General features: G+C 44.5%; 1 protein-coding gene across 1 annotated transcript; it reads left to right on the forward strand.

Annotated features, from left to right (window-relative positions):
- The first annotated feature begins 8,853 nt into the window (after positions 1 to 8,853).
- On the forward strand, positions 8,854 to 53,132 carry BPIFB2 (BPI fold containing family B member 2). The gene is made up of 14 exons (XM_030213471.1): positions 8,854 to 9,015; positions 15,674 to 15,821; positions 18,289 to 18,393; positions 20,523 to 20,672; positions 24,491 to 24,551; positions 27,152 to 27,212; positions 27,979 to 28,070; positions 30,165 to 30,350; positions 33,176 to 33,223; positions 34,287 to 34,457; positions 40,065 to 40,132; positions 42,281 to 42,332; positions 48,587 to 48,650; positions 53,026 to 53,132. The coding sequence occupies exons 1-14, from the start codon at positions 8,901 to 8,903 to the stop codon at positions 53,130 to 53,132; spliced, it is 1,428 nt and encodes a 475-aa protein (XP_030069331.1). The 5' UTR covers positions 8,854 to 8,900.
- The last annotated feature ends 7,816 nt before the right edge of the window (positions 53,133 to 60,948 follow it).

Raw genomic sequence — 60,948 nt, forward strand, 5'->3', positions numbered from 1 at the left:
ATGAAAATAAATTAAATGATCCCAGGTTCCAATCTAATTCATGTTTAATGTGCAATAAAATGCCGTAAATAAATATAAACTTTTAATGTTGAGCACATGATTCTCAAAGTGAACATATTCCAAACACTATAATGAAAATAAAATGTTTTTTTTTCTACCATTGTTGTCTGGTGACTGTTTTTCTGATCATGCTGGCCCAGTATCCGATTCTGCTGCTATCTGTCCTCTTAACTCCGTTTCCAGGGCTTCCTTTCCATTTTTTTCTTTCATTTCCTCCTTTCTTCTTCATTTCTGGTCCTCAGCTTCTGCCTATTTTCTTCATCCATGTGCAGTTTTTCTCCTCTCTTCCTTTTACCTCATCTCATCTCCTTCTTCTCTCCCCTCCATCCATGTCCAGCATTTCTTCTCTCTCCCCTCCTCTCCCCTGCATGCACCCATGTCCAGCAGTGACCCTCCTTTCCCCTGCCCTGCATGCACCCATGTCCAGCAGTGACCCTCCTCTCCCCTACCCTGCTTGATGCACCCATGTCCAGCATTGACCCTCCTTTCCCCTGTCCTCCATCCACCCATGTCCAGCAGTGACCCTCCTCTCCCCTGCCCTGCATGCACCCATGTCCAGCAGTGACCCTCCTTTCCCCTGTTCTCCATCCACCCATGTCCAGCAGTGACCCTCCTCTCCCCTGCCCTGCATGCACCCATTTCCAGCGCAACCCTTAGTTCTCTCCCCTCCATCCACCCATGCCCTTCTCTCCCCTGCCACCCCTCCCGAAATTTTCACCGGCGACTTCTCCCTCCCTCCCTCCGGATCCGTCCCGTCCCTCGCCGACCTGACTCTTCTAATTCTTCGGCGGGGCAGGCAGTCTTGCCTGCCCGCTACCAGTGCTGACTCTCCCCTGCCGGTTCGCGTTTCAAAATGGCCACCGAGACTTCAGTAGAAGTCTCGCGAGGCCGCCTCTGGAAGTCTCGGCGGCCATTTTTAAAGCGCAAACAGGCAGGGGAGAGTCAGCGCTGGTAGCGGGCAGGCAAGAGTGCCTGCCCCGCCGAAGAATTAGAAGAGTCAGGTGACGGTCGGTTACAGTGAGGGTCCGGATCGGGCGGGCGATTGATTGATCGGGCGGGCGGGAGGAGAGCCGGCTCGCAGTAGGAAACAACCGGCTCGCAAGTCGGTACAAAATGTAACAACCGGCTCTTGCGAGCTGGTGCGAGCCGATTCCAGCACATCACTGGTGGTTTCCCTTTCCGCGGGTGGGTCGGCAGGGGGAGGGTAGGGAAACATGCGCCGCGTGTTTCCCTACTTCTCCTCCCCCTGTGTGGGTGCGATCCGTTTGTTTAGTAAAAATTTTTTTCCGCCCTCGACGTCATGACGTTTGACGCAAGGGCGAGGCACGTGTCTGTGGGGTGGCTTCACCACCATGAATCCACGAACCCTTCAAGGAGTGATTGAGTGACTTCAGAACGTTGTCTTCAGAACGTTGAGGGTGAGTTTTATTATAGTAGATTACACTCTCTGCTTACTTTAAAAAAAATTGAACTCACTTTAGTTATGAGAATAGGGCTTTGCATGTGTGACCCACAAGGTGGGTAAGACACCCCCAGGGAAAGGGAGAAGAGAAATCAACTCCTTTATGTCTCTGAGTGATCAGCCTTCAGTTCAGTCCCCTCCCTCTCCAGGCCTCAGCACTCCCCTGCAGCCCACAGCCACAGCCGCCACACACAGGTACAGGAGCCAACACACTGAGCACAGTCTGCCACCAGTGTACAACTCATTTGGGAAACTCAAGCCCAGCTGCTCAGGTAACACAAATGTTTTTTTTTTTTAATAGTTACAGTGTAATGCTGGTGGGCTTCTGGGTGGGGGGAGAGATTTGGAAGGTCAGGGGAGATGCCAGACTATGGGGAGACTGGAAGGGGGAATAGGACAGTGCTGACGCCAGGCTACTACTACTGCTACTACAAATCATTTCTATAGCGCTACCAGTCAGGGTAGGGTAGATGCCTAGCTATGGGATGGATGATGGGGAAAGGTAGGGAAGGGCTGATGCCAGGCTACTTCTACTACTACTACAAATCATTTCTATAGTGCTACCAGTCGTACGCAGCGCTTCACAATTGAGCATGAAGAAAAGACAGTCCCTGCTCAAAAGAGCTTACAATCTATATCAGGACAGACAGACAGGACCAATAAGGATAAGGTTAGAAGGACACATAGGAATGATTCTAAATGGAATGTTGCTACTATTGGAGATTCTGTTGCTACTATTTGAGATTCTACATGGAATGTTAATGTTGCTATTCCGCTAGCAGCATTCCATGTAGAAGCCTGCCCTTGCAGATCAGCAACGCGGCCGCGCAGGCTTCTGTTTCTGTGAGTCTGACGTCCTGCACGTACGTGCAGGATGTCAGACTCACAGAAACAGAAGCCTGCACGGCCGTGTTGCTGATCTGCAAGGGCAGGCTTCTACTACTACTATAAATAATTTCTATAGCACTACCAGTCGTACACAGCACTTCACAATTGAGCATGAAGAAAAGACAGTCCCTGCTCAAAAGAGCTTACAATCTATATCAGGACAGACAGACAGGACCAATAAGGATAAGGTTAGAAGGACACATAGGAATGATTCTAAATGGAATGTTGCTACTATTGGAGATTCTGTTGCTACTATTTGAGATTCTACATGGAATGTTAATGTTGCTATTCTGCTAGCAGCATTCCATGTAGAAGCCTGCCCTTGCAGATCAGCAACGCGGCCGCGCAGGCTTCTGTTTCTGTGAGTCTGACGTCCTGCACGTACGTGCAGGACGTCAGACTCACAGAAACAGAAGCCTGCGCGGCCGTGTTGCTGATCTGCAAGGGCAGGCTTCTACTACTACTATAAATAATTTCTATAGCACTACCAGTCGTACACAGCGCTTCACAATTGAACATGAAGAAAAGACAGTCCATGCTCAAAAGAGCTTACAATCTAAATCAGGACAGACAGACAGGACCAATAAGGACGTCAGACTCACAGAAACAGAAGCCTGCGCGGCTGCGTTGCTGATCTGCAAGGGCAGGCTTCTACTACTACTACAAATCATTTCTATATCGCTACCAGTCGTACGCAGCGCTTCACAATTGAACATGAAGAAAAGACAGTCCCTGCTCAAAAGAGCTTACAATCTAAATCAGGACAAACAGGACAAATAAGGGATAAGGGTAGGACAGACAGATAGAACACGTGAAGGGGCATAATCGAATGCGAACGCCTATCTCCATGGGCGTCTATCTCCGAGAACAGGTACGTGAAGGGGTGGACCGAACCGTACTTTCGAAAAAGATGGACGTCTATCTTTAGGTTCGAAAATACGGTTTGTGCCAGGCAAATGCATTGGATGTGGGCATTTTTTGAGCTAGGCTTTTTCGTTTTTCAGTGATAATCGAAACCGAAGCGGCCCAGCTCAAAAACGAACAAATCCAAGGTTTTGGGTCGTGGGAGGGGCCAGGATTCGTAGTGCACTGGTCCCCCTCACATGCCAGGACACCAACCGGGCACCCTAAGGGGCACTTTTAAACAATAGAAAAAAACATTAAATTACCTCCCAGGTGCATAGCTCCTGTACCTTGTGTGCTTAGACCCCCAAATCCCCCCAAAACCCACTCCCCACAACTCAACACCATTACCATAGCACTTAATGGTGAAGGGGGGCACCTACATGTGGGTACAGTGGGTTTTGGGGGGGGGTAGAGGGCTCCCATTTACCACCACAAGTGTAACAGGTAGGGGGGATGGGCCAGGGTCCACCTGCCTGAAGTGCACTGCACCCACTAAAAACTGCTCCAGGGACCTGCATACTGCTGTGATGGAGCTGGGGATGACATTTGAGGCTGGAAAAAAAAGTGTTTTAAGTTCTTGTTTTTTGGTGGGAAGGGGTTAGTGACCCCTGGGGGAGTCAGGGGAGATCATCCCCGATTCCCTCCGGTGGTCATCTGGTCATTTAGGGCACTTTTTTGGGACCTGTTCGTGATAAAAAAGGGTCCAAAAAAAGTGACCTAAATTCTCGCTAAAATCGCCTTTCTTTTTTCCATTATCGGCCGAGCGCGCCCATCTCTGTTCAGCCGATAACCACGCCCCAGTCCCACCTTCACCATTCCTCCGACATGCCCCCATCAACTTTATTCATTCCCGCGACGGAGTGCAGTTGAAGACGCCCAAAATCAGCTTTCGATTATACCGATTTGGGCACCCATGCGAGAAAAACGTCCATCTCTCGATTTGGGTCCAAATATGGGCGTCTTTCACTTTCGATTATGAGGTGGATAGGGAAAAAGGGACTATTGAAGAGAGGAAGACAAGATAAAGGTTACGAGCAAGTGACAAGTTAGGAGTCAAAAGCAGCATTAAACAGGTAGGCCTTTAGCCCGGATTTGAAGGCGGCCAAGGATGGAGCTTGAGGTAACGGCTTAGGAAGGCAAGGATGTATGGGGGGTGTTTTTCCTAATTTGGGTCTAACTGCCCCTTTTCCACGCTGGACAACCGTCCAGAGGGCAGAGGGGAGTCTCCCAGAAGGCTCTCAAAATTCTCCCTGGCCATAACCTCTTTTATCTGACTCCTTGTATCCGTGAGTGTCTGTAAGTGAGTGTGTGTCCTATCCATTAAGAATTTAAACCCAAAAGATTAGACATCCCTTTAGATATTATTCAAGAAAGGGAAAAGACAGGTTACGAAGATATATAGATTTATTGATTTTTACCAAAGCAATACAGAGCGATCAGGAACATCAATTTGACCTCAGGTCTGACCGGCAGCATGTCTGGATGGAATTTGGATCGTCTCCAGCTCCACACAGGTTTGCCCTGTCTTTTATACAATTCTGAGTACATAGAAAACTAATGCATTTACATTGATTGCAATGTAAAAGTTGCTTATCCCAAACTCGCTTAACCGCGACCTCCGATACCGCCTTCTATTTCAACAGAAAATTTCCCCACTCTTGCAGCTGTCATGATGTTTTTAGACAAACACTTTTTTTAAATTCCTAACTCAGATTGGGGAAAATCCACTTTATAACTGACACTTTAGAGTTCCCATTTTGTGTACTGATTTTCCATTTTGTTTCATATTTCCCTGATCTATCTTTTCTGTTTCAAGCCTTAGTCTGGCCTTTAGGCTAGGCCCTGCTTTTCCAGCAGACTTTGGCTGGCTGAGCCAATTTAACTTTATGTCAACCTAGTTTCCAATAGACCAGACCCTTCAAACTTGATCTCCCACGATTCCGGTGGGGTCTTCCAGCTGTATCATAATTCTACAGGGGACAAGGTAGGAAAGGGCTTCGGTGATAGATGGGTGGAGGGTAGGGTTGATCCCAGACTATAGGGATGAATGTGGGGGTATGGAAGGGAAGGGCTGATGCTGGGCTAGGGGGCTGGATGGGGGATGGGGGGTAGGTCTGATCCCAGACTATGGGATGGATGGGGGTTAGGGAAGGGAAGGGCTGATGCCAAGCTACAGGACAATTTCTAATCTTTGGTCCTTTATTCTGAAATTGATGTCGGTTGGTCTGTGTTCTGCGTGTGACCAAGCAGGAGAGAGATTCGGCTGGCATGTGGTTTGTGTGGAGATCTCTGAGTCTGAGTTGTCTGCCTTTTCCAATGGGATGTATATTGCTGTTGTGTATATTTTTAAAGGTACCGTTATTGGTATTTGTGTTCAGAATTGGTGTTAAGATTTGCAACTTAGTGGCTCATTTTCAGAGCAGTTAGATACACAGGTTACTATGGTAGACTTATGTTTGGTCAAGTTTAAGATATGGCATAATGTAACTATATTTAAAAATATTATTTTTTCAATTAGGTACGTATGTGATTTATGTTGATGCAGGGCAGCTGTTGGGCAGACTAATTAGAAAGAACATCATCGTGTGCATTCAAATGCACTATTTTCTAGTATCCTGAGAAACACTACCCATACTTATATACATGGTGCCCACCCATATTACCTCTGGGCCCACCCAAAATGTCAGGTCTGGCTACGCCACTGCCCTGAGCCCTCCAAAACCCACCCAAAACACACTGCCCCCTACTGTACACCACTACAATAGCCCTTATGGATGAAGGGGGCACCTATATATATAAGTACAGTAGGGTTTTGGTGAGTTTGGGAGGGGTCATAGTTTCCATCACAAATATGACAAGTGGAAGGAGATAGGGATCCGAATCCCCCACTCCACTACTACTACTTAACATTTCTAGAGTGCTACTAGGGTTACGCAGCGCTGTACAGTTTAACAAAGAAGGACAGTCCCTGCTCAAGGAGCTTACAATCTAAAGGACGAAATGTCAAGTTGGGGTAGTCTAGATTTCCTGAATAGACGTATAGTGGTTAGGTACCAAAGGCGACCTTGAAGAGGTGGGCTTTGAGCAAGGATTTGAAGATGGGAAGGGAGGGGGCCTGGCGTATGGGCTCAGGGAGTTTATTCCAGGCATGGGGTGAGGCGAGGCAGAAAGGGCGGAGCCTGGAGTTGGCGGTGGTGGAGAAGGGTACTGACAGGAGGGATTTGACTTGAGAGCGGAAGTTACGGGTAGGAACGTAAGGGGAGATGAGGGTAGAGAGGTAAGGAGGGGCTGCAGATCGAGTGCATTTGTAGGTTAGTAGGAGAAGCTTCAACTGTATGCGGTGCCTGATTGGCAGCCAGTGAAGTGACTTAAGGAGAGGGGTGATATAGTATAGTACACTGCACCGACCAGTACTCCAGGGACCTGAATGCTGCTCTAATAGACCTGACTTTAATATCTGAGGCTGTCATAGACACTGGTAAGTCATATTTTTACTCACATTTTTGGAGGGTGGGAGGGGGTCATTGACCACTGGAGGGGTACTGGGGGGTAAGCCTTGATTCCATGCAGTGGTCATCAGGTCATTTAGGACACCTTGTTGAGCCTTATTCGTTTTTAAAAAGAGGTCTAGACCACAGGGCCGTGCCTAGGGTCTCTGGCGCCCCCCTGCAGACCATCAGTTGGTGCGCACGCACGTGCGCCTCCCCTGCACTTTAAATTTACCTCTCTCCGCCTCCGGCTCCGATGTCTGCGCAGTGTCACTGAAAGCGCTGCCTTTCTGACGTCTCTCCACCAGCCTTCCCTTCGCTCGTTCGTTCCCTCTGTGTCCCGCCTTCTTCTGATGTCATTTCCTTGAGGGCGGGACACAGAGGGAATGAAGGAGCGAAGGGACGGCTGGTGGAAAGACGTCAGACAGGCAGCGCTTTCACTGATGCTGCGCAGACGTTGGAGGCGGAGCGAGGTAAATTTAAAGGCCGGGGAATTGGGGATGGAGCGGAGAAGTAAGGTTTTTTTAAAAATACAACTTGACGGCGCGGTGCCCTTGAAGGCAGGCGCCCCCTTGCGGCGCTTACCGCGCTTACTGTGTTGGCACGGCCCTGCTAGACCAAAACATGTTAGTTTTAGTCCTGGATGCTTTTGTTTTGTTCCATTATGGCTGTAAAACTTCCAAGTGTTAGGAACGCCCATTTTGCACCCTTAAAACGTCCCCTTATGATCTGGCCACACTGCAGACGAATTGCACAGATAAACGTCTATGATTAAAGTAGCACCTGGGATCTGAAGTCATTTTACCTCTATATAAAAAGACTGTGTGAGATAACATTGTTTGCCATTGAGTTAATAAATAAACGTCTGCAAAATAGGTTTCCAAAACACGGATTTGGACATTTTGAGAAGAAAAACGTCCAAATGGTGCTTTATGACACTTTTTGGCCATTCCCTCTTTCAAAAATGAGACCCGTAGTCATTCTTCTGTCAGTGGGAACTTGGTAGGGATGTGTTTTCCTCTAAAACAGGACAGAACATTTCAAAAATTTCCTTTTTCATTTCATTTTGAAAACAAAGAAAATTCCTTCAATGTTCTTTTTTCCTTTTTCTTTATTGGTAAAGAGCATGTTTTTGATAAATCCTCCAAAATGCAATGTGGAAACTTAAAAGAGTTAAACCTTTCTTCCCAAGGGAGGTATTCCGCAATCTGGTGCAATCAATGGTGTTAAGCCATTTGGACTATTGCAATTCCATATATGCCGGATGTAAAGCGCAAATTATTAGGAAACTTCAGACAGCCCAAAACACTGCAGCCAGACTCATATTTGGAAAAGCGAAATATGAAAGCGCCAAACCCCTCAGAGAAAAATTACACTGGCTCCCTCTAAAAGATCGAATTGCATTCAAAATCTGTACCCTGGTTCATAAAATTATTCATGGCGAGGCCCCGATATATATGTTAGACCTCATAGATCTACCAGTAAGGAACACAAAACGTTCATCACGCACATTCTTGAACCTCCATTACCCCAATTGTAGGGGAATTAAATATAAATCAATATATGCATCTGGCTTCTCCTACATCTGCACGCGACTTTGGAACGCACTGCCGAATGCCATAAAAACAACGCACGATCTGGCAGCCTTCCGGAAATTACTAAAGACTAACCTGTTCAAAGAGACTTAGAAAAAGGATCCTTCATAAAAAAAAAACATGACATCAAAACTGTACCAGAATAAGTTAACATTGAACTATCTTTATTTGGTTACTTTTAATCGCATTGTCATTACCCTTGATCTCAAATACCTGAAATGAATTGTATATTTATTTTCTTCTAATTTTAATGTATATTTTCTATACTTTAATTGTTATATTACTCTGTACTTCTCATTCCGGAAATGGCAATCACCACTACGGCATAATGTAAGCCACATTGAGCCTGCAAAGAGGTGGGAAAATGTGGGATATAAATGCAGAAAAAATAAATTAAATAAATAAAAATGACAAAACTTTTTCTGTTTTAGATTCCCCCTTCTACCACCCTCTATTGTTTGATCTGCAGAAGGCTGGAGAGTCTGTGTTGCAGAACCAGAGATGTTGAAACTGTTGTGTCTGGCTATTCTGCTGAGCCTATTTCTTCAGTCCCATGGATCTTCGCAATGCTCGTGTGGGACTGTAGTCAGAGTAAAGAAACAAGCTTTTGAATATGGTACGTCAAAAGCTGCATGCAGCCATGAATAGGAGTATTCTATCTTTACCAGGGGCAACAGAATTGTTTTGTGGGGGTTGGATGGGCCAAAAAAAAAACAAACAAACCAATCACTGGCCCTGCCCCTATGCTGTCTAATTGCTGATGTTGTGCTGGCCAAAATACTGGTAGGACCTTGGCTCCCAGTGGCCCACTCCATTCCGCTGCCTATGATCTTTACCATACTATATGGGAGGCAGCTTCAGAGGTGCCCCAATGCTGCATGGTGAGAGCCCAGATTCTACATAGTAACATAGTAAATAACGGCGGATAATGACCTGTACGATCCATCCAGTCTGCCCAAGAAGATAAACTCATTTTACATGGTATGTGATACTTTATATGTATATCCGAGTTTGATTTGCTCCTGCTTTTCTCAGGGTACAGACCGTAGAAGTCTGCCCAGCACTCTTCTCGTACTAAAAGTTCTGAAGATTCTGGAATCCTAAAGAGTTACAAGATTCCGGAATCCCAATTAGTAGCAACATTCCATGTAGAACCCCAAAGAGTAACCTAGTAAATGACAGCAGATAAAGACCTGTATGGTCCATCCAGTCTCCCAACAAGATAAACTCATTTTGCATGGTATGTGATACTTTATATATATACCCAAGGCCATTTTTCAGCGCATTTAGAGGACCCCTCTATTACTGTCTGGATAGTGGTTCTGAATATCTGGATATTTTTTGCATTCTGTGGCAGACATTTTTAAAAAATTTCAACCGCAGTGGTTGATTATTGACTTGATAGTGTGCCTAATACTACTGAGTCCATCCCTCATGACTTTCATATTACCATCTCTCGCTCTAAAGCTTCATGTCGACTGCAAAAAATATATACTTCTCAAACGTTATTTATAGTATTTTTTTATCCTAATGTACTGAAAGGACAGTTTCAAGAATGCTCTGAGATGCAAGTCAATAGGGCAAGAGAAAAGTGTCTCAATGAACCTAGAGTTATGTAAATCTGCCCAAGCAAAGGAGTAAAACTGTCAAGGTGCTGCAACACTAAACTACTTAGGACCGAAACCTGTACAATACAGAGTGGTAGATGTTTATTTCAGGAGTAGAAGCTAACTGAGAAGGTGGTCCAGTCGATATCCGGTGCTACAGTATATCCCTTGACAAAGCTCGAAAGCGAAACAGGCACCTGTCGGGGTCCAGCGAATTGTAAACGCACCGGAATATTCAGTTAAGTGACCACTTTGAACCTGCCGTAGTTAGCATTGCGATGTTTAGATGATGCATTATCCAGCTTATTTTCAAAAAGAGAAAGACGCCCATATTTCGACCCAAATCGGGAGATGGGCATCTTTCTCCCGTGGGCGCCCAAATCGGTATAATCGAAAGCCGATTTTGGGCGTCTTCAACTGCAATCTGTCACGGAAATGGGCAAAGTTGACGGGGGCATGTCGGAGGCGTGGTGAAGGCGGGACTTGGGCATGTTTATCGGCCGAGGAGAGATGGAAAAAAGAAAGGCGTTTTAGCGCAAATTTAGGTCACTTTTTTTGGACCTTTTTTTTCATGAACAAGTCCCAAAAAAGGGCCCTAAATGACCAGATGACCACCGGAGGGAATCGGGGATGACCTCCCCTGACTTCCTCAGTGGTCACTAACCCCCTCCCACCCAAAAAAAAGAACTTTAAAAACTTTGTTTGCCGCCCTGTATGCCAGCCTCAAATGCCATACCCAGTTCCATCACAGCAGTATGCAGGTACCTGGAGCAGTTTTTACTGGTGCAGTGCACTTCAGGCAGGCAGACCCAGGCCCATACCCCCCTACCTGTTACACTTGTGGTGGTAAATGGGAGCCCCCCACCCCACAAAACCCACTGTACCCATTATCGCTGAAAACCGCGGGCGCCCATCTCAAATCCGCCCAAATCCTAGGCTTTCGGCCGGTTTAAACCATATTTTCGAAAGAAAAGATGGCCGCCCATTTTTTTGAAAATGCGATTCAGACCGCCCCTTCTCGTAGATGTTCCTGAAGATAGACGCCCATGGAGATGGGCATTCACATTCAATTATGCCCCTCCAAGTGTGCGAGAGTGATTAAACAATAAGTACAAAGAAATATAGTAGAAAAATAGACAAAGAAATAAAAATTCAATTGCCACACGAGCTGGAAGCACACCTGGGAAGGTAGGGGGATTTGTCTATGATTAAAATTGTCACCTGAAGGGTTTCACCTAATTGGTGAGTGAAGTAACACAAGAGACCCTAGTGACTATATGAGACTTTCCCCTTAAAACATAAAAATTGTCTACTCCTGAAATAAACATCTACCACTCTGTATTGTACAAGCAAAGGGGTGGGCAACCTTTACATTGCAAAGGGTGGCATGAATGCCAATGCTATCCCTAATGGGGTCCTTTTACGAAGCTACGCTGAAAAAATGGCCTGTCGTAGTGTAGGCGCGTGTTTTGGATGCGCACAGGTCCATTTTTCAGCGTGCCTGCTAAATAGGTCTTTTTTTGTGCCGAAAAAGGGCGTTCGGCAAAATAAAAATTGGCGCGCGCCCATTTTGGGTCGGACACCTTACCGCCACCCATTGACTTAGCGGTAAGATCTCCAATGTTAACTGTGCAGTCATCATCAGTGCACATACACTGCTGCTTACCACCTGGCTATCGCCGCACGGTAGAAAAAAATATTTTCCGACGCGCATATCGGACGCACGTAAAAAATGGAATTACCATCAGGGCCATGCGGTAGCCGGGCAGTAGTTCCAAATTGATGCATGTTGGACACACGTAGGCGCCTATGCAGCTTATAATTCACTGCCAACAAAACTCAATGTGATGTCTGAATGACCATAAATTATTTCCAGAATGGTCTATTACCATATACTTATGACTTTCCAATCAGTTGCTAACAGTGTCGAACAAGATCCGTTTTGTTGTATCTTTTAGTCTCACAATTCCCTTTATAGTCTTTCTCCTTTCACTAATATACCTGAAGAAGTTTTTGTCTCCCCTCCTTACATTTCTAGCCATTTGTTCGGAGGGGAGACAAAAACTTCTTCAGGTATATTAGTGAAAGGAGAAAGACTATAAAGGGAATTGTGAGACTAAAAGATACAACAAAACGCTATGCAGAAAATGATGAAGAAAAAGCCAATTTGCTAAATAGATACTTTTGTTCTGTTTTCACTGAAGAAAACCCTGGGGAAGGACCGAGAGGGACTAGCAAAAGTACACCTGAGAATGAGGTGGATAGAGCGCCGTTCACAGAAGAGAGTGTGTATCAACAACTTGGAAAGCTAAAGGTGGACAAAGCCATGGGGCCGGATGGGATCCACCCCAGAATACTGAGGGAGCTCAGAGAGGTTCTGGCGGGTCCTCTTAAAGACTTGTTTAAAAAATCCTTGGAGACGGGAGAGGTTCCGAGGGATTGGAGAACGGCGGAGGTGGTCCCTCTTCACAAAAGTGGGGATAGGGAAGAAGCTGGAAACTACAGGCCGGTAAGCCTCACTTCGGTTATTGGAAAAGTAATGGAAGCCATGCTGAAGGAAAGGATAGTGAATTTCCTGGAAGCAAATAAGTTGCAAGATCCGAGACAACATGGTTTCACCAAAGGGAAATCGTGCCAAACGAATCTCATTGAATTCTTTGACTGGGTGACAGGAGAATTAAATCAAGGACGTGCTATGGACGTCATCTACTTAGATTTCAGCAAGGCTTTCGACACGGTTCCCCACAGGAGGCTCTTAAATAAACTAGACGGCCTGAAGATAGGACCCGAAGTGGTGAACTGGATTAGGAACTGGTTGACAGACAGACGCCAGAGGGTGGTGGTGAATGGAGTTCGCTTGGAGGAGGGAAAGGTGAGTAGTGGAGTGCCTCAGGGATCGGTGCTGGGGCCGATTCTGTTCAATATATTTGTGAGTGACATTGCCGAAGGGTTACAAGGTAGAGTTTGCCTTTTTGCGGATGACACCAAGATTTCCAACAGAGTGGACACCCCGGAGGGTGTGGAAAACATGAAAAAAGATCTGAAGAAGCTAGAAGAATGGTCTAACGTTTGGCAATTAAAATTCAATGCGAAGAAATGCAAAGTGATGCACTTAGGGAGTAGAAATCCAAGGGAGACGTATGTGTTAGGTGGGGAGAGTCTGATAGGCACGGACGGGGAGAGGGATCTTGGGGTGATAGTAGCTGAGGACCTGAAGGCGACGAAACAGTGCGACAAGGCGGTGGCAGTAGCTAGAAGATTGCTAGGCTGTATAGAGAGAGGAGTGACCAGCAGAAGAAAGGAGGTTTTAATGCCCCTGTATAAGACGTTGGTGAGGCCCCACCTGGAGTATTGTGTTCAGTTTTGGAGGCTATATCTTGCGAAGGATGTTTAAAAAATGGAAGCGGTGCAAAGAAAAGCTACGAGGATGGTATGGGATTTACGTTCCAAGACGTATGAGGAGAGACTTGTTGACCTGAACATGTATACCCTGGAGGAAAGGAGGAACAGGGGTGATATGATACAGACGTTCAAATATTTGAAAGGTATTAATCCGCAAACGATCTTTTCCGGAGATGGGAAGGCGGTAGAACGAGAGGACATGAAATGAGATTGAAGGGGGGCAGACTCAGGAAAGATGTCAGGAAGTATTTTTTCACGGAAAGGGTGGAGGACGCTTGGAATGCCCTCCCGCGGGAGGTGGTGGAGATGAAAATGGTAACGGAGTTCAAACATGCGTGGGATATGCATAGAGGAATCCTGTGCAGAAGGAATGGATCCTCAGAAGCTTAGCTGAAATTGGGTGGCGGAGCAGTTGGGGGGAAGAGGGGGTGGTGGTTGGGAGGCGAGGATAGGGGAGGGCAGACTTATACGGTCTGTACCAGAGCCGCTGATGGGAGGCGGGACTGGTGGATGGGAGGCGGGAAATACTGCTGGGCAGACTTATATGGTCTGTGCCCTGAAAAGGACAGGTACAAATTCAAGGTAAGGTATACACATATGAGTTTGTCTTGGGCAGACTAGATGGACCATGCAGGTCTTTTTCTGCCGTCATCTACTATGTTACTATGTAACAAGTCTTGGCCCATTATGATAGCCTTCAGCTGTTCCACTGATGTTTGTGTGGGTCGTTTTCTGTGTATACTTCCCATAGTCTCGTGAACCCTATAAAATTCAGTGGTGGGGATACAGGTTGCCCACCCTGTCCAGCAGCCTAAATTTCCTGAAAGCACTAAAGACAGACCTGTTCAGAAGAGCATACCCCACCGACCCAACATAAAAATTCCAGACAACTGCGACACAATATAACCAAAGACCGTATTGGACATTACATGTCTCTTCCTCCCCCTCTCCCTCTCTAAGTTCCCCCCAATTGTACCCACTATACATGTACCTTATCTACCACTATCATCACCTTGTACTCATTCATACCTTGTATTTGTTCAGACCAGAATCGGCTAACGCCGTTAACGGTAATATGTAAGCCACATTGAGCCTACAAAAAGGTGGGAAAATGTGGAATAGACATGTAACAAATAAATAAATAAATCAAAGAACATTCCAGTTCTTTTCTGCTGACCACTGTACTCATGTAAACCATTTTTAATTCTTTGTGGCTACAGTAGGCACGATAGGTTAGTAAGGGATGTGCTGCCCAAAATTTACATTTTGTTTAGTTTTCCAGGTCTTTAATGGGGGGTTTTGATTTATTTTGTTTTTTTCTTTACTTTTTTCATTTCAGGGCAATGTCGTTGTAAGCATAAATGTTATGCTAGTATTCTATAAAGGAAAGGAGACACCTACCTCTTGATATTCTGCGCTATTTAACCGTCCAGAATGGCTTCTGACTGGTTAAATAGCACTTAACTGGCTATCTGCCAATATCCGGCTTTCCCCTACTGAATATCCCCGGTTAGCAGCTAGCAGTTAGCTGATTAATCGCGTGATAGAACTGGCTACCCACCAATTTTCAAAGCGAGTTTAGCGGCCATATTTGGCCGCGTGGAACCATTGAATATCTTTGGCCAGTTTCAAGATAACCAGCTAAATCTGAATATCGACTTAGCTGGTTAGCTTGAAGCCGGCCCCCAAAAAACTGGATATTCAATGCCAGTCACTGGAAATTGCCCAGCATTGAATGTCTGGACTCAACGCTGAGTTAACTACACCTGAATACCTCATATTATGCTTCTTCCTTCTCGGTCATCAGCCCACAAACCTGGAATGCTTTGCCAAGACTCTTGAAAGAGTCATCGGATCATCAAACTTTAAAAAAAAACTGTTAAAAACTTATTTGCTTAGTAAAGCCTACCCCGAAGTCAGCAATGTTTTTTAACCTTTTTTTCCCCGTTTTGGTAGTTTAGCTGCTCTTTACCCTCTGTCAGCTTCTCCTTGGTTGCTCCTGTTTTCCCATCCGTATTCTCTTATTTCAGCTCCTCTGTACTACTCTGTATCCTATTGCTGGAACAATTTTCTCCTGTTACATTTTCTTGTAACTTTGTTAGCCACATTGAGCCCGCTTAAGCTGGGAAAATGTGGGATACAAGTGGACCAAATAAATAAATAAATATTTCATCAAATATGGCAATATTATTTCTATGTATGATGTCTATACCACCATGTTTTAATACTGCTAACACAAAAGGCTTTTGTCTTTGATCTTCACAGTTTCTCAGTCTCAGAGAGGTTCTCTCCAGAAAGCAATCGGTCTCTTAGAAATCCCAGACTATTCACAAAAGATAAAGAGTGGAGGAGGTTTACTCAACTATGTTAACGGTCTTATTCCAAATTTAGAAGGTATTGTAAACATTGCTGGGTAAGTAAGAACCAAACCCAAAGACCACCGCATCTAGCAACTCATTCCTGAAGTTAATAAAGGGGTCCTTAACGCAGAAAAAAAAGGCATACCACGGGGGCAGGCTGAGGTGTCCTGCGGTTATTTTTGAATGTGGGTGCGCTATCCCCTGGGGGTGGGTCTGGGGGGCGGAGAGTATGTATGTTCTGCACTAATCGGTTAGCACAGCTACATTGCCGCATGCTAACCGATTAGCTCGTGCATATCACGTGAGCCCTTACCATCTGCATGATGGGTAGCGGTAGGGTCTCACACCCTAGTGGTCACATGCTAATGAGACAATTAGCATGTGGCCATTAACACTGAAAATTGAAAAATCGGCCATTTTACCCCAGTGGTAAAAGATGGCCTTAGTACACAGGAATGACCTGAGTAAGGATGCACTAAGGTCACTTTTTACCACAGTTTGGGAAAAGGATCTGTGGAGATGTGGATGAAGGTGCTCAAGTAAGACATAGCCACACAGTAGTTGCAGGTGAAGGGAGAGAGCTTTTATTCAGTGGCATTTTCCTACTGGGATCACCTAATCAGTGCAAGTCAAGTGGGCCGGAGGCTCCTCTGCCTGGTTTAATCATGTTTTGCAAAGTGGATGTATTTTGCAACTCTTCCCCGGTCTCACCCAACCTGCACTTCTGGAAACGCCTATGCAAGCACCACTGGCATGGTATGGGAAAGGGGGTGGGGAAATACAACTGGAGAGGAAGAGGGAGTGCTGGGTAAGGAGGAAAGAAGGAAGGCAGGGAGAAAGAGCTGGCTTGATATCTCATACATATTCATTATGGTTATTCCTAAAAAAAGCCAGCTCTTTTTCCCTTCCTTCCTTCCTCCATATTAGCGCATTTATTTGAATATATATATGCAAATGAATATGCTAATATGTCCCGCCCCATCCTTTGCCCCCCCCTCACAAATGAAACCGTCAAACTAAGCCCATGTGCAAACTCCATGGAAATGTGTGTTCTTTGCCTTGGCAAATGCACTTGTACGCTTGTATACTTCTGAGCTATTTTTTTACATGTCTATCCCTATGCATAAAACACTATTTTATGTGCAAAAATGCTTACAAAATCATCCCATTGCTGTATAATGTTTTCTAATATTTAATTCATGGTTTAGTCTGAATCAACATTAGTTACTGCAGATATTTTAGGGTGAAGTGACAATATTTGGTGAATTCAAAACTATAATATGACCTGGAAGCAAAAGCTGAATCTATAAGCTTAGAACTAGGAATTGAAAAAGGTCCTTCAACTTTCTCTGGAGTCCTTTTACAAAGCTGCGGAAGAAAGAGGCCTTAGCACGCTCTTACACAGGTTTTTGCTGCATGCTAAGGCTCTTTCTACTGTAACCGCTTTTCCATTTTCCAAATTATCAAAAATTAGTGTGTGAGCCCTTATTGCCGCCTATTTTGTAGACAGTAAAGGTTCACCTGCTAATCCCGCACTATTCAGTTAGCACTTGACAATGTGGACATCAGGGGTGTAGCCAGACTTTGGCGGGAGGGGAGTCCAGAGCCCGAGGTGAGGGGGCATATTTTACCCCCCCCCCCCGGGTGCCAACCCTTTCAACCCCTCCTTCCCACTGCCACCAACACTCCCCCGCCACCGCCATCGGGTACCTTTGCTGGCTGGGGACCCCAACCCCTGCCTACCGAAGTCCTCTTCTCCGGCGCGGCCGCTTTGCTGGTTGATCTGCAAGGCTTCATTCTGTTTCTGTGAGTCTGACATCAGGACGTCAGACTCACAGAAACAGAACGAAGCCTTGCAGATCAGCAACGTGGCCGTGCCGAAGAAGAGAACCTCAGCTGGCGGGGGTTGGGGTCCCCTTCCAGCAAAGGTACCCAACGGCAATGGCGAGTTGGCGACAGGAGAGGGGGGTCGAGAGGGTCATCGGCAGGGGGGGCTAGGGCCAAATCTACTGGGGCCCATGCCCCCGTGGCCCCACATAGCTACGCCCCTGGCATGCTAACTGATTAGTGTAGAAATGCACATTCACCACCCCCTAGATACACCTCCTCAGCCAAAACAATTAAAAAAATGTTTTTTAATGTGCATAGATTTGGAACTTACCACAGGATGCCTGAGCGCGCTCCACAGTAAACCTCTTAAACGACGGTAAGCACGTTTACCACAGCCTAGAGAAAAGACCCCTCTGTGTTTTAGTGACTGCAGCATCTTGATCAAGCCGCTGTATCCTTCGGCTTCAACTGCTGTCTTCGTTTTAGAGCTGCCAAACTTGGTAGTCAGACATCTTTTTCTGTAGAAGTGGTTTAGCGGTGTTTCAGAAGTATGTTACTTAGAACCAACTATACCAGCAAAAATCATTTACTTGGGGTGGGGTTGGATCCAAATGAGGGGAAGGAAAAAAAGAGAATCTTACCATTACACTGTGTTTCTTTCTATTAATATCATGTTTTTCAATAATCCAGGATAGACATTTTGGATGTTGAGCTGCCGCATATCACTGTGAATCTTGAGCCTTCTTTCGGACTTCAGGTGTTAGTTGAGACAAGCTTACACATCAAGGCCAATGTGTAAGTAATACCTATGATGGCTAGAAATGATGTCTTATAGTCAGGCTACTACTAGAAATAGAAAGAGATACAGAGGGTCATTTACTAAGGCGTTTTTAGCGTGCACTAAAATTGTGGGCGTGCTAAACATTAGAGACGCCAATGCATTCCTATGGGAGTCTCTAACCTTTAGTAAAAGATGCCCATAGAGTAGAAAACCACTGTGGATAAGTAAGTCAACTTTCTCTTTCTCTCTCTTTATCTTTCTGAGTCAACATTGGTGTGGTTCACTAACTGATACTACTCGTTGAACCAGAATAAAGTTGACACAGAAAATTTAAGAGCCTAATTCATCATGGTCTTTCCTATACAAAGAAACACAAGAAAAGCAAACACTGGGCCTTCAGGATTGAGAAAAATGTTATTCTTTACTTTTTTTTTTTTTTTTTATAAGAATGTAATTTTACAAGCACTAAAATAACTTTCTAGAAATACAGACAAAATAATACAAGAATTATTTCAATCAGGTAATTATAAACTCTTCCTTAGACCACAAAATAGGGAGAGTGAAACAAGACAAGGAGATCAATTAAACAACTGTAAACAAAGAAAATGTGGTATTAAGCTGATTATCCCCAGTTATTTATTATCTGAATCATTATTCCACATTGATCGTCTGGTTAAAATGTTATCCTTTAATTCAGAAAATGACCCAACATGGGCCGTGTTTCGGTGTACAAACGTCTGCTTCAGGGGTCAAAAATATCCTATAGGTATGCTCATAGACATATGAGATCAGTCAAACAATCAGGATGTATTTCCCAGAATATGGAGATTGTCCGTACAAGCTCTGAAACGCAGTAACCGGGCAGTGCGCAGATGCCCAATTAGCGCCGAGTTACCACCGTGCAAGCAATTTCTGGGGGCTTTATTTTTCCCCAGAAATGACGCACGCTCGGGACAGGACTACCGCTGGCGGCTGCGTTGGGCTGGTAGTAGTCCAGGAAGAGTGGGCAATAAGCCCATGTTGGGCTTAAAAGGGCCCCTTAGATTGTGAGCCCTCTAAGGACAGAGACAGTGACTTCATATAATAAATATAGACCGCTTTAATCGTATCACAGAATGGCAGTATTTCCCCTTTTCATTGCTTTTACCTTGTCCTCTATACTCCAGTAGCAGTGACTTGATCACTTGACAACTACTTCTTGGTTCCCTGCCCAATTGGTTCTTCTGAACGGAATGAAACCAATCTGCTGCAGGAAGCCTGAGACCCAGCGGCCTATCCTGCTTGCCAATCCCAATCAGCATGTGTGAGGGAAAGGGCATGAGGATTCTTGCTGTCTCAGCATCACCAACCCGCAGAAGTCGGCACCCTGTGCAAATAGACAAATGTTAAACCCAGTCATGTGAGCTCTGTTCTCCCCCACCCTTAACATTATGATTAATCTGTGCATGCATTTAATTTGCCACACAACCACATTTAACTCTCAGTTGTCTCCCCTGTTAATGAAAAATGTGCAAACTTCATGCAAATAATGTTATTGCAAAAATGAAGCAATACACCTTTTGCGCAAGATTTAGGACTAGGTCAATTGTACATAATAAAAGATAAGTTAACGGTACTGTGGGGCTTTTGTTCAGCCCCTAAATTTGACATTAAATGGTTATCAGCATTCCAAACCATGTTTTATTGAACCTAGTGTGTAATGGGAAGCAACTGCTTGCCCTGGGATTTGTAGTATGGGATGTTGGTACTCTGAGATTCTATGTGGAATCTTGCTACTCTTTGAGGTTCTACATGGAATGTTGCTACTCTTTGGGATTCTGAATGGAATCTTGTCACTCTTTAGGATTCCAGAATTTTGCTATTCTTTGGGGTTCTACATGGAATGTTGCCACGATTTGGGATTCTGCCAGGTACTTGTGACCTGGCTTGGCCATTGTTTAGAAAACGGGATACTGGGCTAGATGGACCATTGGACTGACCCAGTATGGCTACCCTTATGCTCTTATGTTCTAAGGTGATAAGTGAAGTCAGGCAAAATAAACTCCTTTCAGACCCCATGGCAAACTCTTGTGTTTAATCAAATCCAGTTATATTGTTTTAGAGTTCTGAATGTCACCTCGTGGTTGATTTTCTCTTTGTGCAGCTTGAAAATAACTGAAGTTGAACTACGAGCAGGGTCATCCGTCCATCTTGACGCTGGCATATCCCATTCTTCCAAAGGCATTCCTATTGTGTCTGTAACTGCATGCAAGTCCCAGCTACGTGATACTGAAATTACACTTGGAGGACACAAGTAAGTAGTTGAAATTTGGACTCATTATTTGTATAGACAATATTTAGTTCACTTTCCATAGACAAGCACACGTTTTACCACTGAAAGAACAGAATATCTTACACAGGGCCGATCTTAGCAATTGCAAGGGCTTGTGCAGACCGGTTTGATGGGACCCCCACCTTAGCCCCGCCACAATTGACAATTTTGTGTATGAAATTTCAAATAAAGACATTTGCATAACCAGTATTGAAAAAAAAAGTTTCTTGTGAATGATACTTATTACTTAACATCAAGACTTTGATTATGTGCTCTGTTCTTCAACACCTCCCCCCCCCCCCCCCCCAAGTTAGTACTTACCCTTCAGGGTTCAGTCTTGTTCTGCTGAAGTGATGCTGCCTGGAAGGAAATTTCTCTGCTGCGGCCCGCCCTTGAGGAAGAAGAAAGTTACTTAAGAAGGGGGTGGGCCATGGCAAGCAGAAGTTTCGGCATCAGCGGACCAGGCAGGCGTCAAGTCCAACAAGTGACTGTGCTGTGCGGTGAAGCTGACTGGCAGAAGAGAGCTCGCAGACATTGCGGCGGGAGTGGGGTGAGATGGGGAGGCGGCTGGCAGGCCAGGGAACCTGGCAGAAGAAACTATGTGCAGAGTCAGATGGCAGAAATTGTGCCAGGAGTGCCAGGTGAGGCGGCGGGGTTCAACTTTGATTGCAACGCAACGGCCCGGACGCAACCAGCCGCAGGGCCCCTGTGAGCGTGAGGCTCTGTGCGGTCGCCTCGTTGCCCTTGTATATGTCATAGGCTAACCAGTGTACATATGGGAAATATACTATTGTCAATGAGAACTACAGTTGAACTCCTAAGAAGACAAGCCCAGGAACTTTTAGAATTTGGCCAATCCCAGGTCCAAAAAAACTGACCTTTTCTGGATCTTAAGGTTTGCCAGAACTCTGTTGTAGGTGAATTATCCAACAAAAGGCTATAAGAGTGATTTTCAGAATGTTTTCTGGACGCTGACTGGCATTTGTTAAGGATGAGCAACCAGAACATTTTTGTTTTGTGTTGTTCCCCTGTTGCTTCTGGGAATGTTTATTTATTGCATTTGTAGCCCACATTTCCCACCTATTTGCAGGCTCAATGTGGCTTACATAGTTTAGTTATGATATTGTCATTCCAGGAAATCGGATACAATTAGTAATATGTAAAGCTTAAGTAGGGGAAGAAGAAAGAAGTGATTGGGTGAGTAGGTTTAGAAGGTGGACTTTCATAGCTGGATGTATTGGTGAGGTGGGTTGTTGGGGCTATGGGTTCTCTTTGTAGGCTTTGTTGAAGAGATATGTTTTCAGAGATTTGTGAAAGTTAGTCATTTCCTCAATTGCCTTTAGGTCTGTGGGTAGTGCATTCCATAGCTGCGTGCTCATGTAGGAGAAGGTAGTGGCATGCATCAGCTTGTATTTTCGTTTGGCCATTTTGGCATCAAGGGACCAAAGTCGTTGAGTGCATGCTCTTTTCCTGATAGCAGTTCACCCATGAGCAGTGGTTCGAATGGGTACGCTATTGGAAAAAGAGTGTGTACATCTTTGCAAACAGTGCACACTATTATCAGGAAACAAAAAATGTGCTTTTCTGCTTGTTTTATTTGTTAATGTCAGGCAACAACATGGTATATATTGTTGATATTTCCCTTGTTGTTGCAAATGACAGCCCATCCGTGGGCCCCATTTACTAAGCCATGTTAGAAGTGCACTAGCATTTTTAACACTCGCTAAATATTAGCACATGCTAACAGTGTAGATGCCCATAATATTCCTATGTTTAGGGTTATCATACATCCGGATTTACCCGGACATGTCCTCTTTTTGAGGACATGACCGGGCGTCCGGACGGGTTTTGCCAGTCTGCCTGTTTGTCCGGATTTCTGGACAAACGGGTGGGCGGGCCTCCCCTCCCCTCCCGTTACTTACTATCTACTGCCCTGGTGGTCTAGTGACCTCTTCGGGGCATGAAAGAGCCCCCTCTTTCCTGCTCGGAGCGCTGCACTGGCCTAGGAAGGGGGGCGGTGGGGCAGTCCGCCCCGGGTGCACGCCGCTGGGGGGGGTGTCGGCTCCGCTGGTTCACTGCTCTCTCTACCCCGGAACAGGTTACTTCCTGTTCCGGGGCAGAGACAGCAGGGAACCAGCGAAGCTGACGCAGCTCCCAGCGACATGCACTCTGGGTGGTTCGGCTCTCCCGCCCTGCTTTCGAAGTAAGTACGCGCTCCAGAAGGGGGGGGTGCGTTCCGTAGGGGGTGGTGCGTTCCGGAGGGGGGAGGGTGCGCTCTGGAGGGGGGAGGGTGCGTTGTGCTGCACCTGGGGGGGGGGTGCACATCGGTGACCCGCCCCGGGTGTCAGCTGCCCTTGCTATGCCACTGCTGCCTTGCCCTGCATTCTGTTGCTATGACGGTCTCAGGATTCAAAATGGCCGCCGAGAGTTGAAGCGGCCTCGCGAGATTTCAACTCTCAGCGGCCTTTTTGAATCCCGAGACCGTCACAGCAACAGGATGCAGGGCAAGGACACACCTGGAGTATTGTGTTCAGTACTGGTCTCCGTATCTCAAAAAAGATATAGTAGAATTGGAAAAGGTACAGCGAAGGGCGACGAAAATGATAGTGGGGATGGGACGACTTTCCTATGAAGAGAGGCTGAGAAGGCTAGGGCTTTTTAGCTTGGAGAAGAGACGGCTGAGGGGAGATATGATAGAAGTGTATAAAATAATGAGTGGAATGGATCGGGTGGATGTGAAGCGACTATTCACGCTATCCAAAAATACTAGGACTAGAGGGCATGAGTTGAAGCTACAGTGTGGTAAATTTAAAACGAATCGGAGAAAATTTTTCTTCACCCAACATGTAATTAGACTCTGGAATTCGTTGCCGGAGAACGTGGTACGGGCGGTTAGCTTGACGGAGTTTAAAAAGGGGTTAGATAGATTCCTAAAGGACAAGTCCATAGACCGCTATTAAATGGACTTGGAAAAATTCCGCATTTTTAGGTATAACTTGTCTGGAATGTTTTTACGTTTGGGGAGCGTGCCAGGTGCCCTTGACCTGGATTGGCCACTGTCGGTGACAGGATGCTGGGCTAGATGGACCTTTGGTCTTTCCCAGTATGGCACTACTTATGTACTTATGTAAGGACAGAGCTCTGGGCAGGAAAGAAGGAGCTCTTTCCTGCCCCGAAGAGGACACTAGACCACCAGGGCAGTAGATAGTAAGTAAGAGGAAGGGAGGTGACCCAGTGATGGGGGGGGGGGGGGGGGGCAGGGGAGGGAATATGTGACCTGGGGGGAGGGAAATATGTGACAGGGGGCGGGGTGAGGATATGAAATGGGCGGGGTGTGGGCGGGACAATGGGTTGGCCATGGGCAGGGCAGGGGGCGGGACATGTGCCCTCTTTTTCAGAGGACAAAATATGGTAACCCTACCTATGGTTAACATGCACTGTTTATCATACGCTAAAAATGCTAATACACCTCAGTAAACAGAGCTCCATGTTTGAAAATTGTTCCCTTCTCTTAGAGTGGAGATTAGAATATCAGAGCCTGGACAAAGTTGATACAAAACATGAGTAAGAACATGGATCAGTACAAAATCAGTTGGGTCAGAAATCAGTCATGTCATGATTCATTCTCTCTGAGCCAACATCACTTTCTATACAAGACATATAAGTGAGTTTAAAACTTGTTGCATATACTAATTGGTGCACGAGAAACCCCAGCCTGGACTTCTCAATTCTGACCTGTATATCCTTTCTAAAATGCCACTCCAAATCTCTTCCTCTTTTTATATTTTCCTATCATCCAGTTTGCTGCCCCCTATTGTAGATATACTGCGGGAATACATTCGTGCAATCTTAGTTGATAAGGTAAGAATCCAGGCTGCTTTCATTTTTTGTGCTGGCAACATGTATGGTATTCTGCAGGTCGGCTGATAAAAGAGTTGTTCGCCGTGATTAGTAAATTACAGCATGATGAACAAAAGCTTATTTCCAAACCAGATACTTCCAATGCAATGCTTACCTTACAATAACAAAATGGCTGCCATGACCTCTCATGAGACTACCACTAGAGGTTGTGGCAACCATATTGATAGTAGAGCATGGGCAGAAGTGAATTGAGATTGCTTCTGCCCTAGGGTTACCATATTTTGTCCCCAAAAAAGGAGGATGCATGCCACGCCCCCTTTCACACCCACTCACCCCTTCCATGCCCTCGCTCTGCCCTCCTGCCACGCCCTCGCTCCGCCCCTGTCACATTTTCCTCTCCCCCCTGTCACACACCCCGTCACCTCCCCTCCCTGTCACCCCCCTCCCCTTACTTACTATCTACTGCCCTGGTGGTCTAGTGACCACTTCGGGGCAGGAAATAGCCCCCTCTTTCCTGCCCGGAGCGCTGCCCTGCATGCATCCTTCCTGTTGGTGATCGCGTCGCCAATTCAAAATGGCCGCCGAGAGTTAAAGTCTCACGATGTCACGTCAACTCTCGGCAGCCATTTTGAATGGGCGTCGAGATCACCAACAGGAAGGATGCATGCAGGGCAGCGCTCCAGGCAGGAAAGAAGGGGCTCTTTCCTGCCCTGAAGGCGGAAGAGGTCACTAGACCACCAGAGCAGTAGTAAGTAAGGGGAGGGGAGGCTACCAATCTGCCCATTTGTCCGGATTTCTGGACAAACGGGCAGGCTGGCGGGCTGGCAAAACCCGCCTGGTTGTCCGGACATGTCCGGGTAAATCCGGACATTTGGTAACCCTATTCTGCCCTGAATATACCTCTAGATCATCAAGGATTGTAAGGTAAGTCTGCAGGGGGGGGGGGGAGGCTATGAGTAGGTATGTGGGGGGAGGCATATTAGTTAGGGGGGCTGAAGGGAGGGCTACTCCTATTTGGGGTGGAGGGGGCAGACTTTTCATTTCGGTTTCAGTTACGGCTGAAATAAGTCAGTGATTTTCCCGAGGCAATTTCAGTTTCAGCCAAAACTAAACCCAAATCTCAATAAATAACTAAAATGGAATGCCAGCATAGAGATTCATTATGCATGTAAGACTTTTGATACTACGTTTCACAGTGCTAAACCAGAAATTAGCTCATTTTACATTTCAAAGCCATTTACAGGGGTAGGAATGTGGCGAAAGCATTTAGGGCCCCTTTATAAAGCGGCGGTAAGCCCAATGTGGGTTTCACCGCTCACTAAAAAGGAAGTACTTTCAGGCTACCCCCCCCCCCCCCAGTGTGCTGTCATATCCAGTGCTACAAAAATATATTTATAGCACTGGTGTGTACCTGGTGGTAATTGGGCAGTGCCGAGCGTTGCCCGGTTACCATTGGGTTAGCGTGGGAGCCCTTACCGAATCGTCAAAAGGACTCCCACAGAAATGGCTGCGTGGCAGGTGCTTCATTTGCCGCACGGCCATTTCTTTTAAAAAAGAAACACCTACCTTTTACCCACTGTGGTAAAAGGGAGCCTCGGTGTGCGTCAAAAACAGGCACTGACAACAACGCTGCCCCCCTTTTGCCGCAGCTTGGTGAAAGGGGCCCTTAGGGATGTGTTCCTCGGAAACATGTTTTTGACAGGATCAAAAGTAATACACAAAAATCATAATTTCGAATGTATGGGTACTGTTTACATAGAAACTTCCAGCACAAAACATGGATTTTCTCTTTGAAGTTAATACAAAATTTGTGAGCTAAAAAGTACTTGCAGACTTTGCCCCAATGCGGATAGTTTGAAAACTATCCCTAACATCATCCTATATAATAATTCTCACCTCCAATGTTCTATGTGTCTTGCTGCCTGTATTCGTGATTTCTTCGGAGTTGGGGTGCTAGGCTATGTAGCACAGGCTGACGTCATGTAGAACGCCAGAGCTGGAGGAAGAGGGGCGAAAGGGGCAGGGCACAGGGGCGGAGGCGGAGAAGCGTCATGACCACTGGCAGGGAAAGAAAGGTCGGAGTCCTTCTTGGGCGTGAGCAGAGGGGGCAGAGCCATGGAGAGCGTGCTGCTGTGCCGAGCTGGCGCGCGGGTGCGCTCGCGCATTCATGCGCTGGTGGAAGGGGAGACCTCAGGAGTCAGAGTGGCGCTGCACACATGGCCATGTGATACGAGAACTCTTTTCGCATGGCCATGCGGTGGGGTGTCCTTACGGCCACCCATGAAGTGGCGATAAAGGCTCCCACTCTAAACCCAGTGGTAACCGGGCAGAGCACTGCGATGCACTATTACTGCCGCACAAGCCATTTCCGGGGGTTTTCTTTTTCCCCTGGAAACGGCGTGCATTCGGGACGAGACTACCACCACAGGTAGTCCTGGAAGAGCGAGCGGCATGCTACACAACAACTCTCATTAATGAATTAATAGGTTAGACAATGTGCAACTGACTAAAACAGGGAAGGGAAAACTTTCACTACAATAGAATAGAAGCTTTATATTTAACAGCTGGTATATTAATCCAATATAATTACTTTATTTCAGATGTGCATGACCGTTTCCAATGCCTTCATTGGGTTGAATGCAGAACTTGGGTTGCTAGGAGGTAAGTACAGTGATGTAGATTACCATAAAGGCAGGAAAAGGTTACACAGGACTTAAGGGGCATTTCACTGTTTTTATTAAATAGTTTTCCCTTTCTCTGCATTTTGGGGTACATTTTCAAAGTCTTGGGTGCCCTTTACATGGGTTGAAATGGAGGAAATCTGCCTATGTCCATCATATCTTGATAAGTGAATTTTTAGCCCTCTGAAACTATGAACTTGCTTTCAGACAATTTTCAAAAGGGCCTTAACTAGACAGTGCCACTGAATGGGCCTGATATCCAGACCACGGGAATTAGCCGTTGATGCTAAGACCGGATATTCAATGCTGGGCCGTTTGCAGTGACTGGCATTGGATATCCGGTTTATTTTGGGCCGGTGTGACTTTAACCGGCCAAGCCAATAGTCAACGTTGGCCAGTTAAAGTTAGACCAAACAAAGATATCACTGCTTTGCATGTGGCCAAATATGGTCACTCGTTAATTCAACCATCCGGCATATCCAAAAGACTCCCCAGTGTCATCATTGCATTTATTTCTATTCAAAATCTTTGTTTTAGAACAATTTTTGAAAATCGGGACTCCTATGCCCTTGTTTATGCATTGCTTGAGGGGTTTATGCAGTGTTTTCCATATTATCCGACTTTTCAAATATCCAACAAATGCATTGGTCATGTTTATGTCAGATAATCGAGACTGTACAGTATGTGCACACATTTGTAGTTTTGTGCCCTATTAAATGTTTTCCTCTGTGTTGAATGACTTTTAGCTATCACTCCAGTTGATGATCAAGTCAATCTTCAGTACATTATGCCAAGTCAGCCTGTTATAACTAATGACTATATGGATATGTATATGGACGTAAGTATAAACCGCAATCATATCATGACATCATGAAGACTATGGCTTGGAACACAACAAACGTTAATTGGACTCCATTTTACTCATCGGTCACCACAATTCCAGAATGACTATTGAAAACTTTATGTGAAGGAAAATTCAACAGAGCACTTAGCTTTTGAATGTAATTCCCAACGGGGCTTCCCGTTTCACTTCCTCAGGGGACTAAGTGCTGAATAATTCCATACACTCATTTATCATGGCACTAGATTCTAAACATGGCATTCCATCTTTCCGTAACGTTATCTAGCTCCCTCACACAAAAAGTTTTCAGTAGTCATTCTGCAGTTGTGGTGACTATATAAAAGATATTGCAGCATTGAATATCTGGTTTTATTTTTTTCCACAGTAACTTAATAGGTCAAGCCGATATTTAGCGAAAAACGGTTAAGTGCTTAGGAGGAGATTCTATATATTCTAAAGCATTGGCACAAGGAGCTGCAGTGGGAATTGAACTCAGTTCCCCAGGATCAAAGTCCACTACACTAACCACTAGGCTACTCCTCCACTCATTCCACCAATAAGAGCCAACCTCATCAGTGATGTCACAATGGCTTGATTGCCCCGATACTTCGCTCACTTCTGATATTGTGATGTCATAAGGGAAAGGGAAATGGGACTTGATATACCACCTTTGTGAGGTTTTTGCAACTACATTCAAAGCAGTTTACATATATTCAGGTACTTATTTTGTAGCAGGGGCAATGGAGGGTTAAGTGGCTTGCCAGAGTCACAAGGAGCTTCAGTGGAAATCGAACTCAGTTCTCCAGGATCAAAGTCCACTGCCCTAAACACAAGGCTACTCCTCCACTCCACTTGCTAAAGTGTCCAAAGATCTGTTCCTGGCCAGATCCAAAGGCCTCTATTCTATCCTCATCATTCTCGATCTATCTGCTTCTTTTGACACTGTTGATCACAGCCTACTCCTTGATATGCTGTCCCCCATTCTCTATTTCTGTGGATAACACTCTCATCCTTCCTGTCTCATCAGCTCGTAACCTTGGGGTCATCTTCGACTCCTCCCTCTTCTTCTGTGCACATATTCAGCAGACTGCTAAAACCTGTCGTTTCTTTCTCTATAATATCACCAAAATTTGTCCTTTCCTTTCTGAGCACACTACCAGAACCCTCATCCACACTCTTATGACCTCTCGCTTAGACTGTTGCAACTTGCTTCTCACAGGTCTCCCACTTAGCCATCTCTCTCCTCTTCAATCTGTTCAAAATTCTGCCACACGACTTATATTCCTCCAGTGTCGCTATGCTCATATTAGCCCTCTCCTCAAGTCACTTCACTGGCTTCCTATCCATTTCCAGATACAGTTCAAACTCCTCTTATTGACCTATAAGTGCATTCACTCTGCAGCTCCTCAGTACCTCTCCACTCTCATCTCTCCCTACACTCCTCGATAAATGGAAGAGTCTTACAGCGTTTATGTAATTCACAAGTTTGATATGGAGTAACATTACAATATGGAAGAGTGGAATGTGACACAGGTCCATAAAAGCAGCTCTTGGAGTTTTTCAGTGCTGGTAATAAAGGGCCAGATTCTATATAAGGCACCTAAAAAAAATCTACGCAGAAAACGTTTCTGCCTAAGCGTATCCCAGTGCCTAAAACAATGTGCTTCTATTTATACCAACAAAAATGTGATGTAAATCTCTGCATGTAGATTTACGCACACTGGGCCATATTCTATAACTATGCATGTAAATTTTGGAATGCCCACAAAGCGCCCTTTTCCTCGCCTATAGTCACACATCTGACTGCGCGCATTATAGTTTAGGCACAGTTCATTATAGAATTTGTTTAGTGAGTTGTGCGCATAAATTCTAATTATTGCCAATTAGTGCTCATTATTGCTTGTTAAGTGCTGTTATCAACGCTGATTAGTTTGTTAAGCTAATTAGGTTACCTGCGTTGTTATAGAATATGCCTGGATTTCCTCATGGATCTCTAGGCGTGCTATATAGAATCCAGCAGAAAGTGTGTAGATTTGTTTTGTAAAGGATTCTTAAAAGCAGTGCAGTATTATATTTCTGTTTTCTTTCCAGGCTCAGTACACAGTGAATGATCAGTTAATTAACCTTCCTGATAGCACAAAGAATTTCTCCCTGCCACCAGACGCTGGCAACAGTGACTCTATGGTCAATATAGGATTTTCTCAACAGTATTTCCAGTCCATGTACACAGCCATGCAGAGCTCCGGATCTTTCAACATTGACATCACACATGAAATGGTTAGTATTACAGCCAGTGGCATTCCTAAGTCGGCCGCCATCCAGGGTGGATCGCTGCAGCACCCTCTCTGGTGCAGCACCCAAGGGCCCTGGCTCATCACCCCCCCCCCCCCCCCCCCCGGCGCATCACCTCCATTCCTCTGGTGCATTGCTCTTTCCTCCTGGGGGTGCTGGGAACAGTCACACTGCTGTCGGCACCACCGGTTCCCTGCCCCGGAACAGGAAGTAACATCAGAGGGAGCAGGGAACCAGCAGAGTCAACATCCATGCGGCTGCTCCATGCACCTCTCTGCACCCTCACCGTCCCACCCTCGGTATGCCACTGATTACAGCCAAGGATTTGTTTTGCTGACATCCATGCGACTGCTCCATGCACCTTCCTGCACCCCCACCGACCCCCCTCGGCATGCCACTGATTACAGCCAAGGATATTTTTGCTTTTGAGTCATGTCCTTGAATGCTAACACTCCCTCTACAGCAGGGGTCCTCAACCCAGTCCTCAGGACACATCTAGCCAATCAGGTTTTCAGGATACCCACAATGAATATGCATGAAGTAGATTTACATGGAATGGAAGTAGCACATGAAAATGTAACTCATGCATATTCATTGCGGCTGATATTCAGATAGCGGGAGTTAGACTGGCTAACTCCCGCAGTTGGCCTAAGCCCAGATATTCAATGCCAGGCCATTTCCGGTGACCAGCAATGGATATCCTGTTTATTTTGGGCCGTTTTAAAGCTAACTGGCTAAGTCGACATTCAGACTTAGCCGGTTATCTTTAAAAGGGCCAAAGATATCCCCCGTTTTCACATGGCCAAATATAGCCGTAAAACTGGTTTAAAGATCAGGGGCCTGTTATCCCCCGCTGAATATCGGCAGATAGCTGGTTAAACCATTCTGACCGGTTAAATAGGATTGAATATCAGGCAGAGTGTGCATATCCTGAAAACCTGGCACGCAGTAAAAGATAAACCAGAAATTCAGCACTGGTTTCCAGATACTTAGGGCTGATTGGTTGTGGTATCCAGTTAGTGGTGAGATTCAAACCGCTAACGAATACCTCTGTCCAGATAAAGTTACATAGAAACACACTGTTAAGATCCCCCTTAGGGAGCCCCCCCCCTTGACCCTTGCTGGACACCGGTCCTGGAGGGTGAAGAGGGTCTTTCAGAAGGCTTGGAATATATCCCACCAATAGGACCTCTATTACCTGACTCCTGTCACTTATGGATATCAGTGTGTGAATTCATTTCCCCATAATACGTCTGGTGAATGGTATTTAGTGAAGAGTAGATTTATGAAAGAAATTATTCTATCACTGTAGGAAATAAAAGGAGTGAAACTTTGAGTAATACCAAGATACAGCTGAAAGTTCAGATATGTAGAAACTTTTATTTCTTACATCAGTCTGGTACGCTCATCACAGGGTCTTAGGACATCCGTCCGTAGCTTTACATCTCTGGAGAGTTGGGGATCGAATCCAAACTCCTCCCAGATTCACCTTTCCTATATACCCTTTTTCCTCATTATTCACTTCATTAAAACTGTATAATTATATGCAAATCTTGTTTTCTTACAGTAGCTGACCGCAAGCTAACCACAAGCTAGATCGGAAGCCCAAATCTCCCCTCCCCCTCCCCTTACACATTTCCCAATCCTCTGCAATACCTTCTTGTGATAAACAATTTTTTTCCCTCTTTTCCTATCTTCATAGGCATCCATCTTAAAAAAGGATTCCATCTTAGCCTAACCTAACTTGTCAATTCAGGTTATCTAATTCTTCATTTAAGCTTTAAAACTGCATTTGCTTGTTAGGCCAGATCCTGATTTGACTTGCCAACTAGACACTGCTTCAGCAGGTGCCCAGTGTTAAGTCTTATCTCAGTTTTACTGGCCTAGCCAGTGCCTCTCAGGCCTAGGCTTCATGACAGAGCCCACCACTATTCCAGTGACGGGGGCTCTGGCTACAACATATATTAACAATATAGACCATAGGTCTATCCAGTCTGCCCATCCATTACATCTACCATCCCTTCCTCTCCCTTATACATCCTATGCACTTGTCCCGAGCTTTCTTGAATTCGGATACAGTCTTCGTCTCCACCACCTCCAACGGGAGGCCGTTCCGTGCAAGTACCACCTTTTCCTTGAAGAAGAATTTATATAGTAACATAGTAGATGACACGGTCCATCCAGTCTGCCCAAGAAGATAACTCATATGTGCTACTTTTTGTGTATTCCTGACCTTGATATGTATCTGCCATTTTCAGGGCACACACCGTAGAAGTCTGCCCAGCACTAGCCCCGCCTCCCAACCACTTGCCTCTTTATCTGGTTAGAGGTCTCAATATGGCCATTATCTGGAGATGCTTCTGAGTTGTCCCACAATCCACCCACAGAGCTCCCCAGCACTATCCGGATAATGCCAAGGTGGTCAGAGGAAATACTGGGTGGCTTTATCCAGTTAGTGCCGCTAAATAGTCCCTTATCCATTTGCAGCAGCTGCTAACTGGATGTGGCTTTTGGTCTGCAAAATTAATTTAATGTGCTTTAACCTCTGAATTAATACCCATACAATTTGCATGCATTAAATAGTTTAATGTGCATCAAACAATTTTAATTCAGCTAATAGTGTGAAACAAACTGATATCCCAACTTGAATGTCTTTTTTCTATCTAGACAAGTTCAATAAAATTGGACATTAAGGGAGTTGCAATGGAGCACAGAATAGTATAAACCATAAGACAAAGAGCACATTTTCTATCATTTTAAAAGCTAAAAGACATGCAAATGACACAACCAAAATCTAATTTGTTCTACAGCTTCCCGAGCAACTAACCGTCGCTGCCCTGGGCTCTTATATTCCTGAGGTATGTAACGTTTAATGTCTTTAGTTCAGCTTCAGTAAGATCAGTGCAAACTAGCCTAACATTTCCTGCATTTAGACTGCATAATATTTCACAATATACTACTCAGTATGATTTTAGATGACGCAGTACGTCACTCAACATGTAATTAAACTCTGGAATGTGTTGCCAGAGAAAGTGGTCAAGGCGGTTAGCTTAGCGGGGTTTAAAAAAGGTTTGGCCAGCTTCCTAAAGGAAAAGTCCATAGACCATTATTAAAATGGACTTGGGGAAAATCCACTGCTTATTTCTGGGATAAGTAGCATAAAATGTATTGAACTTTTTCAGGACCTTGCCAGGTATTTGTGACCTGGATTGGCCACTGTTGGAAACAGGATGCTGGGCTTGATGGACCTTTGGTCTGAACCAGTATGGCAATACTTATGTACTTATCTACTCTTTGAATAAAATACTGCTGTGAGGATGCAGCAAGAGTTATTTAAAACCCCCAGAAAGGGGAAAGTTATCAAGTTGTATTAACTCGTGTTAATTGGCCCTTAGGTTGTGGTGCCATAACACAGCAAGCTCCAGGGGTAGTTTCACCGTACTATCACTAGGAGTTATATTCTTGTGTAAGAAGCATGACCCTTAGCGGGGATTGCCAGCATCATTTTAGAACAAGGTGCTGGTGAGGGCAGGAGCAACTGGGGAGCTCCAGTATGGTAGGCCCAGGGTACCTGTAGGAGGGTGGAGGAGGGACCTAGGGAGAAGGTGTTGCCTGGAGTAGTTGGATTGAGGGAAGGGACAATTGTGTGTGAGGGGAGGCAACTCTTTGGTGTGGCAAAAGAGGGAGCTTTATCGGGGATGTGGCCAAGATGGGCTTTCTGCATGGGGGAGGGGGAGTACTCTGGCCATGTTTAAACCACAGGCAATTTCAAGTAAGCTAGAAACATTTCCCTATACAAATTTCAATAGCTGTACATATTTCTTCCTTTCTGTGGTTTGTGTTTTCTTCTTGTGTATATATTCAGGGTATCCTGGGTAAATATCTAAGGATCTTTTTAACTTTATTTTTTAATGTACGTAGGTCGCTAAACAATACCCACCGTCCTCACCTTTACAAGTAAAGTTCTCCGTTGACAAGAGCCCAGAAGTCACTTTAATGACCAAGAACTTGGTTGTCAATTTACATTGTTCTGTTGACATTTGTGTGGTCTGTGAGCTATCTGGCGGTAAATCTCTTCTGAATTTTGCCATGGTGAGTATAAGCACGTGGACATCAATACTACTATTGCAAGACAACATGGGGGCACAGTCTGTAATCCAATGTGCATATTTCCTTAGAATAGATGCATGTATATACCAAAATTCTCCTTAAACGCTGTTTTATAAATATTTGCCTATCCTATATAATAATTTGTACCGTCAACGTTCCATGGCTTGCTGGCTGTCTGGGTCCGTAACATCCTGACGTCAGCAAGCCTCCAGCGTTCCATTCACTCTCACTGTGCTGCCCTCGAGTAAAGACGAAATGACATCAGAGGGCGGAACAGTGAAAGGGAAGGGAATGCTGGAGGCGAGCTGACATCAAGATGTTATGAACGCAAGCAAGTGAAGGCAACGGAACGCTGGAGGAGAGGACAGAATCGCGGGACATCGAGGTGAGGGGAGGGCAGGGCAGAGGAGAATCGATGGACATGGATGGGATGGGAGGAGAGGGGAGGAGAGAATCGTGGGACACGGATGGGAGGGCAGGGCAGAGGAGAATTGCTGGGGATGGCAGAATCGCGGGACATGGATGAGAGGGCAGGGCACAGGACAATCACTGGACATGGAGGGGAGGACAGAATCGCGGGACATTGAGGGGAGGGCAGAGGAGAATCAATGGACATGGATGGGATGGGAGGAGAGGAGAGAATCATGGGACAAGGATGGGAGGGCAGGGCAGAGGATAATCGCTGGGAAGGGCAGAATCACGGGACATGGATGGGAGGGCAGGGTACAGGACAATAGCTGGACATGGAGGGGAGGACAGAATCGCAGGACATCGAGGTGAGGGGAGGACAGGGCAGAGGAGAATTGATGAACGTGGATGGGATGGGAGGAGAGGAGAGAATCACAGGACACAGATAGGAGGGCAGGGCAGAGGAGAATCGCTGGGGAGGGCAGAATCGCTGGACATGGATTGGAGGGCAGGGCTCCGGACAATCGCTGGACATGGAGGGGAGGACACAATCACGGGACATCAAGGTGAAGGGAAGGCAGGGCAGAGGAGAATCGATGGACATGGATGGGATGGGTGGAGAGGAGAGAATCGCGGAACACAGATGTAGGTCAGGGCACAGGACAATCGCTGGACATGGAGGGGAGGACAGAATCACGGGACATCGATGTGAGGGGAGGGCAGGGCAGAGGAGAATCGATGGACATGGATGGGATGAGAGGAGAGAATCACGGGACACGAATGGGAGGGCAGGGCAGAAGAGAATCGTTGGGAAGGGCAGAATCCCATGACACGGATGGGAGAGCAGGGCACAGGACAATCAATGGACAGGGAGGGGAGGACAGAATCACGGGGCATTGAGGGGCGGGCAGGGCAGAGGAGAATCGATGGACATGGATGAGATGGGAGGAGAGAATCGCAGGACACGGATGGAAGGGCAGGGCAGAGGAGAATCGATTGACATGGAGGGGAAGGGAGGTGAGGGGAGAATCGCAGGACACGGATGGGATGGGAGGGCAGGGCACAGGACAATCAGTGGACATGGAGGGGAGGACAGAATCGCGGGACATTGTGGGGAGGGCAGGGCAGAGGAGAATCGACGAACATGTATGGGATCGGAGGAGATGAGAGAATCACGGGACACGGATGGGAGGGCAGGAAAGAGGAGAATCGCTGGACATAGAGAATATGGGAGGCGAGGGGAGAATCGCGGGGCACGAATGGGAGGGCAGGGCGGAGGAGAATTGCTGGTCATGGAGGGGAGGTCAGAATCGCGGGACATGGAGGGCATGGGAGGGGAGAGACGCATCGCTGGACATGGAGGGGAGGGCAGGGGAGAGAGGAAAAATCACTTAGACGAGAGCCTTCCTAGGGCCCGTTTCATTTTTGAACGAAACGGACTTGGTTCCACTAGTCTTGTATAGTTTGTACTTTAAAGGAAAATAGATCAACATAGAAACACAGAGAATGACAGCGGATAAAGACGGTGAGCCTGACATTCAAAGCGATTTAACCAGCTGTTGAGCGGTTAAGGAGTCCTTTTACTAAGGTGCGCTGAAAAATGGCTTGCGGTAGTGTAGGCACGGGTTTCGGGTGCGTGCCAATTTATTTTTCAGTGTGACTGTAAAAACAGCCTTTAAAAAAATTTTCCTGTAAATGGACATGCAGCAAAATCAAAATTGCCATGCGTCCATTTTGGGTCTGCGACCAGGTTGCCAGCCATTGACCTAGTGGTAAATTCTCACACGGTAACCGAGCAGTAATGACCTATGCGCGTCAAATGCCACTTGGCGTGCGCTCGATGCACGTGGCCGAAATTATTTTTTGGCCGTGTGTATCAGACGTGCACCAAAAATGAAATTACCACAACAGCCATATGGCAGCCGGGCGGTAACTCCATTTTGGCATGCATTGGGCGCGCATAGACGCTTACGCGGCTTACTAAAAGGGCCCCTTAGCCAGCTACTGAGCAGTTAAATAACTTGATCGGGGCTAGCTGCTAATATTCAATGACACTTAACCAGCTAAATGCTGTTGAATATCGTGGTTAGCACCAAACTCCCAGCCGGATTTGTTGGGGGCATTCCGGGGGTGGAGTAAAGGGAAAGGGAAATGGGACTTGATATACTGCCTTTCTGAGGTTTTTGCAACTACATTCAAAGTGGTTTACATATATTCAGATACTTATTTTGTACCAGGGTCACAAGGAGCTGCAGTGGAAATTGAACGCAGTTCCACAGGATCAAAGTCTGCTGCACTAACCACTAGGCTACTCCTCCACTAGCAACATTCCATGTAGAATCTCCAATAGTAGCAACAGAATCTCAACATTCCAAGTAGAATCTTCAAACAGTAGCAACATTCCAGAATCTCAAATAGTTGCAACAGCAACATTCCATGTAGAATCTCAAATAGGAAAAGGGAAATGGGACTTGATATACCGCCTTTCTGAGGTTTTTGCAACTACATTCAAAGCGGTTTACATATATTCAGATACTTATTTTGTACCAGGGGCAATGGAGAGTTAAGTGACTTGCCCAGAGTCACAAGGAGCTGCAGTGGGAATCGAACGCAGTTCCCCAGGATCAAAGTCCACTGCACTAACCACTAGGCTACTCCTCCACCCCAAACACTTAAGTGGCCAGGTTTACCATATAAATGGGACCGCATAGAAGTCTGTCCTGTTTTTATGGGCTAACCCATGGCTGCTTAAGGGGTCCTTTTACTAAGGTACCCTGCAAAATAACCTGTGCTAGTGTAGGTGTGTGCTTTGGGCACCTGCAGATCCAAAAACGGATGTGCGGCAAAATAAAAATTGGCGTGCATCCATTTTGGGTCTGAGACCTTACCGCCAGCCATTGACTTAGCGGTAAGGTCTCACGCGGTAATCGGGCGGCAATGGTCTACATGCACCAAATGCTGATTACCGCCGGGTTTTGCCGTGCGTCCAAAAATAAAAGAAAAATGGATGCGCGTAAAAATGAGACTACCGCACCCTCCTGGTGGTAATTTCAGATTTGCTGCATACCCATAATGCCTGGATGATTTATTTATCTATTTCCTCCCATGTGCGGTGTTTCCGGTAGTAATCGGCAGTTGACACACGCTGAACTGTCACTGAATGGGTAGCGTGTGAGCCCTTACTGCTAGATCAGTGGGTGGCGTTAAGGGATCAGGACGTTTTTAGGCAGACTCACAGAAGCAGAAGCCTGCGGAGCCACATTACTGATCTGCAAGGGCGGGCTTCTACATGGAATGTTGCTAGTGGCATAGCAACATTCCATGTAGAATCTCAAATAGTAGCAACAGAATCTCAATAATAGCAACATTCCATCTAGAATCTCAAATAGTAGCAACAGAAGAATCTCAATAGTAGCAACATTCCATGTAGAATCTCAAATAGTAGCAACATTCCATCTAGAATCTCAACTAGAGAAAGGGAAATGGGACTTGAAATACTGCCTTTCTGAGGTTTTTGCATCTACATTCAAAGCGGTTTACATATATTCAGGTACTTATTTTATACCAGGGGCAATAGAGGGTTAAGTGACTTGCCCAGAGTCACAAGGAGCTGTAGTGGGAATCAAACTCAGTTCCCCAGGATCAAAATCCACTGCATTAACCACTAGGCTACTCCTCCAAGCCAAACAAACCCAGAAATTCAATGCTGGTGGCTGGATATGGTCCCAGCATTGAATTTCCAGGTTTGTTAGTAACAGAGGGAGTTAGCCAGTCTAACTCCCGCTGCCTCAATATCGGAGCCCAAAATTTGTCTCCACCACGAGGCCGTTGAATGCATCCACCATTCTTTTGCTAAAGATATATTTTCTTAGATTACTCCTGAGTTTGTCCCCTTTCACCTTTACCCCACCATGCCCCCTCATTCCAGAGCTTCAGTTCAATTTTTTTAAAGTCTTGTCTCCTGTGAATGCACGTGGGTAGATCTTGCACTTATGTGTGTAACTAGCTCTATGGTAAGCATAATTATTTGCACCTAACTTATAGGCTTGGAATTTGGTGATTACACTAGTATTTATAAAGGAAAGTAGGGAAATAGATTCTTTTAGAATAGGCTCCTACCAGGTACCCTCCGGATGCCTCTTTTTGGGTGACCAGTTATAGAATTGTTTCATTTATGACTGTTGAGGTATAACATGGTGGAGGAGGAGTGGCCTAGTGGTTAGGGTGGTGGACTTTGGTCCTGAGGAGCTGAGTTCAATTCCCAGCCCAGGCAGCTCCTTGTGACTTTGGGCAAGTCATTTAACCCTCCATTGCCTGCCACATTGAGCCTGCCATGAGTGGGAAAAAGTGCAGGGTACAAATTAAAAAAAAACCTGAGAAAATGTAGACTGTATCTAATTCATCTACTTTTTCCAGAACAAATAAGTGCAATTGCAACTATATTAATGTAAGAAACAATAAATAAAAACATAACAATTGATAAAATTAGAAGAAATAAAATTAAATTTAAAAAAATATATATATATATCTAACAATCACACCCTCATAGCCAATGCACCAAGGGAATACTCTGTCCGTCCGCACTCCCTCTAAACATATTCCAATGCATTCCATCCAGTATGTAGTTATGATCCACGAAACAGAAAGGGGTTGGGATTTAATATACCACCTTTCCGTGGTTGCAATCAAAGCAGTTTATATATATTACATACAGGTACCTATTTTGTACCTGGGGCAATGGAAGGTTAAGTGACTTGCCCAGAGTCAGAAGGAGCTACTGTGGGAATTGAACTCAGTTCTCCTCTTTCTCAGGCCACTGCACTATCCATTACACTACCAATCCAAAATTAATCTCAGGGATGAAAGAAGTGAGTTTTATTATCTAGAAGCCACCCCTGATAGGACCCTAAGCCTGGTTTTAACACTATGCCATACAAAGGAAAAAAAGTCCTTCAGCTAATTATAAGTCCATGGACAAGGTTATTAAACATACATTCATATTCTTTTCACAATAAACAACACTCAGTCAAGACACCTTATAACCCACAGACTCTGGATCATCTTATCGCACTTCCTGTCCCTGTAACTTCAGCTGTAGTATTATTGCACTAGGAGAAGGATGTCATAGGAGATATACACAGGCTCTCAGTTCATTGACCAACTTGACTTTTGTAATTTCAGGAATTGTCTATGGATGTCAAACATGCTTTTTCTGGTTCTAAAATCAAGGCTACCCCAAGTCTGAATGGGTAAGATATTTGCTTTCTTCTGCAGGCTTTTCAAAATCATTAAAAAGAGAGATCGGAACACTGCTTCTAAGAAACGTCAACGCTCCCTTTTTACAAACCTGAATTTCCTTTCCTACTACAAGCCCTACTGCATTGTTATCACATTTTTAGTTCCGATAAGGACACAGAAAATAACAATGCTGTGCTCTGGGGAAAAAAAAAAAGAGAGATAAATACTATGGGGTAAATAGTCATCCAGCAGCAGTACAAATGTTATTGACCGCCACCAGTTTCATTCCCGGTTATTCCGTGCCAGGCCATGTCTGGGCTTTAGAAAAACAACCACAGTGAGGAAATGGAGCCAACAGTCCTTTATTACCATCCAGCAAAATGTAGATAACCCAACATGGCCGTGTTTCATTTTGCCTGCATCAGGGGTCTAAACATACACAGCTAGTAAAGGAGCAGCATTCACATTTAAACAGTGCTCCGAACCGCAGCCTCTTTGTAAGTATTTACATTAAACTGGAACAGCAATTCACTCTGAAATTAAGCTGTTAACGAGGAGGTGGAATATCTCCTTTGAAGTCGGGACCACTGAGGGAGGAGGCCGAAAGCTGAAGCAGTGACCCACCGGGATACAGTAGAGTATTACGAACAAGTCGGGCCCTCCCACGAGGCAACCACCTGGGCACAAATTTAAAGATTGACCCTACCTTAGGCCTACCAGCCCAGCGCACGGCAATCTTAATTGCAGAGTGAATTGCTGTCCTAGTTTAACGCTTAATCGCTGAGTGCGAATGCTGTTCCCTGTTGCAGGTAATTTCTTGGCGAAACACGGCCATGTCAGGACATCTACATTTTGCTGGACTGTAATAAAGGACTGTTGGTTCCATAGAATTCCTCACTGTGGTTGCTGTTCTTCATCTCCTTCGTGGTGTTTCCGGCAGTAATCGGCAGTTGGCACACGCTGAACTGTCACTGAATGTGTAGAGCGTGAGCCCTTACTGCTAGATCAATGGGTGGCGTTAAGGGATCAGGCCGGTTTTAGGCGCGCACTGGTTTCAGTTTTACCGCATACTCATCCCATAAAAAGCCCTTTTTTGCAGACACGGTAAAAACTGGCCCAGCGCACACCCAAAACATGTGTATATGGAATTATTTCCTTTGTCATATTGTTCACACTGACGTTAACCATCTTGCTGTTTGCATAAATAACATTTATTTTAAAAAAAGTATCAGTGGCCAATGTGCAGACCACGGGAGTTAGCCGGGCTAAACCCGGATATTCGATGCCGGGCCATTTCCAGTGACCGGCCTTGAATATCCTGTTTGTTTTTGGCCGGTTTGAACATAACCAGCAAAGTCAATATTCAGATTTAGCCAGTTATGTTCAAATCGGCCTAAGATGCCTCCATGTATTCACACGACCAAATATAGCCGTTAGAGTGAGGCTGAAAATCGGCGGAAAGCCGGTTATGAGGCATTTAATCATCCGGGTGCCGATCCTGGCCAGTTAAATGCTTTTGAATATCGGGAGGGTAGATTTGGTACCAATGACAATAACAATTTAACAAATAGGTCGATGTACATTGACTATATACGTATGGGGTATGCAATCATATCAGATGTCATAAATTAATGCCTATATATTAATAGTACCTGCACATTATTTATTAATTAACTGGATGAACATTTCAACACAGGAGACCAAATTCTATTAAATGCTATAAGGGAACCACATTTCTCAGCTGCTACATTTTTCATATTTAGCAATTAGACATACTGAATTCCACCACATTTTATGAGTTAAGTTTGTAAAATCTTTCCAATTTTGACAGATCAATTTTATAGCCACTTGGGATCAATATGCGTAGTAATTTAAACACGTGTGATGGCATTGCAGTATTAATACCAAATTCCCCTGCAATTATAATTTTGTAAGTTAAAGAAATCTTTAAGCTTAAAATGTGAGAAATTGTTTTCTCTATGCGAAACCAATATTCATCCAGTAATGGACAATGATGTATTAAAATGATCTAAAGTTCCTATATGATTAACTTTAATCTTATTTATCATACTTCTCTTTCATTTGCTGGATCACTAGAGTAATTAGGTATTTCACTTTATACAAACTCGTAGCTGACGTGAAGATTTTTCTCTTCTCAGTGCTTTACAGCCCAACTTAGTTTCCTCTTCCATCAACAATAGCCAGACCAGTGTAAGTATGCAATATATACATATACACTAGTAAAAAAGGCCCGTTTCTGACACAAATGAAACGGGCACTAGCAAGGTTTTCCTCAGAGTGTGTATGTTTGAGAGAGTGTCTGTGAGAGTGACTGTGTGTGAGAGAGAAAGTGAATGTGCAAGTGTGTGTGTGAGAGAGAGTGAGTGTGTGTGTGAGAATGAGAGTGTGTGCAAGTGCGTATCTGAGACACAGTGTGAGAGAGAGAGAGTGTGTTTCATACAGATACAGTGTGTGCGAGAGAGAGAGTGTGTTTGAGACATAGACTCTCTGTGAGACTGAGTGTAAGAGACCAAGAGAGTGTGTGAGTGACTGTGTGACACATAGAGAGTGAATGTGATACAGTGTGAGACATAGAGTGTGTGAGAGACAGTGTGTGAGAGTGAGACAGAGAAAGACATTGACTATGAGAGAGCGAGAGTGTGTGAGAGAGAGTGTGTGTGTGACAGAGATACCTCCCACCCCCCTCTGGTGTCAGCCCCCCCTCCCTTCCTCTCTCTGGTGTCAGACCCCCCCCTCTCTCTCTGGTGTCTGAGCGTTACTGTGCAGGACCCTGAGCTCTGGCTGTGCTTCAAGGAACTGACCAATCCTATTTAATAGAATGCACCTCCAACATTCTGAAGCCGAGAAACCTCATGTGGTTGGTCACCTCTGCTTGTGACGAACCCGGAAGTACGTGATGTCAATTCAGGAGATGGATACAGAGAGCAGGAATGCCTCAGCCATGCAGTCAGCTTCAGAATGTTGGAGGTGCGTTTTATTATATAGGATATATATATATATATATATATATTTTTTTTTTTGTCATTAAACAACATACTCTAAGAAAATGGATGGAACTGCCAGGATCCAGCCATTGCTTTCTGCATTTATTCCACAGCTCCCATACCAGCATCCTTCCTTCTTGAAATGTCTCTAGTGAACAGTCTTCTGGTTGAAGAGTCTCTTAATTTGAGGGAAATACAGCAAGCTTCAGGCACAGACTATTAAGCCTGAGTATATTTCAAGTTGCAAGTAATAAGCTGCTGATATGCTAAATAGCTTAATTAAGAATTTCAATGAAAATTGGTATTCACAAAAAAAATAGCTATACACCCCGTCCCGTAGCAAAGTTTCTTACAGTGTTCCTTTGCCTGCAGAACAAATTTATGCAGGAAAGGGCTCATGATACTACTAGTACAACTACTAGACGTACGCAGCGCTGTACACTTGAACATGAAGAGACAGTCCCTGCTCAACAGAGCTTACAATCTAATTAGGACAAACAGGACAAACAAGAGATAAGGGAATATTAAAGTGAGGATGATAAAATAAGTGTTCTGAACAAGTGAACAAGGGTTAGGAGTTAAAAGCAGCATCAAAAAGGTGGGCTTTTAGCTTAGATTTGAAGACGGCCAGAAATGGAGCTTGATGTACCGGCTCAGGAAGCCTATTCCAGGCATAAGGTGCAGCAAGATAAAAGGAACGGAGTCTGGAGTTAGCAGTGGAGGAGAAGGGTGCAGATAAGAGAGATTTACCCAGTGAACGGAGTTCCCGGGGAGGAATGTAGGGAGAGATGAGAGTGGAGAGGTACTGAGGAGCTGCAGAGTGAATGCACTTATAGGTCAATAAGAGGAGTTTGAACTGTATGCCGAAGCAGATAGGGAGCCAGTGAAGTGACTTGAGGAGAGGGCTAATATGACCATAACGACACTGGTGGAATATAAATCGTGCAGCAGAATTTTGAACAGATTGAAGAGAGAGATGGCTAAGTGAGGAGCAAGTTGCAGTAGTCTAAGCAAGAGGTGATAAGAGTGTGGATGAGGGTTCTGGTAGTGTGCTCAGAAAGGAAAGGGCGAATTTTATTGATATTATAGAGAAAGAAACGACGGGTTTTAGCAGTCTGTTGAATATGTGCAGAGAAGGAGAGGGAGGAGTCGAAGATGACCCCAAGGTTATGAGCTGATGAGACAGGAAGGATGAGAGTGTTATCCATAGAAATAGAGAATGGGGGAGGAGAAGAAGAAGCTCAGTTTTGGTCATGTTTAGTTTCAGATGGCGCTGAGACATCCAGGCAGCAATGTCAGACAGGCAGGCTGGCCTGGATTTTGGCTGAGATTTCTGGTGTGGAGTGGTAGATCTGGGAGTCATCAGCGTAAAGTGTATTATCCCTTTGGTAAATCCTGCTGGTTAGTTTATTAGCCCCTTTTGAGTAGGCTGGTGATATATATGGTTATGATTTTTTGCTTGTTCCAAAAGTACAAAGACTAGGGGACACTCCAGCAAGTTACATAGGAATACTTCTAAAACAAATAGGAGGAAATATTTTTTCACTCAACGAATAGTTAAGCTCTGGAACTCTTTGCCGGAGGATGTGATAACTGTGGTTAGTGTATCTGGGTTTAAAAAAAGTTTGGACAAATTCCTGGAGGAAAAGTCCATAGTCTGGTCTGCTATTGAGACAGACATGGGGAAGCAACTGCTTGCCCTGGGATTGGTAGCATGGAATATTAATACTCTTCGAGATTCTGCATGGAATCTCGTTACTCTTTAGGATTCCAGAATCTTGCTATTCTTTGGGGTTCTACATGGAATGTTGCCACTATTAGGGTTTCTGCCAGGTACTTGTGACCTGGCTTGGCCACTGTTTGCAAAACAGGATACTGGGCTAGATGGACCATTGGTCTGACCCAGTATGTCTACTCTTATGTTCTTATATTCTTCTTACTAAATCCCTTTTGGTGGTTCTACTTTTGAAACCTTTTCTTCTTACTGGCATATGTGCCATCCACAAAGCATTTGTACATGTGGGTCCTTGTAATTTCTCTAGGAAACACTAACTCAAGTTCAAACCTTAGCATCCTATAACCTCATCCACAGGATTTCTTTTGGACTCATGGCCTCTATTCTAGGTAGGTTTGCTGCTTATGTAAATGAGCACCATAGCGCCCTTGCTCAGTTCAGTTCCTGAATTAGTCTTCTATCCTGTAGTTGGCTGGGGGCTCAGGATAATGCAGAGGGATTCTAGCAGAGAGAAGGTTGTGAAAATCAATTTTATAAATGACATCGTAGCACCAAGATGGCATTGTAGAGTACAAGAATAAGGTTGGCATTGGCACACACATGTTTAGGCATGCCCTTTTATGCCATGCCAATGGCAGACATAAGTTGAAGCATCTAGGTGTGCCAAATGATGCATGCAGTTTATAGTACAGTTGAGTCCCTATAACCAACCTTCACTTATCCAACACTCCGGATTAATTGATGGTCGGTTCACCGTGCTCTGCCAACTCTCTCACCCTCAAAATGTCTCTTCCCCCTGCCCACCCACCCTTGAACAGCAGTGGCCTCCCTATGCCGCCTTGATCTTGGACACTGCCTTCTTTTTTCTCCCTGGTGTCAGGGCCCCTCGATTGCTTCCTCTCGGCTAACCAACAAAGGTGGTCCAACAGTGAGTTCAGGGCAGGAGCATTGCACCTCACTCCTACCCGTGCAGACCACCAAAGTTTGCAGCAGCCATTTTCAAAACAGAGCCCAAATAGACCAGAGTAAGGGGGGGGGGGGAGATGTTCCTGCCCTGAACTCACTTCTAGGCACCATTTTATAGAACTGCCCCCCATAGCCATCATTCAAGGGTAACAACAAGGGGCTGAATTTAGGGCCAATGATTCTAAGGTTCCAGACAGTCCTATGGTATTGGCCCCTTCCCAAGGCTATTCTTTTTTTATCAGATTAGGTTGGGGGAGAGGGGTACAAGTAATTTCAAGAGAAGCCTTATGGCATCAGAATCTCAGTTTTGGTATTTTTTCATTGGAAGTCCAAAGTGGTAGAATGAGACCAACAAACCCTAAAATAATAGAATGTAAATATAACATCACAATGAAAAGCATATCTAACATTACAACATTACAGATCAAATCATAATTTTGAAATATGTTCCATAACCCTACGCCATCATACATCAAGTTTTATACAGATACAATGAGTACATACCCTAAAGAGTTAACAGTCTCAGAATGCATCTGAAGCTATGGAAAATACATGGATTTGAATCAAACAACCAAAACGGTCACTATGGCTAAAAGTCAATTTATTCTGTAAGAAATAAAACCCAATGCAGCTGCATTTTGCCGAATGCTTCCATCAAGGGGTATAAGTTGTGTCACATTTCACTGTATATAGTTGATTGTTTCTGCAACCTTCCTGATCAGACCAGGAAGTTTGATTCTAGCCTTGTAAAAATGTAGTTTCTTATTAGCAGACAATGACAAACACCTCATGAATTCATTTAAACCTTCTTCTTCAGATCAGAAATTCAGAATTTCTGATCTGAAGAAGAAAGGTTACCTTCAAAAGCTCATTAAAAAAAATGGTATCATCTTATTTTCTTTTGTTTTATTTCTATTTATTACCGTAAACAATGGTGTAACTCTCTCAAACCTAGGTACTGAATACAGTAATCTAGCTGCTGTATTTTGAAGAGTTTGTGATGTTTTCCATACCATCTCACTGTAACCTACATAAATTAAATTTAGAATACTTTACTAGAGTACTGAGGTTCAAAAATCAATAAACTATCCATTATCACTCCAAGAATCCTACCCTGAGATTTACAGTATATGTTATTCCTTTTATGAACAATTTGGATTTAGAAGGGATACCAAACGGTGACCCCAGCAGACTTCTCGTGGAGATATTATAAACTAGTGATGAGAAGTGGCCCCATTCTAAAGATCTCATGGGTTGTTTAGCTATTTTGAGTGTCACGGTTATGTCCATGTTCCTTGCTCTCAGTCACCTCGCCCCCCGGTGGTTAGACCTGGTGGCTGCTATGGACTGATTGCTTGCTGTTTCCCATGTTCCAGAAGATATTCTGGTCCGGTCCGGATCTTCCAGCCTTCCAGATTGTTTTGGGAGTTTTTTGGAACTAAGCAGTACCCGTACTTGGTGAACTCCCTTGTATGTTGCCTTTATTAATCACCTGGGAAGCTTTCTAGTTTGCCTTGCAACAGAGGTCCTCAGAGGAGTTTCCTTTGGTGAGAGTTAGTTGCAGTGCTTCTGTGCTATTCCTGGTTGCGGCTTTGACCCTGCTTGTTTCCTGGTTTATTCTACTGCTTGCTGCCTGCCTTTGACCCTGTCTGGTTCCTGGAATATTTCTCTGCTTGCTGCTGTCTGGGACCCCGGTGTGGTTTCTGGAGTGATCTGCTGTTTGCTGGCCGGCTGCTGATCCCTGCAGTTCTGATTTCCTGCCCTGTCCGGTAAGTCCTGCCGACCGCCTGCACCCAGGGACTCAACTCCTGAGGAACGGCAGTCAAGTGCAGGTGAAGTTTGGCTGATTTTCTGTCCTGCTCGCTCCAGCTTGCATTGCCTCGGCTGCAGTTTCCGTCTAGTAGTTCCAGTCCTGGGTTTGCTGGTACTTCTGTTCTGCCATGTCTTGTGTTTGGGTGATAATCCTGCCGCTCCTCGACAGTGGTCCAAGGGCTCACTAACCCAGTGGTTCCACGAGAATCCTGACATTGAGATCTTGGGTTTTGAGGGTTTTTTACCCATAGATCTGCATTTGGTGGGAATGTTTGTATGTTTTATAGTTGGCAAATATAGTAGTATTTTATTGCTTTGAAGTTTGTCACCTTCATTATTTTGTTTTATGATAAAGTGCAGTACTTAATTTAGCATCATGGTCCAATCGGAAATGAGTTCTCCATTATACTTATCTCAGGAATGGGCCTGTCAAGAAGATTAATGCTGTAAGCTCTGTTTCCTCTAAGCCAGGGGTTCTCAGCCCAGTCCTCGGGACACAGCCAGCCAGTCAGGTTTTCAGGATTCCCACTACGAATATTGAGGAGATAAATTTTCAAGTACTACCTCCATTCGATGAAAATCTATCTCATGTATATTCACTGCGGGTATCCTGAAAACCTGACTGGCTTGGTGCGTGCCAAGGACTAGATTGAGAACCCCTGGTCTAAGCTGAGTCCTCCACCTACAGTCCTGCCAGCGGGGGGTGCTGTTTCACAATCACATTTTCAATAGTAAGGGACAGGCAAACTCTGCAGGACTCCCCTCGTGATTGAAAACACAATATTCAAGCATCCCCCCCCCCCCCCCCCACCCCCAGTGGTAGCAATGCAGTTGCAGGAAACAGTGACTATAAGGGAAAACTTTGAAATTCAAGGTGAAATGAAAACACTGTGATTATTGAACTTGGGTTAATGTTAAATGCTCATCTGCTCAATTTCCTTTTGCAGGCATCACGTTTGACACCATTCTTGATGAACATTCTTGAAACAATAATCTTGCCTAACCTACATGGTAAGACCTTGGGAGACATTTACTAGGGAATTCTATATATGGTTCCCCAGGTCCGCAACCTGATGCACTAACCATTAGGCCAGTCCTCCACTCTGATTCTCAAAAAGTCACCTAAAGTTAGCCAGAGTGATGATGTACTCTATACTGGCAGTTCTGCATGTAACTGTTACAGAATAGTCACATAAGTCCATGGTTAGACGCCTAATTTTTGGCAGAATCAGCTGTGCTAATTCAATGCTTTCACCTAATTGGTTGAGGTTCCTGGGTTCACAGTTCGAGGCATATTTTCAAAGCACTTTGGGAGGCTAAGTTCCATAGGTTTCTATGGAACTTTGGGAGGCTAAGTGCTTTGAAAATGAGCCCCTTTGCTGCCAGCCATCAGCTAAGTAGCTAAATATGTTGAATATAATTGACTATTCTCTAGCGGTAAAGGAAGGAGAGATGTAGTGATAAAAAAAAAGATAAACATAGAATTGGAAAAATAGCAACATTCATTTTGAAAAGAAAGAAAATGTTCAAAAAAATGATGTTCCACATAATAATGGATCAAACTTATGTTTTGCGATTAGGAGGCATAAAGTCTGAAAATCCTTCACAACACTCACTTGATGTTTAAGTGATTTATGAGTTTAATGTGTACTTGGGAAACCTGAAATATTTGGATTCACCTAATTATAGGCATTTTGGTACGTTACTGCTAGTATTCTATAACTCATGCATGTAAGTGCTAGGCATGCTCTTGACCTATCCATTCTGCTCTTAGGCCCACGTTCCCCCCCTCCACTTGCATTTCTGCGCCATGGATTTTGCATGTACCCTCTGTAGGATATTGACTAATCAAGCACATAGCAGCGAGACCAGCTGTTATTGTCAAAATTCTTTAATAATCCCATGCACATCCTCATAAACGATGAAAATGCTGGATCCAAAATACTTTTCATGAGTCCATTAGCCCAACATGTCTGCTACAGGGGCAAATCTTAACAAATACATAGGATTGACAAACCAAGTAGGCAGCCACCTATAGTACCTCATAAGCCCTTATTGCTGATCTGAAACTCTGCATTGTTGGTGACTTGCTTTTAAGTTTTGAGTTTGTGTTACAGAAGACCATTGGTGACAACCTTATGAGCCACCATAGGCCATTTCCTAGGTGATGTGTTGATCCTTTTTAGTTGTTGCCCCTGAAGCAGGCAGTAGCAGAAACAGGTTGGCCTAATGGACAAATGAAAAGTATTTTGGCTCCAGTATTTCCCCTATTTATAAGGTTGTGCTTGGGAATATTAAAAAGCATTTCAAAATAACAACTGACTTGTTGCTGCTGTGTTCTGGTGATGTATCTGGATTGCAGCAAATTTGGATCTCTCTTTCTTTGTAATGAATATTGACTAATTGCAGTTGCATGTGTTAACTGGAAATTAGTGGCAATTAGAGCTATTTAACGGCAATTATAGCCAATTATTGTCCATTAACATCAATTAACAGATGATTATTAAATTAAGTAGCAAGATTTACCACTATTTTATAACTTGTGTGTACAACTTTGCACATTAACCCTCGAATTCTAAACCACTCGCAAAAAACTGTGTGCACAAACTTCGGTGTGTGCCCAATTTGCATGCGCAATTTAACTGAATAACGAGACAATGGTGCTAATTGGATTTAATTAACATTTACATGCTTAAATTTAGATGCACGATCCTTGCATACATTTTACCTGTGGGTCCAAAAAGGGGGCACGGCCATTGGAAGGTCATGGGTGGATCAGGAGTGTCCCTTTAATTAATGCGCATTGTTATAGAATAACGGAGACCCACATTTAATTTAAGTGTAGGGGTTTACACTAAGGTTTTTTTTGTAAATGGCCATGTCTCAATGTGGATATAACAAAAGAGAGGGAACGAAGTACAAACTAAAGTCCAAACAAAAAAAACAGCACCACGGGCCTTTAAAAATGGAACACAGTTCTTTAATGAATGAGCCTTGACAAAAGGACCCGACACGGGCCGTGTTTCGGTGACTAGCACCTGCGTCAGGGGTCACAGTGATGACGTGGAAAACTTGGGGAATAACTCGAATATATTCCTCTACAATATATTATTCCTTACCCCACGTCTCATATAGTAAAAGCTACAAAGCACCAAGGCACTTTCACTTTCTGTATTTTTTGTAAATGGCCATGTCTCAATGTGATCATGGTTCCTGGCACTAAGGGAGAAATTCTATATATGATGCCTGAAAAAAATCCACATAAAACTATGCCTAGGTGCATTCTCTAAAGTATGCCTACATTTTATAGAGTAGGCTTAAGCTTCCATGCGTTATATAGTATGTACAATACGCCGATTGGATTGCCATACATCCAAATTTGGTCACGTCCATTTAGGCCATGTTTTACTTGGTTTAAATCCCGATGCCTAAACTAGGCGCAGATTGGGTGTATTCTATAATAATGTGCATAAATTATAGAAATGTCCATGCCCCACCCATGGCCTTACCCCCTTTTCAACTATCGCGACTTAGAATTTAGACGCACCATGTTATAAAGTACTTTTATCGAGTTGTGCGTGTAAATATCAATTAATGCCAATTAGTGCTGATAACTGCTTGCTAGCATCCAATTAACAGCATGTATTATCTAGTTAACCAATTAAGTTCAATGCATTGTTATAGAATTCATTCAGGTTTCCATATGGAATTTCAGGTGCATTATATAGAACTAGTAAAAAAAGGTCCGTTTCTGACACAATTGAAACGGGCGCTAGCAAGGTTTTCCTCGGAGTGTGTATGTTTGAGAGAGTGTGTGTGAGAGTGACTGTGTGAGAGAGAGAGAGAGTGAATCTGTGAGTGTGTGTGTGTGACAGAGAGAGTGAGACTGGGTGCGAGTGTGTCTGTGAGAGAGAGTGTGTGTGGTTGGGACCCCTCCCTTGCACCCAGTTTCACTGTCCCCCTTCCTCCGTGTTCCAGGCTCGTCGTTCCCCCTCCCTCCGAGTTCCAGGGTCGTCCCCCTGTTTTGTTTTTTTTAAAGTTTTTGTACAGGTGGTGCATTTCCCCCCTCCTCCCCTCTTGTCCCCTCCTCCAAGTTCCAGACCCCCCCCCCCCCAGCTCCAGACCCCCGTCCCCCCACCAGTTCCAGAACCCCCTCCCTCCCTCCGAATTCCAGACCCCCGTCCGAGTTCCAGACACCTCCCGCTCTCCGAGTTCCAAACTCCACCTCCCTGCCTCCCTACCTCCAATTTGCAGACCCCCCTCCCTCTCTCCGAATTCCAGACCCCACCTCCCTGCCTCCCTCCCTCCGATTTGCAGACCCCCCTTCCTCTGATTTCCCGACCCCCCTCGCAGTTCCTGACCCCTGGATCCCCCTGCCACGACCCTCTCAAGCCCCCCTTCCCGCCGCCAATCCTCGGGGCTTCGGAGCCCATCTGTGAAGAAAGCTACGGACACAGGCAGGCAGACGCATAGAATGTTGGAGGTGAGAATTATTATATAGGATTTGGGACAACTGCTATTTTATAAACGGCGTCTAACTTTAAGTGCTATTTACAGACTAGCTCTAAGCGCTATTTTTTTGGGGGGTGCAGATTTTTAGGCGCCATTTATAGACCGGTCCTAAGTGTAAAGTTGTATATGTGGGGCATGCGCTCATTTGCAGCTTTGAGAAGGAGAGGATTTCTACAGTAGCAAAGCTAATTTGAGGTGTCTATTTTATAAAAGCAAAAAAGAGTTGTCGATGTTGTCTTTTTAAAGCAGGAATAAAATAGGTGCACCTTTAGACATTCTCCATAATTACCATTTGACAAACATATCTCTGTTATCAGCAGCGATGTGGACTTTCCACATATACCACTAGATGTCAGCTGCAATCCATTAGAGAATTTCTTTGCATAGACATAGTTCAAGTTGTTATGGGAAAGGGAAACGGGACTTAACCACATTCAAGGCGGTTTACCTAGTATATACAGGTACTTATTTGTACCTGGGGCAATGGAGGGTTAAGTGACTTGCCCAGAGTCACAAGGAGCTGCAGGGGGAATCGAACGCAGTTCCCCAGGATCAAAGTCCACTGCACTAACCACTAGGCTACTCCTCCACTATTATGGATACTAGAGCTCAAATACCAAATACCACCTTCCCAGTATCCCGCTTCCAGCAGTGGCCAATCCAGGTCACAAGTACCTGGCAGAAACCCACCATCCCATGTTGCCCTGGGATTGGTAGTATGGAATAGCGCTAGTACTAATTGGGTTTCTACCAGGTACTTGTGAGCTGGATTGGCCACTGCTGGAAGCAGGATACTGGGCTGACCTAGTATGGCTATTCTTAGGTTCTTATTTAAATGCCAATGTCACTCATTTTTAATTTGTTTCTATTTCAGTGGAACTCAGTACTGATTTCTATCTGCCAGCCACGCCTAATATGAAACTGGTTAATCCCGCTATGGATGTCACATCGGTAAGAATTCATGAACTGTGCAGCAGCTAATCACTTGTTAAGCACTGGTCATATGCTATGTGGTTCCACAGCAGATTTAAATCCAAAGGGATAATTTGTACGAAAAGTCTGATCCTTCCCATTATCTTCAAAATAGATGGGACGGATCAGTATTTCCAAAGTCGGTCCTGGAGTACCCCCTTGCCAGTCAGGTTTTTAGGATATTCACAATGAATGTGCTTGAAATTGATTGCATACACTCCCTGTATTTTATGCACATTTCTTTCACGCATATTCATTGTGGATATCCTGAAACTCTGACTGGCAAGGGGCTACTCAAGGATCGACTTGGGAAACACTGGGTTACATGCATTTCACAATTCTGTAAATTTGTCAGTTTAGCAGATTTTCAGAGGAGGGGAGCGATACACCTTACCATGCATTAAGGGGTGTCAACAGCGCCACATTATCTGCCACTGTTAGGTCTGTGTTAAAAATTTCTTGAAAAAGAAAGCCTTTTAGATGTTTTCTGAACAAATCGTATCTTGTAAGTGTTCGTATTTGAATAGGAAGAGCGTTCCAAACATGAGCAGCAAGATAAGCAAAACTGGACAAAAAAGGTAACCCTAGAACGAAGGCCCTTTGGACTTGGAAATTGTAGTGATAGCGGGTTCCTAGTCATAACTGATCTTGTTGAAAATGGAAGACCAATTAGCCCTAGCACATAAAATGGAGCCTCTCCATATTGAAAATCATAGCACTTAATTTGAATTGAATGTGTGATTCCATAGGAAGACAATGTAATGTTCTTAAAACAGGTGTCACTATCTCAGTCTTATGGGCCTCGGAAATTAATCAAACAGCTGTATTCTGTATACTTTGAATTTTTCAGCCCAATACATAATCCAGTTGTCCAAGTATAAGACTCTGCACTACTATTTTGAAAGCCATTGGAACTAAACAGTTTCTAATTCTTCTCAAGTTTTTCATCATAAAAGACGTCATTTTCATTAAAGCATTTATCTGCTGTTCAGGGATTACCCCTGGATTGTGCGCCTAATGATCTGCTCTGAAAATCCAAGCCTACTCTATAACAACCTGCATAAGTTAATTGGCTTAACAAGCCAATCAGCATTGTTAACAGCTCTTCACAAACAATAATGAGCACTAATTGGCAATAATTAGAATTTACGCGCACAGCTCCCCAAGCATTTTCTGTAATGCACTGCAACCTAAATTTTAATGTGTGTAGGCAAAAAGGGTTATGGGTAGCGAAATGGGCGTGTCGTGGGCATTAAAAAATTTACACGCATTGTTATAGAATAAATTTACGTGCCAGGATTTATACCACATTTTCGTTGGTATAAATGAAGGCACATGGTTTTAGGCTCTGTGATATCAACTAATCATATTCTATATACTGCTCCTACATCTAGACGCCATTTATAGAATACGATTAGGTGGAAATATTTTCCGCATGGATTTTCTAGGCACCAAGTCTGGTCCTTAGTGTACTTGTTAATAAAATTTCCAATATTAGCAAAGTAAATTCAAGCTTGAAATCTGAATTAGCTAACCTAAGAATATTGTCGTTCCAAATATCTGTTGGCTGTCCAATCCAAAGGAATTTGATCTTCTTTGTATTTCATTTCAAAGAGTGAGATTTAATCCAAGCTTCTAAAAACGTAATGCAACTTGCAATACTAACAGAAATACCACTATTAGAAGAAAGATTTGGAAGATAGATAGTAAGATGAAACACTTAAAACCAGCCTGAGACAAGACAAAACCTAACGACCTACAAAATGCATTAAATAAAGTAGGCGACAGGAGAGATCTTTGGGGAACTTCGCATTCTAGCTTCCATAATTCTGATTTCGATCCCTGTTGAACTCTATACCATTTGATAGAAAGCCCCTAAATCATGTTGGTTCATTTCCCGCAACACCTAGTTCGCACTGTATGAATTATAGTTGAAAGTTGTAGATTATAGACTTTGCATTAAATTAAATTAAACCTTTCTTTGGCCATGCACATTTCTAGTTTATTAACATAAGATAACTACCTCTATGTTACCAGGGGAATTACATATATTTGACCCTGAATGTTAGGCACCACCTTCTGCAGAAAAGTGTTTTAACTGATGCAAGGCACCAAAACAGGGCAGATCCACATGAAAACACAGTAAGGTGACCATTTATTGAATAGCACCTGTTTCTATGCAGATCTGCATAAGGGGTGTGGCCATGGGAGGGGCATTGGCACATTAGGGCATTCCCTTAGAATAGTATGGATCGGTGCCCAACTCGTGTGCTGAGATTTACACCTGGTTTCAGTTGATGCAACTTCTCATACCCAAAGTTGGGCATGGATCCTAGCGCTGTGCATTATTCTAAAAAAAAGGGCACCAATTCCGGAACACCCACCATAGAATGTCATTCAGCACTGATTTTTTGGCCATCATTTACTGATTCCAGCCCTAAATGTAAGATGCAGTCCCCGCGAGGAAATGCTGAGCTCCATGACTTCATCCATTCCGCATTTGGTAAGAGGTGCGATATGATGGATCTCAACTATATAGCTTACTCATATGAGGTCACAAGTAGAACTGAAATGTATATTTGCACTTCTAGAGTGAAAAATGGAAAACACTATACAGTAAGGTGCCCTTTTACACAGCTCTTTCAGGACTACTGCTAGCCCAAAGCGGCCGCCGGCGGTAGTCCCGCCCTTAGTGCACACCATTCCCAGGGAAAAAAAGAAAACCCCTGGAAATGGCTCGCATGGCGGTAACCCGGTGGTAATCGGGTATCACCACATGCTGTCCGGTTACTGCTGTGTTAGCGGCCACCTCGGTGGGTGTCGATAAAGGCTCCCTGCCGCATGGCCATGTGTGCTGGGGTCTTTTTTACCCGCTGCGGTAAAAAAGGGCCCTGAAGCACAGGAAAAACAACCCCCACCACCAGCACAGGGCCCTTTTTCCTGCAGCTTGGTAAAAGGGTCCCTTAATTTACTAGATATCAAAACACAAGTACTATAATATATTTCCTCTCCTTCCAGGACTACGTTGTGATATCCTCTAACCTTCAGTACAATCAATAAATCCACAGAGAAGAGGTGCTGCAGACAAGCTCATGGCGCTACTCATTATTCATGTTTCAAATTAAATGTTAGGGGTCCTATTTATTAAAGTGTGATAAGGTTTTATAGTTACCATGCAATAATTGCCAAATTTTAGCCATGGTAACTGCAAGGACTCCACAATAACTCTTGAGGGCCTTACCAGCATCATTCCATACAGTTAACTGAAAGACAATGCACGTAAAAGGCCATTTTATAAGGAAACATCAACATTTAGACACCAAGAATACATGGAAATGGCTAAAATGCTGACATGTTCACATGTATGTGTGTATATTCGCTTGAAAATGCCAATATTCCAGCTAAAACATGTACCTTTATGAGACAGTGTGCACTTTGAAGGTGTGCATAAATGTGGGCAGCGTCTGGGTGGAATGTAGGTGGGGCATACATGGACATGAGTAAATTAAAGAATACTATAATTTCCCCCTAATTCTATAAATGTCACCACAAATTGTGCATGCAAACATGAGCGCGCTCCCAATTTGTGAGCACAATTTAATTGAATAGCAAGCTAATTAGCACCAATAATTGGCTTTTTAAACAAGCAATTATTGGTGCTAATTAGATTTAATTGGCATTTACGTGCGTGAATTTTACAAGCGAGTTGAAGAAGGGGGCATGGAAATGGAGGGCCATGGGCAGAATAGGGGCATTCCTAGCATTTACATGCGCGGTTATAGAATTAGGGGGTATTCACGCCTAATGTAGACGTTTCAGTTGGTGTCAATAGCTACACCTAAAGTTAGGCATGGGCTTAACCATCATTAGGCACACATTAACTACCTCTGCATTAAATATATGATAATTACCACCCATTCCCCACCTCAATCTGCATTTGACAGCCAATGAGGGAATTAGCACATGCTGTTAAGCTGCTACACTGTGAATGTGTCGTAATTCTCACATTAACTACTTACTGCACTTTAGTAAATAGGACGGTAATTAAAATATCTAGTTGATATGAAGGAAAGAAAAGCTACGGACAACGTAAATCTTTATAGATGTGGGAAAACATTTTGCAAAATGAATTGCTTTGGGACTAATGATTTCGATTTGTGCTTTTTTGTTTTGTTTGCTTGTTTTTTTTGTTTTTTGCATACCCGAACATTGATCTTCGACTCTTTAGTTTTTGACTTTATAAAGTATTCTCTCCATCATTAAACATTTATGCTGTGTGGTACATTTGGTGTTTTCTTGTCTCATGTTAATTCTGGCAGATATTCTGTTCTGTCTGGTAAAAATTGTCCATAAAAGTAAATCTTAACTATAACTCATCAAGGTTTGACTTGCTATATATTTTTCCTATGAACAGTGCTTTTATTTTTTTCTTTTGTATAAAAAAGGTGCCAATACTCATAGAGAACAACAATACAACCCCCCCCCCCTCCCGAGGGTGAGACAAAAAGAAATGAATCAACAAAAAAGTCAATCCCAATAATGTTATAACTCGGCGACACTCACAAAACAACAGTAGTAGAAAACTAATAACTGGTAAACCAATATAATTTACCAAAAATCTTGATTTTTTTTAAAAACGGTATTAAGGTTTTAAAATTTTTAATTTTATAAGGGGTGAGGTGGAGAGTTCAGTATAGGCTGTACATGCAGCCGAGCACTACTTCAGTGAGTCACAACGCCTCATGAGCGGCTTACGTGAAAAGCACTATACATCATGGGACACTCCCCCAAATCACCCCCCAATTTTTCAATGAAGTAAATAAGTACAAGTGCAAAATGAAAACACTACCAAAAACAACTAATTAAGAATTCTACTACTGTTCTGGTGTCGTCCGAGATCACCTCAAGGAGGAACAAGGCAAACTCCTGATAGCGAGTGATTAAAACGTTTGTTGCTTCATTAACTCAAGTCCCCACTGGAAACTAAAAGAATAAACAAGAGCAGACTTATCCGGATTCTTCATCCCAGTATCGACGCTCATTCACTGTGAGTTCCCAAACGTCCAACAGAAATTTCCGTTTCCAAAAATATTCCTCAGGGGACTCATACAGAGCCAGCCTTAGGGGGCAGGGCGACTATCCATGACTTCACTCTTACAATAGCCAGTATCCCTCCAACAGTAGCCAAGCCCTTGTCACCAGCCATGCAACATATAAAAAGCGGCATTGGAAATATTACACTAGTGTCTAGAACTTATTTTTTATTTCCAGGTCATGTGATAATGTTCCTATTATTATTATTATACAAGATTATCCGCAAATGAACCTGTTCCGGAGACGGGAAGGCAGTAGAACTAGAGGACATGAAATGAGGTTGAAGGAGGGCAGACTCAAGAAAAATGTCAGGAAGTATTTTTTTTCACGGAGGGAGTGGTGGATACTTGGAATGCCCTCCCACGGGAGGTGGTGGAGATGAAAACCGTAACGGAATTCAAAAATGCATGGGATAAACATAAAGGAATCTTGTTCAGAAGAAATGGATCCTCAAAGGCTTAGCAGAGATTGGGTGGCAGAGCCAGTGGGGGAAGGCGGGGCTGGTGGTTAGGAGGCGGGGCTAGTGCTGGGCAGACTTCTACGGTCTGTGCCCTGAAAATGGCAGATACAAATCAAGGTCAGGTACACATTTAAAGTAGCACATATGAGTTTATCTTGTTGGGCAGACTGGATGGACCGTACAGGTCTTTTTATGCCGTCACCTACTATGTTACTGTACTAATTAAAATAGAAGTAAAATATCTATTAGTAAAATAACAAATAAACACATATTTCAATTAGAAGTTAAGATCATATGGGCCCTGTTTTCTAAGCTGTGCAGTAGGCGTACTAGCATTTTTAGCGTGCACAAAAAATTAGCACATGCTAATGCTAGAGACACCCATATATTCCAAAATTTATTACATAAAAAAGTCTTGAGCAACTTCCTAAAAATGTAATAATTACCAATTATTCTGAGGTCAATAGGCAAAGAGTTCAACAGCTTCGAAATCTGGTAAGAGAGTGAGGCGGATAAAAATGTAATAGACTTGATCTTCAACACTGAAGGATGATTTAATACAAGTTGTTCACGCAACCAAACTGATTTTTAATATAACAACAGATTGGCCGCATCCACCATCTGGTACCTGCAAAACATTGATACGGGTGTACTTGCTGCCTCCTATTTAGGAGGTGATTGCTCCCACATTAACACTGTGTTATCCAGTTAGCACGCGCTAATCATTACTCGCTAACAAGATAACGTAGGAATGTCCACTCTCTGCTCGTGAAACACCCCTCTGAAAATTATTTTTGAAAAATTCTTAATGCACAAGTGGGCAACAACCTGTCTCTGCATTCTAGATAAATCCTTGATGAACGCCACAACAGAGGTCATAGGGCTGTAATGATGCTGATCCTAGGGATAATGTTTTGGGAGTGGTTCTGACAGAAGGATTTGAACCAGGCTAGCAATAGTCTAGCAAGCCCCAGGCCCTTTAGACAGATGATAGAAAGAGGCCGATGTGTACGGACCAAAAGAGAGAAAGACTGTAGGGTGAGGGTGTTTGAAAATCGCAGGGGGTCTTTTACTAAAGCTTAGCTCCAGTTATCTGCATGCAGCAGGGTCCATTTTATTCCTATGGGCCCTGCTGCAGATAACTCAAGCTAAGCTTTAGTAAAAGGCCCCCTCAATGCAGTGAGTGTGATAAGATAGTGGCCAAAAGCAGAAGAATGCAGGGATGCATAGGGAGAGGCAGTAGCCGCCGCCGCATTTCCTCTTCACCCGCTACCCCCCCCCCCCCCTCTCGACAGGTTCCTGCTGCACATGGTCAGTTCTGGTCATTTTTACTGACCTGACCGCCGTTCTTTCTCCAGCACCGGCTATTCCCATAGCCAGCCTTCTGCCAGCGAGCGTCGTCGGAGACTCTTATCAGGCGCGTCCTGCCTACTCTGCAACTTCCTGTTTTCCACAAAGGTGGGATGCAGGAAGTTGCAGAGTAGGCGGGACGTGCCTGAGAAGAGGTCCCGACGACGCGCGCTGGCAGAAGGCTGGCTATGGGAATTGCCGGTGCTGGACTGGAGGGAAAACGGTGCTTCAGGGCAGTAAAAGTGAGCAGACCACGCGGACAGGGAGAGCGGGCAGAAGAGGCTGGGCGGGCCTGGAGCAAAAGCGGCTGGGCCTGGGCCTGTCCAGGCCCACCCATGGCTACGCCCCTGGGGAGAGGCATAACCAGCAGAAAAAAATAGTTGATGATTCCTTCTGTACATGTCATTGATAAAGCCTAAGGGGCCCTTTTACTAAGTTGTGGTAAAAAGTGGCCTGAGCTAGAGTGGGCATGTGAAATTGGTGCACGCTGGGCCATTTTTTACCGCAGCGGGTAAAAAGGCCTTTTTAAAAATGGGGCAGTAAATGGCCGTTTGTTAATATTAAAAGAAGAATGCGGTGGCTATTTGCTGCCTGAGCCCATACCTCCGACTATTTACTTGCCGGCGAGGGCTCGTGCACTATTCATGCATTAATCATGCAGCCAGCACACAGCAATGCGGTTGCGCTTCCAATTGCCGCCAGGAGTGCCCCCCCCCCCTGAGTAGAAAATGTGCAAACTTTGGAATCACCGCTGGGCGCCTGCGCTACCCAAGCGGTAGTGTTGATTTTGCCGGAGAAAGTGGTGAAGGCGGTTAGCTTAGCAGAGTTTAAAAAGGGGTTGGACGGTTTCCTAAAGGACAAGTCCATAAACCGCTACTAAACGGACTTGGAAAACTCCAAAATTCCAGGAATAACATGTAT

Source organism: Microcaecilia unicolor, chromosome 8, assembly GCF_901765095.1.
Source record: "Microcaecilia unicolor chromosome 8, aMicUni1.1, whole genome shotgun sequence".
NCBI lineage: Eukaryota > Metazoa > Chordata > Amphibia > Gymnophiona > Siphonopidae > Microcaecilia > Microcaecilia unicolor.

Excerpts from the sequence above, each read along its gene's own strand:
- BPIFB2 (XM_030213471.1), top strand. The coding sequence starts at position 8,901 with ATGTTGAAACTGTTGTGTCTGGCTATTCTGCTGAGCCTATTTCTTCAG. Across the intron at positions 15,822-18,288 it reads GGTATTGTAAACATTGCTGG|GATAGACATTTTGGATGTTG; the intron begins GTAAGTAAGAAC and ends TCAATAATCCAG. Across the intron at positions 18,394-20,522 it reads TTACACATCAAGGCCAATGT|CTTGAAAATAACTGAAGTTG; the intron begins GTAAGTAATACC and ends CTCTTTGTGCAG.